Source organism: Benincasa hispida, chromosome 6 (assembly GCF_027475165.1).
Source record: "Benincasa hispida cultivar pf3 chromosome 6, pf3_genome.v1.1, whole genome shotgun sequence".
Lineage (NCBI taxonomy): Eukaryota > Viridiplantae > Streptophyta > Magnoliopsida > Cucurbitales > Cucurbitaceae > Benincasa > Benincasa hispida.
The window spans coordinates 43,181,842-43,253,930 of record NC_143483.1 but is presented as its reverse complement, the minus strand read 5'-3'; the positions used below and the strand labels follow the sequence as shown (position 1 = coordinate 43,253,930).

The following is a 72,089-nucleotide window of genomic DNA, read 5'->3' as shown; positions in this document are numbered from 1 at the left end:
GTCCGTGTTCAAATCCTCCACCTCCAATTTGTATTAAAAAAAAAAATTACTAGCCTTTCATGAGATAAAATAGATAATTCTTTGTCAAACCATACAAAACCATATGATTAATTAGTAAGCAAACTTGAGTATAACTCAACTTTTATATCCCTTGTTTAATTTGTTTTTTAATTAAAAAAAGAGAAGAAACTAAATTTTTAAAAAAATTAATGTTTAAATTTAGCTTAAAATTAGGCATATAAACATAAACCAAAAACTATAATGGTAGGAAAAAAATAGAAACTTTACAAATAAAAAAAATGTCAAATTATTTACAAAAATAACAAAAAAAAAATATTGAGTCTATCAGATTTTTATCAATTTTTATCACTCTCTATAAAAAATATTAAAATTTTATTATTTTGTGTGAATAATTTTTCTTATTTTTCTATTTTTGAAAATTTCGAAAAAAATATATATATAATAAAAAGAAAGTAAAATTGTTTGAATGAGTGTGAATTAACCTGAAGTCCAATCTCAAACTCAGTTAAAATGGTGGGTATTGCTTGATCCATAGAAGCTTTCGAGTAAAACGCAGCTGCAAGGTCATTTTGGCCAATATCAAACATGTAAACCCCCTCCTTAAAGAATTTTTCTACTGGCAGGAACTTGTCGATTTTCTTATCACCTGGGACATCAAATACAAACGATGATAGTTGTTTTGTTTTATTTAGAGAAACCATAATCAAGAATAAATAAGGTCTCATCTAGTAAACTATTTGGTTTTTGGTTTTTGAAAATTAAACGCTTATTTCCTCTCACGTATTTCGTAAGTAAAAGACTTGAATTTTTAGTCAAATTTCAAAAACAAAAACAAGATTTTAATTTTTAAAACTTGGTTTAATTCTTGAAATCCTTGGTAAGAACTAGAGGTGTGGATAACAAAAACCAAAAAATTTATAAGCATAATGAAGTGTTCATCAACTTCAATTTCAAAAATTAAAAAAAAAAACGAAATGATTATCAAATGAATCATGATTCAATTATACCTTCCGCTCGAAACTGAAGAACCCTAGCTTTGAAATGGAGGAACTGGTTGAGCTGAACCCCAAAGGAAAATGGGCTAATAGAAGCTGCCGTTGCCGGCAGAACAGTGGAACCTCCGGCTGCGTAATTGCACCCTTTTCTAAAGCTCGGCCTTCCCACTGAGTCCAAATACGCCCTCAAATATGGCATCCCCATTGCTTCCACTGCACCCATTTTAAATCATTTCATATAATATTTAAGGTTAAAACATCCGTTTGGTCCCAATATTTTTAATAAATCTTTAAATTTAGTTTCTCAAAGCTAAAGATTATCAAAAATTTGTTAAATAAGAATAATGATTTTTATATAAAAAATCGTATGTGAATATATTTTCAAATTTTATATAGTAAATATTTTGTTTTATAAAAAAAAAAAAAACCAATTATAAACTAATAGTAGGATCTAAACTTAAGATTTATTAATAATATGGATTAAAATTGGACATTTGAAAAATTGAACAAAATGTTAAAGTAAAGAACAGGATTTTTTTTTTTAGCCTAAATTACAAATAAATAATAATAATAATAAATCTTATTTTTTGTCTTTTGTTTAAGAAATATCAATTATCCTTTAAAAGGTTGATTTTTTCTTTTTTTGATATAATTACTAATTAGAATAAGGGAGAATTAAATCACATACCCTCTTGATCACAAATACATATTAAATCACATACCCTCTTGATCACAAATACATACTATTTAGTTGAGATATATTTGTTTCGTCGAATATAATTATTACTCTATTTGAACTAAATTTCATAAAAGTTTTTAAACCATTATGCATGTTAGGACAAAAAAATTTAAATGTTGGATGAAAATTGGATCAACTCATTGTTATTCTCCACTACATCTATTTTAAGTCTAAATTTTCATCCAATGATTTAACAAATTTTTACTCTAATAATAGCTTTGGAATATTTAGGAATGATTTCAGCTAATAACTTAATATTGTTTTTTCAAAAAAAAAAATCGAATATTAAACTTCTGTCAACATGTCGATATTACTATTGATATTTTCATAGGTTTGACATCAATAATTCAATTATATCATAAAAAATTTTACTAAACACAAAAAGATTAACAACAAATTATCACACTAATGTAAATACAATATAAATAAAAACATCTTAACTAGTTTAAAAATCTTAAAAAGTTTATTTGTCCATTTAAATATGTTTTTTGAATTTTTTTTTTTTTTTTTTTTAACTAAACAATTTAAAATGAAGAAAAGAAACTGGTATATTTGTATAATAAAATTGAGGATAATTGTTTTAAATGAAAATGAATACAAATACACTAAAATATTTCGGTCTCTTTTTACTGTAATTGTAAATAAGCGCTCATTGTTACTATATTTGGAAAAGAGGCCAATTGCCAAAATTGATGAAAAGGAGGGAAGTTTACTGAGAAAATCAATGATGAGGCGGCCATTGCAGAACCTTCCAGACGAAGGACTCTCGAAGTAAGTTTCTCCATAAGGCAACAGGAGACTGAACCCCTTGCCGGCGAGGAGCTCGCCGGTGTCGGAATTCGAATCGCCGAAGTTGAACACTGCTGGATAATCGAATCCACTCGAATTTCCAGAGGGGAAAATCGTCGAACACATTGTGAGCATCAGCGGAATAGAGAAGAATTTGGTTAAAGAAATCGCCATGGCCGATCCTATAATTCAGAAACAGAGTAGGATGATTCTAATTAATTTATTATTCTGGCGGGATTTTATCGGCGGAGAAAGAGGCTTAGGGTTAAATTAAAGGGAAGGCAAAATGAAAGGTTGAAGCAAAGCTTTCTCGTCCGCTAAATCTAAATTCACACACTAACTTTCATCTATCGCCAAAATTCTGTAGAGAAGTCGAATCGAAAATAATGGTGGTTTTAAAGCAGAGCAAAAACTAGTTGTTATAATTTTAACCTTATTTGCAATTTAGTCTCTTCACTTTTCGAAATTGTGTTATTGCCTATATATTCACGAAACTTTTTTAATAGGTTTAATTAGAGTTATATTCCACGCCTTTCCGATTCGCGGGGTTAATTAGAAGAATAAGGTAATTTTTTAAAAAAAATATTAAGCAAAAGGGGTATATTTCAAACTATTTAGGAAAATATGATTTTTTTTTTTTCATTTTTTTTGTCTTGTAGAAGAATGTGTTGATTCAAAACAAACGCATCCACCTTGAAAATTGTGTCACGTTTAAAAAACATTTGAAAAAGTAATGGAAGATTAACGGGGAGTTTAATTAAGTCATGGACTCCAAAAATATCTTGTAGATCCAATTTATATGTTTTCAACACTTTTTTTAAAAAAAAAAAATCCAGACCCTATCGAACTTAGAATTAGAGGTTTCGAATATTATTATAGAAAATTTTCACAAATAGAAAAAATGTCAAACTATGTACAAAAATAACAAAAAAGAATACTGATAAACTTCTATCAACGTCTATCTGCCAGCATCTATCTGTATCACAACTATCTAAAAGCAACAAAACTTAAATCTAGCATCGAACTTCATGGGTAAATCAATTTTGAAACCAAAACTTAACAGGTCTTCAAGAATCAAACAAAATTAACCCAAAACGCTCAAAATCTTATCTCTAACGACCAAAAATCTGGCGAACTCTAGCGTTAGCGGCGACAAGATAGCAGGACGAGGATTGGGCTCCACAGATCTAAGAGTTAGAGGAAGAGAGAGAGTGAATAGGGTAGATAAAGGGAAATCGGTTTACTTATGACGACGTACTATCAGATCTGCAATATAGACCCAAACAACGATGGTTCGACAGTTGGGCATGAGTGCAATGGCGGCTAAACATTAAAGTGTGTGAGTTAGAGAGAGATCGAGATCGACCAAAACAAAAGAAGAAGAATACGGAGAAGGGGGAAGACGGAGAAGGAGGAAGATGATTAAATTTTGCTATTTTGTGTAAATAGTTTTCCTTCTTTTTTTATTTTTGAAAATCCCTTTATTATTATATACAAAATTCGATTTTATATTTAATAGATTGATTAATTTTAAAAAAATTGTAACTATATGTCAATGTCTATGATATATTAAATACAAAATTGTTAATTTAGAAAACTATTAAACAGTTTAAAAGTTTAAGGACCTTAATTTATTAGATATCTTAAAGTTGAAATATCTTATAGACACAAACTCAAAAGTTCATAAACTAAGCTTATAAATTAACTTTTTTTTCACATATTAAAAAAAAATTGAAGTAGAACGATATAGGATGTGGGGAGTTCTGATGTCTGGAGAGTTATGATGTTTGGAGAGCTCTATTCGAGTATGATCGAGCATGTTCAAGCATTGAGATAATATACGATACATGGAAGAAAAATGACAGTGAGATACAAACACATTTCGAAATGGACCCACAAACAATTCAAATCGGTGAGATAGGATAATGAGCCTCCAAATACTAAGATGATATAGGATGTAGGGCCCTCAAACAACCCCTAAAAGGTTTTAGTAAATAATATTTCTACTCCTCACATATAATTAATGTTAGTTCCATTTTAATTTTTTTCTTAAATTTTATTTTATTATTATTGTCTCAATTCTTTTATTAAGGTACATTGTGTGTATATAATATATACATGAGAACATTTATTAAGGTATATTTTTTATAGTCTTGAAATATGCAAGTTCATACTCTAAACTTTAGCATGCATCTAACATAGGTCACACTATTAGTCAAGTTAAAATTTAAAAGATATAACATTAAAGGAAATGCCATTTTGAATGGGTCAAAATGAACAATAATGTACATTGAATTAATATTTGAATTTCAATTAGAAATGACAAGCAACATTTTGTATACGTTAGATACATTAATACAAATCTAAAAAATGTTTTACCAACTTAGGTAAATCAATGGATATAAATGATTTTTTTTTTTAAAAAAAATAATATAGGTACTAAATCAAGTTTGAGTATGACAAAAAGAAAATGTAGCTAAAATTTTACGTTCAAGGGGATATCCATTAAAGTTAAAGTTTTATATCAAAGTTTGCTAAGAAAAGAAAAGGACATTTTTACAAGCAAAATAGTTGTTCAAAATTTTCCTTCCATTCCAAGGGGCAATTTCTTTCTCGTCTATTTTCATAAATTGGAAAATTGTTTTGCTTCAATTTAAGGGTCTTAAAATGGAAGAAACAGAAATAATTTTCAAGATGAAAAATATTACTAGGTGAGCATCAAAATAATTTTCTATTTTGAGAAGATTTCATTCAGTTCAAATTATGTATGTTTTGGATAAAGTTTATATATTACAAGCTTTCCAAAAAAAAAAAAAAAAAAAAAAAAAAAAAAAAAAAAAAAAAAGACGACAACGACGAGGACTATTAACACAAAATAGTAAAATTTAATTTTCTCTTGATAGAGGCGGATAGAAACTAATAGAAGACTATCATTGATACTATGTGATAGATGTTCATAGAAATCTATCGGTGTTTATTAATGTTTTTTTTTCTTTTGCTATTTCTGTAAATAGTTTGACATTTTTTTTTTTTTATCTGTGAAAATTTTCATATATATTAATTAAAATAGTATATACTAGAGTTAAAATAGAGGGTAATTGTTTTAAATAATAAAACTGCTAGAAATATTTTTTAAATATAACATAATACCATTGATGTGATAGACAGTGATAGACCAATACCTATCAGTATCTATTATTGTTTATTACTGATAGACAGTGATATTTTGCTATATTTATAAATAAGTTGGTTCATTTTCCTATATTTGAAAATAATTTTTAAATATATCCATTTGGTCCCTATATTTTTTAAAATATAATTATGGCCATTATTTTATAGATAAACTTACCACGTGTATTTATTGTGGAGGGCGGACCATAACAAACATTCAATTTAACAAGAAATCTGAAGATATGATATAGTTCTAATTTCCTTAAAAATGAAGTTTGAGTAATGATTTCATAAAGATTTTCAATTAGAGAGATATTTTTATGGTAATTTTTTTTAGTTTATAAGTGGAGAAAAATCTTAGTAGTATAACTTTTTAAATTGTGTTTCTATATTTAAAGAAAATTAGGTCCCATGATTGAATCATTTAGGTCCATTTTTACTCGATCTATGGGATTATGCTATAACACATAAAAACATTATAACACATAATAATATATTTTTTTTAATAGAACAATTTGAGAGTGAAAAAATTCAAACATTTGACCTCTTGATCGAAAATGTGCATGATTTATGACATTTAAGCTATGCTTAGATTTTGCTGTAACACATAAGCTTTAATATCATCTTTAGTTAGAAAGAAATTGTCTTCTTGGTAACTTTAAATTTTGCATCTAATTTGTCCTTGAATTCTTAATTTTGTATCTAATAGGTCATTGCATATTTAAACATTTGTAGATATGTTAATACGTTGACAAAACTTATGGTCTTATAAGAAACGAAGTTTAAATTTATGTGTAATAAGCCAATTTTTTTAAAATGAATATAATGTTGATCTACCGAAAGCAAAAATGAAAGATATCCTCATTCGCCACCAAAAAATGTGGTAGCTCTAAATCTAATTAGCCAAATATGTTAGCCATTTTTCATTGTTTTTTCTTTCCGCTATTCTTCACAATTTGCCAAAAAAAATTTAGAGATTTCACCTACTTCACAAGCAATATTTCATAAATGTCCTAATAGTTAAGTATATTCCATAACTAGATTTTTGCAAAAATTTGAGACAATTTTAACCTTTTGATATAATCTCTCATATTTAATTTTCGTATTATTTTATGACTAAAATAATTTTTAAAAAAGCAATCTAAGTATAGTATGAATTCTTTATAGATTTTAGTTTTCTAATAAAAATTAATTACACTATATGTCATCATTAAAATGGAATGTAGATATTTTATTATATTTATTAACTAATATGGCATATATTCCTAGAATTAAGGAATACGATATGATAGTTACATTTTTTCCTTGTGTACGGAATCTGATTTCTTCTTTTGCGTCAGGAGTTAAAAGTATATTTAATATACTACAATATATATGCTCACTGATATTATATCATCCTTTATTATATATTGTGATTTATTTGCCATATTTTTGTAATATTACACTATTTTAGTGAAAGTTGGTTATGAACGTGAAGCTTATTTAATATATTACAATGTATGTGATTACTGGTTTTGTAAATTTTATTATACACTATGATTTATTTGCCATATATAATACAATATATATATATATATATATATATATATATATATATGATATATTCAAACGATAGAATTAATTCAGTTGAGAAATATTTATTTAATATATTATAATGTATATATACATGATGATGTTGGATGTTTATTATATATCGTATTTTATTTGGCATAGATTTCTTTTTAATTATATGGATTCCAGAAATGAAAATCTTTAAGGGGTGTCTGATAAATGGGTATGAGTTATTAAGTTGGGTGGTATTTATTACCCATGTTTGTTAAGCCCATAAAGAAAACGTATGGGTTATTAAAACCTCTTTTTTACCCACTCAAAACTCTCATTTTTTATCCCCTCAAAACTAGACCTTTTATATTAATATGGTTGTTTTTTACTAGGGAAATAAGGTTGTTTTGAAACTTATTAGAGAAATATTGTTGTTTTGGGAGATCGAGGCTAGAAGTCGAGGGTTGAGGATTCGATTAATATAGAGGTCGAACGTTGAGAACTCGACAAACCAATAAAAACTTGGAAACAATATGTATATTAGGGTTGTCGAAGGTTGAAGTTTCGACATACATAGGTCGAACATTAATCGAACGTTGAGAACTCGACAAACAAAGAAAAACTTGGAAACAATATGTATAAAGGGTTGTCGAAGGTTGAAGTTTCGACATACATAAGTCGAAACTTCAACCCTCGACAAGTGAAATCTCGCTAATTTTTTGTGATGGGGATCTTGCTCTAGAAGAAAATCTCGCTAATTTTGTGATGAGGATCTCGCTCTAGAAGGGGATCTCACTAGAAATGTGGGCTGAATCTGCTGGTAAGGTGAGCATCGCTAGGAAAGAAATGCTCTCGCTCATGAGCGAGATCCTCATTGTTTTTTTAGTATTTCTATTTACTTGACTTTACTATTTGTATTTACTTGACTTTACTACCAACGTGGCTGCTACTTACTTTCAACTAACATTCAAATTAATTTCACTCTTTAATAATAAATGTACTCAACTCTCTCCAACAACCACTCAACCACTTCTTTCTCCCTCTTCTATTTATAGATGACTTCCCATTCATACTTTTTATATTTCCACTGTCTTTCTTTACTATGGGTGTTAAACTCTTTAGTTCAAAAACTCCTTAGTTCAATTTATTTTATTTTATTTCTAATCTAACTATCATTATTTTGTGTTTCTTGTAGGGTCCAAACTAATTGCACAAATCATTCTTAATTAGTTTGAGGAGGTTTGTTATTTTGAGGTTCAGAGTATTCCTTTTTTTAGGACTTATTTTTTTATTTTTATTTTTTATGGAAATATGTTATTTGTTAATTGTTGGTCACATTTTTTTGGGAATACTAGTTCACAAATTTTTTTATTAATGGTTGGCGACATTATATTTTTTAATCTGATACTTCTCAATTTTTTTATGAATTATAGGTGAAATAGTACTGTTATGTAATTTTTTTTTATCTAATAATACGTTCATTTCAATGGGTGAAAAACAATAAGGATCTCTCATGAGGAGGATCTCGCTCATGAGGATCTTCATGAGCGAGATCCTCATTGTTTTTTTAGTATTTTATTTATTGACTTTACTATTGAAGACCTATTTTATCTTTACTACCTATAAAGATGGATACTGTTATTGAAGACCTCTTTTCGATCATGAGAATTATTTCGCACTCTCAAATACAGTTGTTCATAACACTAACCACGTTATTGAACAACTACCGAAGGATAGAGAGACAACTGACATATGCTAGGCACTGCATTAGGCAATTGACCTTCTTTTACCTAATTTACGAGAGTGACTTGACATGTCGTGAAAGCACCCGAATGGATAGACGTACCTTTACGATTCTATGTAATATGCTACGGTCGACTGGTTGTTTGGAACCAATAAGATGTATGGACGTCAAAGAGATGGTTGTGATATTCCTACACATTCTTGCACACGATGTCAAGAATCGAGTGGTACGCATAAACTTTTCGAGGTCTGGTGAGACAATTTCAAGATATTTCAACGCAGTTCTTAGGGCAGTCTTACAACTTCACACTGTTTTGTTAAGAAAACCAGAACCGATCACAAATACATGCACCGATGGAAGATGGAAGTGGTTTCAGGTACAAAAAGTACTCAGTTTTTTATATGAATACGTCATAAATATGCATGCAACGATAGATTTTTTTTTAATTCATTCTGATCACTTGAGAGAAACAGAATTGTCTAGGTGCGCTAGACGACACATACATTAAAGTGAATGTTAGTGTCGTCGATCGACCTCGATATAGGACAGAAAGGGAAGAGATTGCCACAAACGTTCTTGTGGTGTGTGATCAAAATGGGGAGTTCGTCTTCGTTTTGCCAGGGTGGGAAGGGTCTGCAGCCGATTCAAGGGTTCTTAGGGATGCGGTTTCGCGACCGTACGGATTGAGGGTTGTATTATAATATAGGTTATTTAAACATGCGTACATACCACAACACATGTGCATGACATTTCGAAACGTGTATAGGATACTATTACCTATGTGATGCTGGATACCCCAACGCTGAAGGATTCTTGGCGCCGTACAGAGGGAACGATACCATATCTCTGATTGGCGTGGAGCAGGAAACGCACCGACAACTGCAAGAGAATTTTTCAACATGAAACATTCTTCAGCAAGGAACATTATCGAGCGAGCGTTTGGGTTGCTAAAGGGGCGGTGGGCTATTCTTAGGGGAAAATCATTCTACCCAATACAAGTCCAATGTCGAATAATAACTGCATGTTGCCTTATTCACAACTTGATCACAAGGATATGGGAATCGGTGCAATGCTTGACGTGCCCGATGAGGAGAATTCTGCATCAGTTGGTCTTGATGGGGATCATATTGAATTTGTTGAATCATCAGAGGAATGGACCAAGTTCAGGGATGACTTAGCGGTTGAAATGTTTACTCAATGGAAAAGAGCCTGATTATTCAATGTTCATTGCTTACTTTTCTTTTACTACTGAATGAAATTTAATTATGGAACATTCCAAGTATGTCGTGAAAATGTTTTGTGCCAAGACTCTATGTGAACAAGTTAAATTGGAACATATAATTTCAGCAGTTTATCCTTTGTTTGTGCATGTGTTTAATTTATAGCATCTTTTCATTCAACAAACGTATGCATGCAGCATAATGGCAGGTAATGGTAAGAGGTCTAAACACGTATGGTCGAAGGTGGAGGACGCTAAGTTGGTGGAAGCTCTATTGTATTTGGTGGAGACCGGTTGGAGGTCCGATAATGGGACGTTTCGACCAGGATACCTACAACACTTGGAGCGAATTCTACATGAGAAAGTGCCGGGTGCGCACTGAATCAGAACACCATTGAGTGCAAGGTGAGGTGTAAACACCCTCGGAGGTTTTTTTTCAAGAATGAACTTTCGAGGACGAAAGTTCTTTGAGGAGGGAAGAATGTAACACCCCCTGAGTTTTTTTTTTTTTCAAGAATGAACTTTCGAGGACGAAAGTTCTTTGAGGAGGGAAGAATGTAACACCCCACACATTTTTTTAGTAATAATGTAATTTCAATAACATGTGTAATGATTAAGATAAGACTTAGGAGTTAAGTAAAATATAACTTAGTAAAGAGATTATGTTCCAATTGGACAGTGGAAAAAAAAAAGAGGTGTCTTGAATTTAGTGGTTTTATCAGAGATAAGTGTGAATGAGAGAAAAGTATCCAAGAAAGTTTACTCTTTTGGAAAGAGAAGAAATTTAATGTGTTCGAAACTCCTAGTTAAGTATGGTTTGAAGGCTTGATAAGAGGGGTTACAAGGTATTTGTTTTGGTGTAAAAGAAAATATCTAATGATCATGTGGGACTTTGGGACAATATGTATTAGATGGAAAGATAGCTTACATAGATGATTGGTATGGAACTTTGTTTTAACACAAGAATCTGTTACCAAAATAGAAGGTTGAGAAGGGATAAGTTAAAATGGAGTTACTAGTAACAGTAGATGTTCGAGAACTATTGATATGGTATGTTGAGGCTTCATTAGTTAAGACGTAAAACATTGAGGGCATTAGTAAGATTTAAGGGATTTTGACTTTGTGTGCAAGTGTTGGAAACATGAACTAGCAAGACCATCAATTTGATTGAGAAAAGAAAATAATCCAACTCGAGGTAGACAATAATGGTATATGCACAAAAGTAAGTAAGTTGGATCTTCCAATATAACCATTGGTATAAGGGATAGACTTGGCAATAAAGTTGAGTTGATAGTAAGAAGTTACTAAAAGTGGGTTTGGAGCATTACAAGATAGTATGTATTCTCTTGCATGGGCAATGAGTTAACTAGCTTTAGGGAGTACGAGTAATCCAAGCTAGGACTTATGAATCAAGAAGGTTTTATCGTTAAAAAAAATGACTTCAAGGATCAATTACGGTTATTACGAGGTTATGAAAATGTGTTATCAATTGACTTATGCTTTAGCATCCAGGGACTTCAAAATACCCTCGAAGTTTTTTTTTCAAGAATAAACTTTCGAGGACGAAAGTTCTTTGAGGAGGGAAGAATGTAACACCCCTGGATTTTTTTTTTTTTTTTTTTTTTTTCAAGAATGAACTTTCGAGGATGAAAGTTCTTTGAGGAGGGAAGAATGTAACACCCCAGAGTTTTTTTTTCTTTTCAAGAATGAACTTTCGAGGACGAAAGTTCTTTGAGGAGGGAAGAATGTAACACCCCGCACATTTTTTTAGTAATAATGTAATTTTAATAACTTTATTATTTGGAATTTCAGTAATTGTTATTAGTTGGAAGGCATTTTTGGAATTTTGGACTTCAAGTGTAAGCGCGAGAATTTAATTGTTGGCATGAAATTATTCAATTTGAAATTTAAATTGAAAATTTATGGTAGGAATTATTTTCTTTTGAAACGAAAAGAAATTTAATAGTATAAAACGGAAAGAAATTAACTGTAATTATATTTACTTCCTTTATTATTATTATTATTATTATTATTGTTGTTGTTTTTTTTTTTATAAAAAGTCAAACCCCACCCCCCCTTTTCTTCCTCACGTTCGTGAGCCCGTCCGACGCCGCCCTAAGCTGTCGCATCAGTTTCTTCTTTATGACCTCCGTCTACCACTGCTCAAGCGTCGTACCCTTTTTCTGTCACTGGATCTATCGATTTGGGTAAGATTTCTGCCGTTTGGGTTGTATTCGGTTGATTCTTTAATATTCATTTACTTTTGGCATCAATTGGTTGATACCCATTGTGTTTCAACTTTGGATTCAAGTTTGTGAAGGTATTGAGGTGTTGTTCAGCGAAGTTGGAGTTTGTTTTAGCAAGTTTTGATAAATTTTATGCTTTGATGACCCTCTTGTGGATTAATTTTGGATGTAGAGAAATTTTGGCAAAGTCATTTGGAAGTGATTTTTTGACGAAGCTACATATGGATAATTTATTTGAGACATTGGTAGTGAAGTATGTATTTGATTCAAGCTTTAATCATGAAAGCCTAATTTCAAATTATGATTAGGGGGTTGATTCAAGAATTTTATTCAAGATGAAGAAGAGTTTGGTTTGCTAATTATTTGGACTTAAAATTGGAGGTTTGGAAGGTGAATTCGAATTGGACCACACCTTAGATAAGATTATCTGGAAATATTTTGTAATATTTGGGTGTTTGGAATTTGGCCTTAACTATTAATTTTAAAGCTTGGTTTATATTTAGGCTTGATTAAGGATTCAAGAATTTCACAAAGATTCAATTGATTTTTGGTTCGACCTAATATCAAGATAAATAATCTTACTACTGGAACTGCCCACGGGCCAGACATTAGATGTATGCTAGCATGTTAAATGAAGGTTATGGCAGAATGACAGCATGAAAGATTGATAGTATAACATGATTAAAGTATGTTTTGTTACGAGATCCAAATTATTTATTTATGCGCATAGGCACTTGAATGCTAGCATGAGATGGTATGTGATTCCATATGGTTGTATTTAATTTGTTGATGTTGAGGATTGTAAGACTGGTTACAAGGATAATTTTGACAGTTCTGAGATTTAATAGACCCACTACAAGAATTTTGGGCTTTAATATCAGTTGAAAAAAGTGAAATCGGATGTATAATGTCGGTTTTGTTTTTTTTTAAAAGCGGATCTTTAATGTCGGTTTAAAATTGACATTGTAGGGGTAGCTTTAATGTCGGTTTTAAATCGACATTAAAGACCCACTTCACTTTTTCCTTTCATTCTCACACTTCCCTCTTCAAACCCTATTCTTTTTCACTCCTCTCTTCTAAACCCATATCTGCTACTCATTTCATTTCTCACTCCTCTCTTCCAAAGTGGATTTGCTGGTCGTTCCGTCGGATCTGCTGTTCGTTTCGTTCGTGTGTCTCCAGATCTGCCCGCATCGTTCACATGTCTCCAGATCTGCTGCCATCATTCGCCAGATCTGTCGCCGTCGTCGTTCGGCGTTCGTTCCATCGTCGTTTATCGTTCGTTCCGCCACCGTTCATCGTTTTTTCTGTCGTCGTTCGTCGTTCGTTCCGCTGCCAGATCAAGTGTGCTTCTTTAAGTTCAAGATATGTTCTTTCTTATGAATAAAATCTTTAGACTAGATCTCTCTCTTGTTTCGTTTATAGCATCTTAGAAATGGTTAAAACAATATGACAGCAAAAACTAGCTGTATTTTGAAGAGAAAGTTATAATTTTCTGTTATCTTTACCAATCTGGGTAATTTAATGGATATTCGAACAAGAGTATGTAATTTTTTAACATAAATTTTGTTGTTGTTACTATTAACACCAATAATGGATAGTTAGTGAGTTTAATGTATTGGTTGGGAATTAGAAACCATGGCTGCGGAAGCACCAAGCTGGGCTGACCAATGGGGAGCTGGAGGCATCGGTGCCATGGAAGAAGACGATGACAATAAAGCCAAAGGTGGTTGGAGCTCAGACAAGAAGGGTGGTTCTAAGCCTGGATTTGCAAAAGCTAAGGCGGTGACCGTAGCTGGTGCCAAAAAGATAGGAAGTGGAATATCTAATGGCATCGAGTGGATCATGAACCCACGCAAGAAAAGCTCTAAGTAAACTAGGAAGATTTGTCTCGACATCCTTGGCACCAGAATAACAGAGAGAGAGATAGAGTTCTACCCTTTTAGGTGAGCCATGAAGTTGTCTATTGCTGGTATATTCTCAACGTATGGCAACATGTCTGTTTGTTTATTTCCTCACACAGTATCTATACAAATATTGCTATTAGGACATCTTTTCATACAATAAAATTTGTGTGTTCATATTTAATGGATTGCTTCGTGAACATAGTTCTTATCCTTATCTTTTGGAATTGTTATTAGGAAAGTGTTCACAACATCTTCAGATCTATGCATAAAGCATGATGGTATGGAATGTTGTGTAGACCATTTGACATTCTCCTGTTGCTAGCAGAACTACATAAATAACCCATAAAACATCAATTAAATTTGTTATCTGTGACTCTGATTATGGTGGATGAAAATTTTGCAAGTATTTGTTGGTTTTTCTTCCCTCTCTTGGATTAATGACTTAAACGCTTAGTTTAATCTTGTTCCAGCCTAGACTCAGAGTTCTTGGCTTCTACTTCCAATAATGGATAGGTAAGAGTTTGGAAGACTGATGATGGAGTTCTTATAACTACTTTGACCCAGAGTGCGGTATGGTAGATATTTTTACCTGTTATTTTGTGTTTATTGAATTTTCCTCATAATTAGTAACATGTTTATTTGGATTGTTCAGGATGAAAAAATTGAGCTCTGTCAATTTTCAAAGGATGGAACTAAACCATTTTTATTTTGTACCCGTCCAAACAGGTACGACTCTTTCAGAACTCATATTATCAAGCTCCAATAAAAATGGTTTAGATATCAGTAATTGGAAAAGAATTGGGTATAAGAGCTTGCATAATGTCCACAACCTTTGGTTGCTTTTCGAGTGTTCAATAGAAATGTTGGAAGCTGAAGCTTATTCTACAAACTATACGCTTGGAATCGTGTTGAATGCTTGTTGTTCCTTACATTTGGGAGTTTGCCTGAACGAGCAGTTTCAACTAATGGTTGAGGGCTTGCAATTAGACTTGTGGAGATAGGCTTATTGTTATTGGTGGACCAAGGGCCATAGGGGAAGCTTATATAGAACTCAATTCATGGGTTCCAAGTGAAGGACCTCCAAGTTGGGATTTGCTTGCAAGGAAGCCATCCATAAAACAAGGAAAGGCGCAGATGCTTCAGAGGTTGATGCTGATACACCCAATATGAAGTCAGGCATCGACCATTTTAACTATGAGGAAATTGATCCTATTAAATCTAACGCCTTGAGTAAGTGTTGTCTTTTTCTTTTTTCTTTTTTTCTTTTTTCCTTTTGACTTTGTAAATCGGTGGTTTTTTCCCTTCAATTTCTTGGATTATATTCTTATCATCATGTGTTTGATAATTTATTTCGTGCCTTCCAATTGAATTTTCTCTCTGTTGGAGGGAAGGGGACAAGGACATGTGGATTAATTAGTATTTTTGTGGTGAACTGTTAATATTACCGTCACTTGTCAAAATTGCTTTCTTGACTTACTTTCCAATGGTTTACACAAGATGTTTTAATTCATAAGTCTTGTCAGATTTCAGGGCTGAAAATACAGTTAGCTACATGTCGTGGTTGTTTGTTCCACAATAGTCCATCTGTGCTCAATTTGAATCATGCCTTTTTGAGTTAATCCTACTAGTGGCCGCTTTATTTTTATTGTGTGGTGGTTTAATATTTGGTGATTGATTCTTGTTAACAAGAATTATTAGTACAGGAAGTTCACTTTGGGAAATTGATAGTCTTCGACACCATTATTGTCCTCTTGTTTCAAGGTATGCAGTTTAATATTGATCCAGAAACTTCTGTTGCTTTGGATTTCATACTGAAAACTAGTCCTTATGTTCTTGTAGGTTAGTTTTGTCCCTTGAGAATGATCTGACTGTGAGATCAAATACAACAGAAATCAATGTTAAAGATTTTATGTGGTGGTTTAATATTTGGTGATTAATCCTTGTTAACAAGAATTATTGGATTTTGTCCCTTACCACGTGCCATTCCTAATTGGACTTCCAAGCGGAACAAAGAGGTGACATTTACTTGTATTAGTTTTTCTTTAGTTATTCAGGTTACTCATTAATACAACTTTTGAAATAAATTTTGTTTTGCTTTTTGTGAATTGAGGTGTAGCAGCCAGCTGTACACATTTTTTTTTTAGTTTCTAATATATGACTTTGAATTTGTATTTTATAGAAATTTAATGAATTTAACTTCAGTGATGGGTTGTCTTGATTAATAGCCTGCGAGTTGGGTTAACTGGTTTTTGAAAGGATGCAAAATAGGACTCACAATGAAACGAGTTGAATCTCTTATTATTTTGGGATTTTTATGAGTTGCTGTTGTTTCTTGCAACAGCAAGGGATTCAGGCAAAAATTGTTCCTGGTAAGTGCATTTTTGAATGCTTGTAGTTTTAAGCACAATTTCTAAGTGTTTTCAAGTGACTCTAATGATATGAAAATCCTGTTTGAGAAATTATAGTGTGCTTATTTCTCTTTGGACTATATTGGATTAGAATGTAACACCTGTTTATGACTCATGGGTACTATTTATTTATAGTTTAGATTTGATTCAAGGTGCTCGAGTTTGTAGGTCGCACTATGGTAGTTTGTGGGTTATTTATGCACTATGGTAGTCTTTGTGACAACTTTTGAGGTTTGAAGTATATTTTGAGCTAAATTTGCTAATTGATGTATGTGTTCTTGAAAATTTTCTATCATCTTCATATCTCATATCTAAGTAACCAAGCTTCTCTTCTTCAAGATCTTGAAAAAGAAGATTCTCTCATTTATTCAACTATTGAGTTTTCTTGTTTTGCAGATGCAACAAAGGAGTAAATATTTGGTATCGCAACCTCTTTATGCTTTTTCTTGAGGAACTTTAGATCCAACACATTCACTACAAGAATTTTGCCTTGAATGTACCATTTATGCACATTCCCAATAAACACAGTTAGTTGAATATGAATTCTTATCACATTTTCACTTTCAATCCTTTGTCTTAAACCTTTTTTGTTTGTGATCCTTTGAACAACAGTGGTCAGACAAAGATGCCTATAACTAGACACTTTTGAAGCTAGGGGGTTGGTTCAAGAAGAATTATGAAGGGATCTATACTTACCAAGTGGAGAGAGACAGTAATCTCATAATGTTTGTATTACTTGTAATTTGTGTTCTCAAGGCCTGAATTATTGTACCTTTTAAATTATAATTTTATAGCAGAATTTGTGGATTAAATGTAATAGATTTACAATCCATACATGAATAATATGTCATAGCCACAACGTTCAATGATGATGTGTCATGTTATACTTTTTGACCAAAAAAATGGATTCGGCAACGGAATTTAAAAAAAACGGACAGATTCGAGCTTCAATGTCGGTTAATAATTAAAAAAAAGAAGGCTTTAATGTCGATTGCAACTGACATTAAAGATCTTTAATGTCGGTTGGAAATTTCACTGAAGGTCTTTAATGTCGGTTGCAGCCGACATTAAAGACCTTTAATGTCAGTTGCAACCGACATTGAAGGCTGTGTTATTAAAGCCCTTTAATGTCGGTTTAAACCGACATTAAAGACAACCGACATTAAAAGGCTTTAATAACACTATCTTTAATATCGGTTGTCAACCGACATTAAAGCCCGAATTTCTTCTAGTGACCGTTTAGATAAGATATATGAACATGTGATAAGATGACTGAAGCATGTTAATGTATGAGCATGATTTAGAATTTTATGAAATATATTAAAAGGACGATTGGGCATGACCCTAAATTATGAGTTAAGCGACACTACTACAGAAATGTCTTAAAGTTAGGTGAAAGTTGGAGCATTTTGTTGATATGCTTATTATGTGATTTATTATGAAAGTGTGTAAGTTATATGATGTATTATGAAATTTCAAATGTTTGATTGTTACATGAGTTAGTGCATGAAAGTGATGTACTAGAGTGGATCCATTAATACTAGATTAATTACGTATGTTGAGGTAAACTAGCCTAACCTTGATTAGGAGATTTTTTAGAAGATTCATGATTAGGTGAATGTTATATGTAATATGAAGTTAGATTTAATCTCTTTTCCTTTCCAGACTATGTGACTGCATGAAAATGATGCACTTCCAAAAGTGCTAGTACATGAAAGAGATGTACTAGGGCTGGTGTGTATGAAAGTGATACATACCTAGAGGGTACTGAGGTGTACGACAGAGGTATACACTCAATGGGTTATATGTATACGAAAGAGGTGTATGTCTAACCATGTGTACGAAAGAAGTACGCATCCCTACATTTATAGAGAGGATCTGGGGTGTACGAAAGAGATACATACTCAGTGGGTCATGTGTATACGAAAGAGGTGTATACATAATTAGATGTACGAAAGAGGTACATACTCAGTAGGTTAGGTGTATACGAAAGAGGTGTATACTTAACCAGGTGTACGAAAGAGGTATACATTCAGTGGGTTATGTGTATACGAAAGAGGTGTATACATAACTAGATGTACGAAAGAGGTACATACTCAGTAGGTTAGGTGTATACTTAACCATGTGTACGAAAGAGGTACACATTAAGTGGGTTATGTGTATATGAAAGAGGTGTATGCATAACCATGCATATGTAAGAAATTGTGTTTCCTTCGGGATTCACCAGAAGTTGTGGGTCCTACGGGACTTACTAGAGATAGTGGGCATACTTAACTACAATAGAATAGAACTCAGTTTTTCATGTATGTATGTGTCCCATGAGGACTAGAGCAATTTATATGTTTCACCAGAGGTGGGTATCTAGAGGACATAAATGCCCAGCCTGACCCCAGTAGTGGGGTTACTTACTGAGTATTTTATACTCATTCTTTCTCATGTTGTTGTTTCAGGTAAGGGTAGAGATGCACCGACGATGGACAAGCGGAATTCGTGATTGAGCCACTAGGACTAGTTTTTACGCTTCCGCTCATAAGATTTAAAGTTCTTTTCATGTTCCTCTTAACTTTTAGTTTTGATGCTTAAAACTTACTTTTAAGAATTGTTTTTCAGACTTATTTATTGTTCTTTATGATTTATGGGTACCCTACTATTATTTTAGTATTTGAATTTAATGAAAGACTTTTGAACTTATCTTATTTAATTAGCATTTATTTTTCCATAACCGAGTGTCGTTTTGAGTTCCATGCATGCATGTATTTAGTAACAACCTAACTTAAGTCCTAGGGGGTCGGGTCGTTACATGAGAAGTCTGAAGAAACAATACAACGCAGTATCAAAGATGTTAAGTCAGTCGGGGTTCGGTTGGAACGAGGAGTTCAAATGTGTCCAGGTGGAGAGGGAGATTTTCGATCTTTGGGTTCGGGTAAGATTCTAGAAAAAAAAATGTACGGGTACATGTTATAATATAAATATTAATAATGTGTATGTGTATCAATGTAGAGTCATCCCAATGCGAAGGGGATGTGGAACCTCTCCACCGTATTTAGGAAAGACAGAGCAGTAGGGCAATCAAGTGAGGACCCATCATGATGGCGACAAATGCATTCAGAGAGTTTGAAGATGAGATTCGACTTGGATCACAGGACTGTCACACACCTGAGGTTCGTCAGACAGAATCACCATTAAATCAAGATGAAATAGATGAAGAGCCAACAGAGCAATCTATAGGTAGAGCGAGTGTACCTGCCGAGTCATCTCGAGGTAGTAAGAGGAAGAGGCTATCATTCCAAGCTGAAATGATCGACATCATGAGATCGACTATTGAAATGCAGAGCACACACATGGGTAAACTTGCATTGTGGCAAAAGAAGAAGTATGAGCTGGAGTTCGGGCGTCGGAAAGAAGTAGTAAATGCCATATACAACATTGATGACTTGGATGAGGATGATCAGGTCACCCTTATTGACCTCCTTGTCACAGACATTCAGAAGACAGATTGCTTCCTTGCAGTACCAGAACATGCACAGAAGAGGTACTGCCTCCGTCTACTAGGAAGAAACATGTAGACTGACCACACCCCTATATTTTGTTTATAGTTCTTTTGGATAACAGCAAATGGACAATGGACTGTCATGTCAAAAAGAATGATAACTTTTGCATACGTCATGACATGTAATTTTTGTGTTTGTATTATGACACGGATATTATAAGTATTGAAAAGAACATATATTTTGTGAATTTTTTTTGGAAACGGCCACATGTTCGGTCGGTTCATATTATTTTTGTGATCTTATGAAAAATGTTACTGTACTACATCACATTCTCACCATCATAATCAAATGAAAAGTAATTATCCTATGTACAATTTCAATTCCAAATATACTATCCATATTATATAAAAATAAACTGTATGATATGTGAAATAATAAAGTTAAGTTAGCAAAATTCAATATATATACATACAATATACCAATTAGTAATTGGGATAATTACCTTCAATATATATACAAACATTCAATATATATACATACGATATACAATATACCAATTAATTGAGCATCAATATGAAATATATTTTGTTGGTATGTTTTACCGATTGAAGAGAATTAGAATTATTACAGTTTTTGAAAAGAATATATGAAAAATAATCTATTATGTTTTACAAATTGAGAAAAAAATTGAGATTGTCTAGTTTATGTCATAAATGATTTGAGAAAATACGTGTATATTTGAAAATTAATCAATAATAGCAAAGCATAAAACTAAAAACTAAAAGAATAAAATAAAAAATAAATAGAAAAAAATAGAACTAATCTCATTCACAAAAAACAGCATCAGATCTCCAACTCAACTCTACACAACAAATACAGACAATAATTACCAACTCAACTCAACTCTGCAAACAAACACAAACAATTTAACTCCCAGATAATTTAACTCTCCAGATAATTATTACCAACTCAACTCAACTCAACTCTCTACTTTTATTATATACCAAACACACCTTAAATGTTGAGACTTCCTTTCATGGTTGTGTTTGGAAAGATATGGTTTTGAAAAAAAAAAGTGTGGTTTTATTATTACTTTTTTCCATATGTAGCTTTTTGTATTTTCATGTTTCTAAAAGAGAATTGTCAGAATTTTGCAGGGGTGTAATAGACTTTTGAGCTTGAATTTTTTATGTAATATTCAAACACATTAGGTTATTAATAAAAAAAAAATGATGCATCTCAGAAATCCTTGTAATTGGGTCTATTTAATTAGGCTATAAGAGACTATAAGTGTAGAAAAAAAAGTCATACATATTCAGGGATGACAACAGAGAAAGGTGGAGCTAGAGATGCACTTCTATCTTCATGTCCATAGGGATTCCTCGTCCCTGTCCCATTACTCGTTTTGGGAGTTGGAGTTGGGATCAAGGAATCCCTATTTGAGTATTCGAGTCTTCCTAGGAAATTTTTTTTACTTTTTATTTTAATATTTTTATTATTTAGAATTAATTAAAATTTAATATTTATATTGAAACTGTAAATATTATAGGTAAAAAGTTAGTATTATTTTATATATATATATATATATATATATATTTATTTAAATAAATAATTAAAAAATATTTTAGATCATTTTATTATAAATTTAATAGAAAAATAAATTTATTATATTAAAAAATTATTTATTATATTAGAAAATTAAAGTTAAAAAATTAACTACAGTTTACATTATAACTAAAGCTATTGTTTGAGTAGTATATATATATATAATTAATTAATTAATTAAAATGTTTTAGTATTTTTTTGTTACTTTTATATATATATATAAATAAATAATTAAAAAAATCTAGAGCAAGGGTGAGGAACCTCTCTCCGTCTGACCCGAATATTTGATTTAAATCTTCGATTTAACCTCATATCCGATTAAATCAGGAATCTCCTAGTCCGATTGGATCGAGGTAGGAAAATTTTAGGGTCTGTTTGATTGGCAATCCAAATTTTGTTTTATGTTATCATATTTATTGAATTCAGTGAATATGTGTTTGATAGACAACTCGAATTCTGTTTTTTAAAACCGTTTTTCAGATTTTGCGATCCAAATAGTGTAAATTCTGAAAACAACATTTTTATGTCTTCATTGTGTCCAAATTTGAAATGCATAATTATTTTAAATAATGTTAAAAAATTAGAAATATAGTATATGTCATGTTATAAACTCAATTCAATTTTTTAAAAATTAAAATATTTATTATGTAATGCATTATAAATTAGGTTAAATTCCAAATTTAGTCCTTTGATTAGAATAAAGTTAAAAAGTTAGTCCATATAATTTTAAATTTTAGATTTTAGTTCCAATGATTTGATAGAATTTCACTGGTAGTCTTTATGGTTTGATAAACCCTTTTAAATAATCTCTACTACATAGACTATTCATGAAGCTTTTATCAAATCATAGGGGATAAATTCAAATTAATATAAGACCTAAATTTTAACTTTTTCTAAATCATAGGAACACAAATTTCAATTTATCATATAAATTATATATTATTAAAAAATAATAATTTTACATAAAATATGTTCATAAATAAATTAATATTAATTTATTATTAACTAATATTCGATGGATAACTATAGCTAATTTGTTATTATTTAAAATTAGAATTAAATTTAACATGATCTCTATTTTCATTTAATCCAATGTTTTTCGAATTCCCATTTTCAGATTCTCGGCTTCGGGTTTTGTTTGGATATTGGGCCCATCATTTCTCTACTGACACCCGACGAGCTTGTGCTCAAAACAGTCTGTACAATACGACTATCAACCATGGTGGAGGAACTTGGCATCGACGTTTCTGTTCCTCCTAGCCTCCATTTTCTCTCTGCTTTCCCTCGCGGAGTCAGCTGATTCCTTAATTTCCATGGCCAGGTATTACTTCACTTAACTTCGGCTGAAGAATGCTCTCTCATACTACCGCGCTTTCTATTACTGGAAATGGATGACCCATTTCTTCTCGTTTCGTTTATCTGGGTTTTTCCAATCGAGATGGATAATGTTTGTTTTTGTCTCTTTTAGGGAATTGGGTTGCGGGTTGGTGACCGAGACAGTGCAGAAATTCATTTGGGATCATTTCATTACCAAAGCTGTAGAGATTCTAAACCATTTCACTTCCATTTCATTGTTTTCACTGTTTTCATTGGATTCAATTTGAAGTCTCCACTAACTTTTCCCTTCGGATTTAAATTTTTGTTGGTTCCTAAGAATATGGAGAGTAACAGAATGTAGATGTTCTTTTGCATTTGTTGAATTGGATTCTATTGCTTTCTGCTATTGCAATGAAATTTGGTATTTGAGTTTACCGATTTCTCTGTTTCCTAGTTTTTTTCAGCAAGAAATGAACCATTTTCATGTACCGTATCTGAAGAAATTTCTGAAGAAACTAATATCTGAAGTTGAGTCAAGTCAAGTTGAAGTGTTGGACGAGTTTTATGAATTATTTTCTCATTACTTGGTTTCATTGAAGGTAAGGAAACACTTTACATTTATTCATTTGCACATGACATGAGAATCCCTTGGCTATTTTTCTTCTTTCTTCTTCTTGTTTTTTTTTTTTTTTTTGCTCTTGAATGGTAAGAATTCTTGTTTGATAGGATGAGAATCTGGGGAAAGAAACTGCAAGAATCTCCAAATTATTTATTTTCTTTTTCCAGATGGTAAGTAATGTCTTCATTTTTGAATTGTCCCGCGACCGAAGTAGTTGATAATTTGGTTTTGTATCCATGCTTACAAATATTGCATTAAATTGGTTCTTTAAGTTTATTTTTGTTGCCAAAAGTTGAGGAAATTTGTCGTCCCATTACAACGCTCTCTCTCAATATGCTTGAAGGTGATACAGGGAATGCTTCACACTCACAAGTTTGTTTAATTTATCTTATTTTCATCATGTGTTAGCATAACAATTTGTGGAGGATTTTGATCTTTAGAATTTCTCGTTATTATGCATCTGGTTTACATTTTTCCCTTCAAGCGTTGTGTGTGCTACATACATTGATATACTTGGAACATTGTTTTACCATCTGGATTATAGCTTATAGTTGGAACAGCTAAATATAACAAATTTCATGCATATCTTCCCTGTTAGGGCTGATATCCAGATTCCAATCTTTAGTGTTCCAGCCTTCCAGGGTATTCCCCTTTTTTTGATAGCTGACGAGGCATTCATTCTTTCATTCTCTTAATGAAAGAACAGTAATTTGTTTATTGATCATTGTATGACATGTATGTCTAGTTAATCCTACAATCAAATTACGAATTCAACTTTGATTGAAGTATTTTGATATACACCATTGACTAACTTTATCAAAATACGGTACCTTGGGATTTGAATACGAAGTCTAAATATAGGCCTATTGCTTCATTTCCCAAAAGAAGAAAAGATTGGTCTAAATGTAAGTCAAAGGCTTTTCACATATATTGATTAAAAAGTACCTGCAAAATCTTTTATGCTTTCAATTAATTCAATGTTTACAACTAACTCTATGGCAATTATTTAACTGTTATATTAAGTCGAGATCATCTTGCAAAGTTGTTTCAAGTCCGTAGTTCTTTGTGTGGTATAGGTGTTCAATCTGGCCTTCAAGTCTATATCTTTCAGTATTGATACTCTCGTTTCCAGATATTTTCTCGACAAGAGTATGCTTTGAGGTAAAGTAATTCATTTATTCTGCCTTAAACCTAGTCCAAAACTTCCTTACTTTCTGCCATCTGAACCATGGATATTAGATGCCTTGAATCTTGATGGCCGGTCATTATACTCTAATACTTTTTCTTGTTCCCTTTTGACGATTTAAGTCCTTTTCATCTTTTTCTATTTAATTTTTTTATTTATAAAAAAAGAAATAAGAGACACAAGTATCATTTATATCCTTTTGTGTTTAAAATGGCTATTCTGTGGAACCACAGATTTCTTCAACCTTACCAGTTAATTCAAATCTGCAGTAGATATTCAGCTTACAATTTTATTTAGTCTGAAGTGTTGGAAGTGTGTAATGGACACTCACAAATAAATAACCAACAAACGATTATTTGAGAGGAAACAAAAACACTTTTAATTGAAAGACTCTTCAAACTTGTTCACACTTTTGATTGATCTCTTTTTGTGTGTTCTTCTCTACACACTTGGATACATCAACAATGTCAATATCAATCCTATTTATAGGATTGTCATGGGTAAATTTAAATACATAACTCACATCCTAATTAAATATACATAGAACAATTAAAATCTTACACTTAATTTATGAGAAAATCTACTAAATTAACTCTTACATTAACATACTTAATCAACTCTCTTCTTTTGATTTTTTCAACTCTCATAAATTAATTCATCTATAACCTCTCATAAATTAATATGCTTAATTATCTACATGGATCGCAGTTGCATCATCTTGCAATATTCCAACTGTCTTAAGCAAATTCCTTAACCAAATTGCAGGATAAGAGGCTGTAGCAACATATTCTGCCTCACAAGTAGATAATGTCACAATAGGTTGCTTCTTAAAACTCTAAGTAAATGCAGTATTACCAACAAAGAACACATATCCACTTGTACTTTTTCGGTCATTAACATCTCCAGTCCAGTCACTATCACAATAACCTTCAAGCTTGAATTCTTTAGATGGAGAATAAAATAATCCATAATCAAACGTACCTTTGAGGTAACAAAGAATTCTCTTTGCCACTTTCAAATGAGTAATTGTAGGAGATTCCATAAATCGATTTACCAATTCAACGTTGAAAAGAATATCTGGTCGTGTGGAAGTCAAATAACTCAAACTTTCAATTAAGCTTTTGAAATATGAAGGATCAACATCTTCTTCTTCATATTTGGACAGTTTTATCCCAACTTCAATTGGAGTTGTGACAGGATTAGAATTGATCATCTTGAACTTCTCTAGAATTTTTCTAGCATATCGTTCTTGAGAGATAAAAGTACCTTCCTCTGACTACTTCACCTTAATGCCAAGATAATATGACATCAATCCAATATTTGTCATTTCAAATTCTTGGGTCATTGCCTTCTTGAGATCTTCAAACATACTTGCACAATTTCCAATAAAAATTAAGTCGTCCACATACAGATAAACCAACAAAATGTCTCCACGATCATTAGTCTTAATATATAGAGAATGTTCATAGGACATCTCAAATATCCATTGTCAAGAAAATATTTGTTGATTCTACTATTCCACATTCTAGGAGCTTGTTTACATCCATTTGAAAGATCTTCCAATTACTTTGAGCAACAATTGCAATTAATAACCTTATGGTTTCCAGGCAAGCAACGGGAGCAAATACTTCATCGTAGTCCATACCTTTTCTTTAAAAGTAGCCTTTTGCAACTAAACTTGTCTTATGCCTCTCTACTTCTCCCTTTTCATTTCTTTTGCCTTGAATACCTATTTGACACCGATTGCTTTCTTTCCACTTAGAAGAATAGAAAGTTCCCATGTATCATTCTTCTTTATGGCCTTTATCTCTTCATCCATAGTCTTCCACCTTTCATCTTGCAAAGCTTCTTTAAAATTCAAAGGCTCACCGTCACCAAATAGACAAAAAGGAGTAAGATTATTAATCTTTGACTTAACTTTTTAGTCTCATCATATATATCTCGTAAACTTCTTATGCCACGAGGTCCTTCACTTGAACTTGTAGATGATGAAGGTGTGCTTTGTTGTGGAATGATTGGCGACACTGGTGGTGTTGATGGAGAAGCAATGTCACTAGACTCATCATCATCATTAGGGAAAAGAAAAAACTTATAGTCTTTTGGTTCATCATTCCAATTCCATGTTGCTTCCTCATCAAACACAACTTCTCTATTTACCACTGTCTTCTCTATAGTAGGATTATAAAGCTTGTAACCTTTTGAGCTTGCATCATAGCCAACAAAAATATGCTTCTCACTTTTATCATTGAGCTTCCTACGCTTTTGATTAGGTATATGTGCATAAGCAATACTTCCAAATACTCTCAAATGAGCAATGAATGGTGTTCTTCCTATCCATGCTTGTTGAGGCGTTTTGTTCCACAAGCTTCTAGTAGGAGAACGATTGGACAAGTATACAACGCATTCAACAGCTTGTGTCCAAAATTCTTTTGGCATCTTCTTACTTTTCAGCATGCTTCGAGCTATATTGAGTATCATTCTATTCTTCGTCTCAACAACACCAATGAGGAGTCCATGAAACTATCATAGGCCGACGAATTCCATTTTATGTGCAAAAATCTTTGAATTCATTTGAAGTGAATTCTCCTCCCCTGTCTGATCTCAAGACTTTTAGGTAATAATCACTTTCTTTTTCGACAAGAGCTTTAAATCTCTTGAACATGCCAAATACTTCTGATTTCTCCTTAACAAAATAAACCCAAGCTTTTTCGACTGAAATCATCAATAAATAATAAGAAATAATTATTCTTACCAAAAGAGTTTGGTTTAATTGGTCCACAAAGATCAGTGTGAACTAACTCTAGCGGTCTCCTTGCTCTTGAAGAAGATTCTTGTGGAAAACTCTTCCTTGATTGTTTGCCATAATGACAACCTTCACAAGATTGATCTGGATGTTTGACATATGCCAGTCTTTTCACCATGTTCTTCCATGCTAATAGTCTCAAGCCATCAAAGTTCAAATGCCCAAGCCTCACGTGCCAAATCCAAAATGGATCTTTCAAACATGACTTCAAACATTTAGCAATATCAGTTTGAATGTTTAATAAAAACATTCTATTCTTTGTCATTTGCACTTTAGCAATCATATTATCACGCTTATCCCTTATCGAAAGATTATAATTTTTCATAAAAAATATTATAGCCTTTCTCTAAGAGTTGTCACAAACTCAAAATATTGTTCTTCACATAATAAACATTAGAGATAAACTCATGTTTCCCATTCTTCAAGTTGATCAAAATCTTCCATTTTCCTTTGACAGGAATTTTTGTGGCATCACCAAATATGATATTACTACCAACAGATTCATCAAGTTCAACAAACATTGACTTACATCCACACACGTGATTGCTTGCACCGCTATCAAGATACCATGCATTATTTTCACATGTTTATTTACCTTTGCATACTAGAAACAAAGATGACTCACCGCTTTCTTCATCTTTCTCAGTATAATTTGCATTTTCTTCTACTTTATTCTTGCGTTCCAAGGAATAATGGCCAAATTTATGACAGTTATAACATTCAACCTGTCTTTTATCATATCTTTTTTCATTATTTGATCTTTCTTCATTTGACCTCGAATAATTTTGTCTTCCACGACCTCTTAATGAATTAGAGTTTGAATTACTCTCATCAAATTTTCTTTGACCATAACTTTCTCGACCTTGACCTCGACCTCTGAAATCACCACGTCCACAGTTGTTACCACGTCTTCGACCTCGATTGCCTTTTTCTTGGTTATCTTTTTTATCTCTCAACTGCAACTTTGACTGGAAAAGTTGCTCAGTTGTTTGTTTGTTGAGAAGCTTCTCTTTATGGGCTGGTAAGGAACCCATAAGTTGATTAATGAACATTGTACTCAAATCCTTTGATTCTTCAATAGCTACAACGATGAGATTGAATTTTTCATCAAATGAGCGAAGTATCTTTTCTACCACTTGCTCATCATCTATTGTCACACCACTAGCAATCTTGAAGTATAATTTGAAATCGATTCAGATTCCTTCATATGTAGTGATTCATAATCACCTCTCAGTTTTTTTAGGCAAACCTTCTGATAGACCCCCCATATTTAAAAGGTATGAAAGAAAGGGCAAAAGGAAGAATAGAGAGAGGGGCTCAAATGTAAATGGGGAAAAGAATCAAATTAGTTAGAGGGGACCACCAAATCTATAACAAATCGGTTAGTAGTGGGGAAGTTTGTTAGTAGGGAGGGGGAAAAACAAATTAGTATAAAAGATAGGAATATAGAGGAGGAGAGACATCTTTTGATCTTGTAAAAGCCTAAGGCTGTATTGAGGGGGAGGACTCGACCTTCCTTGGCTATTTTGGGGCCAAAACAGTGGATAAATAATTGAGGTTCTATCATTTGGTATCAGAGCCATCCGATTCGTGGGAAAAGGGTATGGTGAAGAAGATGGAGGCAAGATTAACAGCTGTGGAAGAACAACTTACCTTGCTTCAAGTTGGAATGGAGAACAGAATGGATCAAAGGTTCGGAGAAATGCAGCAGATCATGGAGAGCTTGTTGACAGCGAAAATCGAAGCACTAGGAGAGTCAATGGAGCAGAAGATGATACGAGCACTGGAGGTTTGGTCGAAGAAATCAGAAACAACCAAGGAGATGGGGTCGGATTCATCAGAAAGAACAGTGACTGATAAAGGAAAGCAGCCGGCAAGTGAGGAAAAAGGAGAAAGAAGGGAGGTGCCCTTGTTGATATGCGATTGAGAAAGCTGGAAATACCAATATTCAAAGGAGAACCAGGCAAGGATCCAATGGGATGGTTCCATAGAGTCGAGAGGTATTTTATTCTGAATAGGTTATCAGAGAAGGACAAAATCGAGGCTACAATCTTGTGTTTAGAAGGAGAAGCTTTGAAGTGGCACCAATGGGAGGAAGAAAGGACTGCGACGGATACATGGGCCAAATTTAAGGAACAACTATTGCTACGGTTCTTACCAGTCAAGGAAGAGGACCGGAGGGCTCTGTTTCTCACCTTGAAGCAGGACGGTAGTGTGCGAGCTTACCGGCAGCGATTTGAGCAACTTTCAGGACCATTGAAAGACCTATCTGATGAAACATTAGAAAGCAAGTTCGTTAGTGGGCTGAAGGAAGACATCCAAGTCGAAATGAGAATGTTTAAGTTGATTGGAGTGAAAGAGAAGATGAGAATGACCCAAATAATAGAAGACACAGAGGAGGCCCGAAGAAAGAAGTGGGGCAACCTGAATCTAGCAAAATCAACAAGCGTATCCTCGAGCTCGGGAGCTAATGCGGTCACGGGTCAAACCAGCCCCAACCCGAATCAGAACATGCACGCAGCTGCTCGGACGATCTCTCTCAACCCGAACCGGCTTTCTAGTATGTCTTCAAACTCTGTAACCTTAAAGGATGTCAACGGAAAACCGTTCACGACCGGAGCTTTCAAGCGCTTATCCGACAGAGAGATGCAAAGCCGAAGAGACAAAAGACTTTGTTACCGTTGTGAGGAAAAATATACGCCAGGGCATCGATGCAAAAAGAAAGAGTTGAGCATTTTGCTTTACCATGACGAGGAAAAGGGGGATGATGATACGGAAGCAGTGAATGAAGTAGAGGAGGCCGAGATGCCCATGACAACTACCTTAGAATCGATGGTGATGGAAGAGAATGAACAAGAAGCAAAGCTATCCTTAAACTCTTTCGCCGGGATCGACTCACCTCGAACGATCAAAGTTAGGGGAGCCATAGGAGATAAGGATGTGATTGTCCTCATTGACAGTGGTGCTTCACACAATTTCATTGACAACAAGTTAGTATCAGCCCTGAAACTACCACAGACGCCAATAACGAGTTATGGAATAATGTTAGGAACAGGGGTATCAGTGAAGACAACTGGCATTTGCAAGGGAGTAATTCTTAACCTTCCAAACTTAACTATCATCAATGACTTTTTTCCTTTGCATCTGGGTAGTGCTGATGTAGTGTTAGGAGTGCAATGGCTTATGACCTTAGGACGTGTTGAATGTGACTAGGGAACGTCCGAGATGGAATTCCAAGTAGGTGATTGGAGAGTACACTTGCAAGGTGACCGTAGCTTGATGAAGTCACAGATTTCACTGAAGACAATGATGAAGTTGGTAAAAGGAGAGGGCCAAGGTATCCTTCTCGAGCTAAACTCCCTCGTGATCTCTGAAAAAAGTAGAGAAATAAGGTCAATAACTGAGTTGCAACCGGAAATACAAGACATTTTAGAGAGGCACCAAGCCGTTTTCGGTCCAGTAGAAGGGTTGCCACCTATGAGACACCATGAACACCACATTCAACTCAAACCAGGGGCGGGGCCAGTGAAAGTGAGGCCGTATGGGTACCCACAATTCCAGAAAGACGAAATTGAGAAGCTGGTAGAAGAGATGCTTACTGCTGGGATCATTCAGCCTAGTGTGAGTCCTTCAAGCCCAGTGTTATTAGTGAAAAAGAAGGATGGTAGCTGGCGGTTTTGTGTCGATTATAGGGCTTTGAATCAAGTGACAGTGCCAGATAACTTCCCTATTCCAATGGTTGAAGAACTCCTTGATGAGTTGGCTGGTGCACGGGTATTCTCGAAGATTGATTTGAAGTCAGGGTATCATCAGATCCGAGTGGCTCCCTCAGACATACACAAGACCACATTTCGAACTCATGAAGGCCACTACGAGTTCTTAGTCATGCCATTCGGTCTGAGAAACGCTTCATCCACCTTTCAATCGGTAATGAACGACCTCTTGCACCCCTACTTAAGAAAATTTGTGTTAGTATTCTTCAATGGTATCTTAATCTACAGCTCTTCTTTATGTGATCACGTGCATCATTTATCCGTGGTATTGCAAGCTTTGGAAGACAACCAATTCGTGGCCAATCTTAAGAAGTGTACGTTTGGGGCAAGACAAATAGACTATCTGGGGCATATCATTTCAGAAGAAGGTGTAGCAGCAGACCCTTCAAAGGTGGAAGCTATGCTCCAATGGCCAACACCTACAACCGTCAAGCAAATAAGGGGATTCCTTGGGCTAACAGGCTATTATCGCAAGTTTGTACCTCAATATGGTTCGTTAGCCTTCCCTCTAACACAGCAGCTCAAGAAGGATATATTGGAGTGGAATGAAAATACTCAGGCAGCCTTCGAAGCCTTGAAGCAACACATGACCCAACTACCCACCATCAAGCTTCCTGATTTCAATCAAACTTTCGTAATTGAAACAGATGCTTCTGGGGTAGGAGTGGGGGCAGTCCTGATGCAAGAAGGAAGACCAGTGGCTTATAACAGCAAGGCACTCCCACCCACACATTGACCCAAGGCTGCCTATGAAAGGGAACTAATGGCCAGTCATGGCTGTGCAAAAGTGGCACCCCTATCTCTTGGGAAGGAAGTTTATTGTAAGAACAGATCAGAAAAGCCTCAAATTCTTGTTGGAACAGCGAATCATAGCAGGAGATTACCAGAAATGGGTTGCAAAACTGATAGGATATGAGTTCGAGATTGAGTATAAGAAAGGGAGGGAAAATTTGGCAGCAGATGCTTTGTCTAGAGTACCTACTTTGTTGGAATTGTCTATGATCAATGTACTACATGCCCTGAATCAGGAGATATTCACGAGTTAAGTTTAGCAAGATCAAGAACTAAGGGCAATAAGGGACAACATTTGGACAGAGCTACCACACCCTAGGGATATACACTGCAAGGGGAACTTCTATTGTATAAGCAACGCATTGTACTTCCACCTCAATCACTTACCATTCCGTTACTCCTATAAGAGTTTCACAACAATCCAATTGGGGGACACAATGGGGTAGTGAAGATGTACCAACAGCTAAAAAAAGGATTTTTCTGGACAGGGATGAAGGTAAGGGTAAGGGCTTTTATAGGGGACTGTTCTATCTGCCAACATGCCAAGTATTTGGCCTTAGCCCTTGCTGGGCTGCTCCAACCTCTGCCAATACCCGAGCTCACGTGGCAAGATATCAGCATGGACTTTGTGGAGGGACTGCCGAAATCAGAAGGTTACAACTCAGTCTTGGTAGTGGTCGACAGGCTGTCCAAATATGCACATTTCATTGCCCTTCGCCACCCTTATACAGCAGCAACAGTGGCTACTTTATTTATCAAGGAGGTCATACGTTTTCATGGAGTATCTAGGAGCATCATTTCTGATAGAGATAAGGTGTTTACTGGCCTATTTTGGGAAGAATTGTTTAAATTGATGGGAACACAACTCAAGAGAAGCTCATCCTATCACCCACAAACAGATGGGCAAACAGAAGTTATCAACAGAGGCCTAGTGGCTTACCTAAGGTGCTTTACTATGGAGACCCCTTCACAATGGCACAAATGGCTGGCATGGGCTGAATATAATTACAACACATCCTACCACACAGCCATCAAATGTACCTCTTATGAGGTATTGTATGGTAGACCAACACCTACTATCGTCTGTTACACACAAGGGAATGCCACAGTAGGAGAAGTTGATGTCCTACTTAAAAACAGGGACGAGATGCTCAAACAACTGAAGAAAACACTAGAAGCAACACAACAAAGAATGAAGGCCCTAGCAGACTCAAAAAGAAGAGAGGTAAACTTTGAAGTATCTGATTGGGTTTACATCAAGCTCAAGCCCTATCGCCAAGGATCATTGCTGGTGCACAAGCACCCAAAACTAGCACCACGTTACATTGGACCCTTTCAGGTAATTCAAAAGATCGGACCTGTGGCATATAAGCTTGATCTACCCCACAATGTCTCCATACATCCATTGATACATACTTCACAACTAAGAAGGGAAGAAGGGACCATATTGCCACAATTTTCCTCACCAATAGTAGGGTCCTTGGGGAAACAACCAAAACCATTGGCAGTTTTGGGAGTTAGGAAGATTGGTTCAACAATATCTTCACCAAATGACTTCGAAGTGCTTATACAATGGGAAGACCTACCAGTAGAAGATGCAACTTAGGAGGGGGGAGCTCAATTGGCTGAACAGTTCCCTGATTTTCACCTTGAGGACAAGGTGGTGCTTTGGGGGGAGGGTAATGATAGACCCCCCATATTTAAAAGGTATAAAAGAAAGGGCAAAAGGAAGAATAGAGAGAGGGGCTCAAATGTAAATGGGGAAAAGAATCAAATTAGTTAGAGGGGACCACAAATCTATAACAAATCGGTTAGTAGTGGGAAAGTTTGTTAGTAGGGAGGGGGAAAAACAAATTAGTATAAAAGATAGGAGTAAAGAGGAGGAGAGACATCTTTTGATCTTGTAAAAGCTTAAGGCTGTATTGAGGGGGAGGACTCGACCTTCCTTGGCTATTTTGGGGCCAAAATAGTGGATAAGTAATTGAGGTTCTATCACCTTCTTGACTCGATCTACTCATTTGTATGTATTCTCCAAAATTTGTCATGCCTGATGGGCAGTAGTTGCTCTAGAAATCTTCTCAAAATTTGGATCATTGATGGCTTGATGAATGACATGAGAGTCTTTTGGTCTTTCTTTCTTGTATTTTGCAAAGCTTCTCGTTGAGCTTGATTTAAAGTCGCATCACTTTCTGGTTCTTCATAACCATTATCGACAATGTCTCATACATCTTGTGAACCAAGTAGAGCTTTCATACGAATACACCAACTGCTATAATTTTCTTTCATAAGTCGAGGCACTTGGAAGGGAACCAAATTGTTATTTGCCCTTTGCAAAACAATTATTGTTTTTCAAATTCAAGCTTTCATAAGTCGAGGCACTTTGTTGGAAACGTGTGATGGACACTCACAAATAAATAACCAACAAACGATTATTTGAGAGGAAACAAAAACACTTTTAATTGAAAGACTCTTCAAACTTGGTTCACACTTTTGATTGAACTCTCTTTGTGTGTTATTCTCTACACACTTGGATATATCAACAATGTCAATGTCAATTCTATTTATAGAATTGTCATGGATAAATTTAAATACATAACTCACACTCTAATTAAATATACATGGATTAATTAAAATTCCACACTTAATTTATGTGAAACTCTACTAAATTAACACTTTCATTGACATATTTAATTAATTCTCATCTTTTAATTTTTTCAACTATCATAAATTAATTCATCTATAATCTCTTATGAATTAATATGCTTAATTAACCCACATCCTTAAATTCATCTGTAACTTATCTAGTTAAATAAAACATGTTTAACTTTCAACCTGAAATTAATGAAATTTGGGATTAGGAAACTGGAATTTCTGTAATCTTTGTTTAGATTATACAACATAATATACTATAGAAACTTGGGTTTGTGTAACTTGTGGTTCTTGAGTTTATGATTTGTTAAATTTAGTATGAATATAAAATATGATTTTCATAATTTGGAATATGTAGCCAATATGGTTAATATATTCAGATTCTAATCTAAGTAAACCCATACACCGAACACGAGTTCAACTTTTTTAACTTAGGTTACACAAACCTAACCTTTGATCCGAACACCCCAGAAGTTTTACTTGAAAACAGGATGGTTTCGGTGTGGGATTGGTTGGAATTGCCTTGCTCTCGTCAAAGCATCAAAGGTATGTTATCGGAAAATTTGGATTGATTAGTACAATATCTCATATAGTTCCGAGTATGTGTGTATTACATGTTAATGTGAGCATAATTTAAAGCTATATATGACAGACAATGACCAAAATGACTATTCATTTAACGTTCATGGGTTAAATTACGCATTTGAAAGTTTAAATATCAAAATGAAACAAATTTAAGAATTCAAAGTCTACATGTTGAAAATTCCATATTAAAATGGAACAAACTTGAAAGTTCAGAAACAAAATGATATTCATATTGTTTCACAATCCATTGAAGAAGTGGAGAGCAAAGTTATACTCTGTTTAAAACACTTATAATTTTGATATATTTATACCCATATGTGCTGTGTTTGCAATCAAGAATCAGGAGCCATAAAATGAATTGAGACCATGAATTATTTGATTTCATGTCTAAACATAATTCCATTGTTCATAGCCACCTCACAGTCACTGAATCAACCCATGGTCAGATCTTAGTTTCAAATCACAAATGAATGCTTACATTTAGAAACATATAAATCAGATATCAATTGTGTATTGAATGTAAGACAACTAGAACTTGAGCTTGAGAAGGAAAGGCATTTTGTTTGAGAAAGGTGGATCAGAATATTTCCCAGTGAGTATTTGTGATGACACATACTGATTTGCAGCTTCAGTGTAATGCATTCCATCCCAGTTGATGTACTTCGAGCTATCATTGCGTCCTTTCGCCGTGATCAATGTTCCGTTCAAAGTCTTCGTTTGTCCACAGAGGATTTGACTGTTGTAGTTATGAGGTGGTCCTCCATAGCCACAGCAAGCCATTATAGGTTGTTCAAACCCTGCCATACATAAAATGCAGCAAGTCATTAGATTTGACAGAATTGACAAAAAATGAGGCTAAATCTACACAAAAGAACAGCAAGATGGCTGACCCAGCCGTGTATAGTTGGTGATAAGATTCGATTTTATCGAGTAGGTATCGATGAATGTAACATTGCCATCAGTATATTGGCTCTGCAGTTTTTTACAGAGAGCATGAAGATGTAGATTGAAGAGCTTGGCTGCTTGGTTGTGTGAACTGACGCATCCAAATTCATCAAGCTCTGATGGGTCAGTTCCAAATTCAGCAACTTGTGTATCCAAAAATTCCTAGCCCCTTGGTCATACAATTTCTGAAAAATAGGCAAAGGGAATTGTTATGGAATCGATAAACAAAGAAAACAGAAAATATAAACAATAAAGAATCGAAACACAAGTTTATGTGGTTCATTAACATGGTGTTAGCTATGTCCACACACAGAAGGAGAACAATTTATTATTAAAGAGAAAATATTAGATTACAGATTCAAAAGTCATATGCTTGGTTATTCGAAGTGTTAGACAATAGATTTAGAGTATTCCAACAGGAATAATAATCATGTAATGACCATAAATGTAACATTTTACTGCTATAAAGTCTTATCATATGACATAGAAATGAACTTGAACTCTCTCCTTGTTCTATTTTCCCACATTTTACTTGGGACAATACTTAAGCTTCAGTCTAATAGGTCGGATTTTTTATTATATATGTTATATATATGTTAGTGTCTGACCCTGCTTATGTTCTCGACTAATATAATGGAACAACCACAAACTTTTAGCTAACCTGAGGCAGGTTAAGAATTGGTGGCTTAATATTTCTACCAAGGACGATTATTTATAACTAAAACCAACATCAAGAACCAAGTAGAAGATAACCTCCAAAACACTCAAAACCAAGCTATAAAAGTGTCCAAATTCATACGGATACCTAAATCCAACACAAAATCAAGTAGGTAAGAACACATGTAAACTAAATTACCATTGGCAAAGATAACTTAGAGAAAACCCATCGAGTCTAACCTGAACTCCACTCTCAAACTCATCTAAAATGGTAGGTATTGAGGCGATAATTTGGTCAAGTGTTTTGGAGTAAAATGCAACAGCAAGGTCATTCTCACCAATATCAAACATGTAAAGCCCCTTTTGGAAGTAATCTTCAGCTGGTAGGTACTCATAAAGTTTCAAACCATCTAAAGAAAGCAACAGAAAAGATCAGAAAGAATTGTATGTTCTCTCCCGGATTTCAATCTTCATGTTCAACAAGATTACCAAAATACCTTTTCCTTCTCGAAGCTCAAGAACTCTAGCTTTGAAATGAAGAAACTGAGTCACCTGAACCCCAATTGAAAAAGGGCTAACAGAGGTAGCAGTTGCTGGAAGAACAGTCGAGCCTGCTGCTGATAGTTGCATCCTTTTCGAAAATTTGGCACGCCAAGGGAATCAAGATACAGATTCAAATAAGGCATATCCATGGCATCCACTGCAGGAAACAAGATCGCAAAGAACATTGGATGGTTCATACGATTACAAAAAGAGCACAAGAATCTGTATTGAAAAAGAGAGAAAACAGGGGAAAACTTGAAAGGGACAGAAAAGTATGATAAAAAAAATTTGTGTGAAAGAAGAACAATTTTTAAAAACTAAATTGTTACAAAAACAGAGTCTAAATATTTGTAAATAATTACTAAACGACATCTAAGTTCTTGAGATCTAAGTTTGATATCTATTTGATTCTTAAGTTTAAAAAATGACACCTTAATCCCAACATGTCAACAACCCTAAAGTGCAACTCAATGAGCTTACAATGCAGCCAAAGCTTCCAATAACATAGATACAGAAAACAAAAGCAACTTTTGGAGATTGTCCGTCACTTTTCAACCTTTATATGACCAATTAGACGTTAAACTCAGACCTTAGGAATTAAAAATGTATTTATTCCACTTTTAATTTTCCAACAATTTTGATTTTTTATAGGGGAACAATTTAGATTATAAATTTGGGAAATTTGCACGGATGGTCCCTATTTAGCGATCCTCTCGAAATTTGGTCTCACTTTAAAAAATGCTCGAAATTTGACATTCTGCTTACGTTAGCCGCGTGTGAAACTACCATTTTAACTACAAAACACACTGAGGCCAGATGCAATTTAGATTTCTCACCCTTTCCTCTCGTTCCTTCATCTCGTTCCCCAATTCACATTGTTCTCCTTCATTTTTTCCTTCATTTGAATTCTTCCTCTTGCTTCTTCCTCTAGCTTCTTCCTCATCAATTTTGTAGTTTTCTCCTTTGATTTTTTCCTTCATTTGAATTCTCACCCTCGTTTCTTGGTCTCACTCTCGCTTCTTCCTCTCATTTTGATTCACACTCCAACTTGTTGGATTTTATGTCCTAAAACTCGTAGTTTGTAATATCATATTCTTGTTCAATAAAGCTGTTATTGAAAATCTTTAGTCAATTTAAATTCTATATTCATGAATCCAATAAACTAAGGATCTGGGGCTATTAAGTTTAAGTTTGAACTTTATGTAGTGACATAAATGTGGATCAAATTCAAATATATATAACCAAAATGGTCTATAGTATATGAATAAGGTTGGGCACCTTATTCTGGGGACACTATGGATGCGATCCATTTTGCAGTTAGTACAAACGATGTGATCCTAAACCGTTCATGTGGAGACATGAAAATGGGGGCATCCTATGTAAAGAGTTTATATAAGACTGAACCATGAGTGGGTCAGGTGTTGGCTTATAATGGAGACATTAAGCCCACCCAGATAGTGGATTCTAGGTGTTGGGATTTTGTGAAGTTTTTTCATGCAATTTTGCATGGTCATTTTCTATAAATATGGGCTTGTGATTTTGGATTAAATGTTTTTTGGAAATTTTGCAAAATTAGTTTTTAAAATTGGGCTGAAAAAAAACCCAACCCAACCCAATTTCACTATACTATTTCCATTTTTTTCCCCTCTCTTGGGTTCTTCATCCATCGGGTCCCATAACACGGTTCTGAGTCCAGAGGATAGTAGGTCAGTTTTATTGGTTGTTCGGTTCGTGTTCGAGCGGAGATAGACGAGTTTCGGGAGCTTCAAAGGTATTATTTCAAAATAACCCTAATTAATTCTTTTGGGTTGCATGTTTAATTTGGGCAATTAGAGTAAAATCGATTCTTATTTCCGCTGCGCATGTCAATTTTTCCATCACAAAGCCCTTCTAATTAAGCCCTAGCAGCCGAGAATAGTTTTAAATGTGTCTCAATTTGTTTTCCCCTACACCGAATCAAGCACTAACTATCAATAATCAAAGCAATTAAGATGAGAATATGTCAACTAAGGTACCTGAAATTAAACTCTAGGGTATCCTAAACTTACATTCTTTTTACCTAGGGGTATTAGCTTTCACATATTATTGCAGGGAATTATACTCTTCCTTTTATTGTGACTAACCTAACTAATCACAACAAATGTAGCACCCTTTCTACTCCTAGTCATGCATAAAAATTACAAGTTTAAATTTTTTATTTTTATATTCTTTTGAGTGCAAAATTTTATCACCTAAATTTTCATAGGCATATAAATCTGTTTTCTTTCTTAGCATTACATTACAACCTATCATGCAAGATACTCTCTAATTAATGGGGGCCTTTTGGAGTGATAGCAAAAATGCAAGCTAGATAACATAATTCTAAGCATGTAAAACCTAATGTAGACAAACAAAGGACTAAAACATGCATGAAAAGTAATTTCTTTTTAACGAAATGGCTAAAAATATAGAATGCTCAATTCATACATGATCATCTTAAGCAAATCAAATAAGAAGGAAATGCATCATCAACTTGTCATCATAACGAACCAACAAGAATGAATAAGCAAGTGATTAAACACATAAATAAAATAGTTTAAACTCAGATGCTTAAGGATTCCATACAGAACACAAAAATAGCCCAACCCCAACTTAAAATCTAACATTGTCCCTATGTGATAAAGAAATAAAAAAAGGGACAAATCATAAAGGCAAATAGAAAACATTCCTTGAAATTTTGGCACAATGGATGATGGTGATATCTGACTCATATAAGGATAATCCTTTCTATCTCCTTAATGGGCTACAAGAAAGATAGAAAGAATTAAGCTGTCCATAAAAAAAGTAAAAATAACTTAAAAGAAACTTGACTGCTTCCAGGTAGCACAACATATTTAACGTCGCTATACTGGACGGGATTTGATGGGTGAAATGTGTTGCCTAATTTTGGACCAAATAAGTTTAACCATTTCTACTTAATATATGATAACTTGTAGAAATACAAGTTCTTTATACTGTTTTATTTAGATATTGCGGCTGAAAGAAAGAAAAGTTGCGTCGATAGTATATAAATTGGCTAAGAAATGCGAAAATTATAAATTGTCGTCAATACACCCACTAATACCATTGCGATGGTAGAATGGAATGTTTCAGTTCTGTTTTACAGGAAATAGTCACCGCATGTGTTCTTGGCTCAAAGATAAAATGCACAACACATCTATGTCGCATTGCGCCCATCATTCAGGAACGAAGAGATGATCAAGGCAATGACGGCGCATGCGACAATCGATCAAGAGATTAGTGATCAACGCAAATTCAACTGCATGCGGTAATAAAAAACAACACCGCATGCGGGCGAACGATCGAAGATGTAAAAAGCAATGCATTTGCGGAGGAGTCTGACGAATGTACAGTTTTCAGTTGTGCATTTCTCACGGATTGATTGCGTAAAAGAAGGAATATTCACTCCGCCATTTCAGGAACTGCCATAACCATAAAGTGGGGACCACAATCCAGAGAGTCAAGCTGAGTCTATAAATAGCTTCTGAAATTTCACTGAAAGATATACTTGAATACATAGAAACGTGTATATACTAAGCTGAGAGAGAGACTGGTCTGAGCGATTTCCAGAGTAGATCCGGGATAATCATGAGATAAGGCCGAGAGGTGAGTCTCCGGGCAAAGAATCCTTCCAATCCCCGCTGTTGAAGCTCTGTGCAAAGGTCACATTTACCAGAAGAGCAAGCGTGAGAAGGAAGCTCTCCTCCCCATTACTTTCACATGCTGACAAGAAAAACCTCCGTTCAGATCTGTGTCAAGACGTTGACACTCCTTCTATATTTGTTTCTAATCTCTTATTCATCACTTGTACTCATCTTCTTAATCTTTCATTCGCACCATGTATCAGACGCTTAATCTTAGTACTAAATGTTATGATCATTTCCATTGTCATCTCTCTGTCTACTTCCGTTCATCCATAAGCCATTTTCTCCATGATGTTTTTCTAATTCCCTGGATAAATAGCAATAATTAAGCAAGTAAATTAATTTGTGTTAAGGAAATAATTATGTTTAGTCAAAGCATGCTCGATGGCATCTTCACATGTGAGAGTAGAAGTGAAGATGTTATTCCGCCTATCGAGAGAAAGTTGGAAGAATGCATTAACTAAAGCAAGAAGTACTTCCAGAGATAGAAACAACCTTGCGTTCATCACGTTCATCCTTGTTTCACCATAGAGATATGGGAATGCGGCTGATCAACGAGAGGTGTACGCCAAGGGAAAGTGGAACCTTAGTTGCATCTTTAACGCAATTAACAAACTTGCGATGTTTTTACTATTTATTCTTTCTTTTTCTGATTCATCCATAAAGACTTGTCATCGCATACCACGATCCTTGTATAACTTCATAGTCAGTCTTGAACTCAGTATCATGTATCATATATCTTGTATCTTGTATCACATTAGTTTAGGATTTTATTTTCAACGCAATTTATTTTATCAATGCATTTTATTTCATCGCATTTTAAATTCTTATATAAACCAATTCTTTATTAATTGTAAAAACCGGTCGCATGTATCACAAAAGTAACGTATTAACGAAAACAATCCCTGTGTTCGACCTCGGATTATTCTGAGAAACTTGCGTTGGAATTATACTTGGTTTCAACGCAAGGAAACTTGTGACACGCATTACTCTATCGCATACTACAAGCATATCAGTAATAACGCATATATTTAGACGTAGTGTGCATAAGCGATAACACAACATCACATTCCATTTTTACGTCAACAAGTTTATGGCATTGTGCATGCATAACAAGGAGCTAGCTTTTCAGCGTTACAAGTTTATGGCACCGTTGTCGGGGACATGGACTTGTTCATTCATCCACATTCCATTTTTATCGCATGCCTAAAGACTAAAAATATCGTTACAATATACAGTAATGGTAGCCTGGGTCAAACTCAGGGAATCGTTGAGTTTCTCAATTAAACTACTTACAATCCCAAGGTAAAAAGGGAGGATTTTTCGATTGATTTGGTGCAAGAACACTAAATTGCATATAAGTAAAGAGAAAAAGTTGAAAGTTGTGATAATCTATGAAAAAACCTAGCTTGGGTTATTATTACTAGGAGGGAGCCTAATTTCAATTGAGAAGGATTCTCACTTCTAGAGGGAGCCTAGGTAATCAAATAAGTTAGACTATACGTGTGCCATTATAATTGTCATTATTTTATAGACAAGTACAAACATTATAAATGCATGATTTTTCATATTAGTGAATTATCTTTCTCGTCCACACTATATACAGATGTAGGTGTTTTTTCACCGAACTGGGCTACCAATCTCTATGTGATCATTCCTTGATTTACTATTTGTTACTCTTTTGTTGTCTCTAGTAATTGCTAGGATGACTTGTTTAACATATGCATAGGTGGGTTTGAATATTTCATCTCTTTCATATATGATTATTCAAGATATGAGTATTTATACCTAATGCAACGTAAGTTTGAAGCCCTTGATAAGTTCAAGGAGGATAAGGCTGAAGTTGAAAACTTGTTAGGTAAGAAGATAAAAACACTACGATCTGATCGTGGTGAAGAGTATATGCACCTCGAATTCCAAAACTATACGATAGAACATGAAATTACGTCTCAACTCTCGGCCCCAGGTACACCTCAGCAGAATGGTGTATCAGAAAGAAGAAAAAGAACCTTGTTGGACATGGTTCGGTCTATGATGAGTTATGCACATCTTTCAAACTCGTTTTGGGGTTTTGTAGTGAAGCTGCATGTTACATTTTGAACAATGTTCCCTCGAAAAGTGTTTCTGAAACATAATTTGAGTTGTGGAGAGGCCGTAAAGGTAGTTTATGCCACTTTAGGATTTGGGGATGTCTGGACCATGTGCTTATGGCTAACCTAAAGAAGTTGGAACCGCGTTCGAAAGTTTGCCTCTTTATAGGCTACCCCAAGGAAACGAGGGGTGAATACTTCTATGATTCGAGTGAGAACAAAGTGTTTGTGTCAACAAATGCTATCTTCTTGGAAGAAGACCACATCAGGGATCATAAACCACGAAGCAAACTTGTTTTACATGAGATTTCTAGTGAGACTACTGAAAGTTCAACAAGAGTTATTGAACAGACTGATAGATCAACAAGGGTTGTTGATGTCAGATCATCTAGTCAACCATCTCAAGAGTTGAGACTGCCTCGACGAAGTGAAAGGGTTATGAACCCACCGGATCGCTATATGGGTTTGACTGAAGCCCAAAACATCATGTCTGATGATGGGGTCGAGGATCCATTGTCTTATAAGCAAGTAATTGAGGATGTTGGTAAAGATGAGTGGATTAAAGCCATGAACTAGGAAATGGAGTCTATGTACTTGAATAATGTCTGGGAACTTGTGGATCTGCCTGATGGGATAAAACTATAGGGTGTAAGTGGATCTACAAGAAAAAACAAGGTGTAGATGAAAAAGTGCAGACCTTTAAGACTAGACTCGTAGCAAAGGGTTATACCCAGGTCGAGGGAGTGGACTATGAGGAAACTTTATCACTTGTTGTCATGTTGAAGTCTATCAGGATACTCCTGTCCATAGCCACATTTTATGATTATGAGATATAGCCAACGGACGTCAAGACTGCCTTTCTAAATGGTAATCTTGAGGAAACCATCTACATGGCTCAACCAGAGGGGTTCATTGTTCCAGATCAAGAGCAAAGAGTTGTCAAGCTTAATAAGTCCATATATGAGCTGAAACAAGCATCTAGATTGTGGAACATTAAATTTGACAGTGCAACCAAATCGTTTGGCTTTGATCAGAATGTTGATGAACCTTGTGTTTACAAAAAAATCATCAATAGCTCAGTAGCTTTCCTGGTGCTGTATGTGGATGATATCCTACTCATTGGGAATGATATAGGCCTTTTGACTGACATTAAAAAAGGCTGGCCACCCAATTCCAAATGAAAGATTTGGGAGAGGCGAGTATGTTCTAGGGTTCCAGATCATTCGGGATCATAAGAACAAGAGGTTGGCCTTGTCTTAGGCATCGTACATTGATCAAATGTTGATTAGCTACAGGATGCAGAATTCCAAGAGGGGTTTATTACCCTTCAGGCATGGAATTGTTTTGTCTAAGGATCAATATCCTAAGATACCTCAAGAGGTTGAGGAGATGAGACGGATTCCCTGTGCTTCGACTGTTGGAAGCCTTATGTATGCAATGTTATGTACTAAACTTGACATTTGCTATGCAGTAGGGATTGTTAGTCGTTATCAGTCCAATTTAGGATTGGATCACTGAATAGCAGTCAAAATAATACTTAAGTATCTTCGGAGAATGAGAGACTACATGCTTGTGTATGGAGATAAGGATTTGATCCTTACAAGATACACAGACTTTGACTTTCAGACTGATAGAGATTCTCGAAAATCGACATTAGGGTTAGTGTTCACTCTAAATGGAGAGGCTGTAGTTTGGTGAAGCATCAACAAAGATGCATCGCGGACTCCACTATGGAAGCCAAATACGTAGCCCCTTGTGAAGTTGCTAAAGTGGCTGTTTGGTTTAAAAAGTTCCTTATAGATTTGGAAGTTGTTCCAAATATGTCTTTGTCAATCACTCTTTATTGTGATAACAGTAGGCTATGGCAAATTCAAAGGAACCTCGGAGTCATCATAGAGGCAAGCATATCGAACGAATATATCATTTTATCAGGGAGATTGTGCATCACAGTGATGTGATAGTCACGAAGATCGTTTCGGAGCACAACGTTGCTGATTTGTTTACAAAGGCCCTCAAGGTTAAAGTGTTTGAGGATCATTTGACGAGTCTGGGTCTACGGGATATGCGACATCTTGTCTAGGGCAAGTGGGAGATGATACTGGGGTATAGAGTATGCCCTAGTTTATTGTATATTGTACTGGTTTTCATGTATTGTATATTAGTCTCCCAAGGCATTAGTGATAACTTGTAGAAATACAAGTTATGTATAATGTTTTATTTAGATATTGCGGCCAAAAGAAAGGAAAGTTGCGTCAATTGTATAGAAATTAGCTAAGGACTGCAAGAATTATAAATTGTCGCCAACACACCCACCGACACCATTGCGATGGTAGAAAAGAATATTTCAAGTCTGTTTTGCAGGAAATCAAGTCATCGCATGCGTTCATAGTTCAAGATAAAAAGAACAACGCATCTACGTCGCATTGCGCCAATCATTCAGAAATGAATAGACAATCAACGCAATTACGACGCATGCGACAATCGATCAAGAGCTAAGCGATCAACGCAATCTCAACCGCATGTGGTAATAAAAAAGAACACCGCATGCGGGCAAAACGATCGAAGATGTAAAGAGCAACGCAATTACGGAGGATTCTGACGCGTGTACAGCTGACCATTGTGCATTTCTAAAGGGATTGATTACGTAACAGAAGGAATATTCACTCCACTATTTTCGGAACTGCCTTAACAATACAGTGGGGTCCAAAAGTCAGAGAGTCAAAGCTGAGCCTATAAATAGCTCCGACCATTCCACTGAGAAGATATACTTGATACAGGCATATTTTGATATTTGTATATTGAGAGAGAGACTGGTCTGAAGAGCCTGATCGGAGATGATCTAGGAAGATTTAAGAGACAAGGCTGAGAGGTGAGTCTCAGGGCAAATCCTTTTAATCCCCACCATTGAAGCTCTATACCAAGGTTACTTCTACTGGACGAGTAAGCCTGAGAGGGAAGCTCTTCTCTTCATCCATTCCATACGCCGACAAGCAAAATCCACTGTCTAGATCTGTGTCAAGACGTTGGCACTCTTCGGTATTTATTTCTATCTCTTTATCATCAATTGTATTCATCTTCTTAGTCTATCATTCACACAATATACTAGTTGCTAAATCTTAGTATTGAATGTCATGATCATTTCCATCTTCATCTTTCTGTCCATTTCCGTTCATCCGTGAAATCGATTTCTCCATGATGTTTTTTTAATCCCCTAGTAATTAGTAAGAATTAAGCAAGGAAAGTAATCTGTGCTAAGGAAATAAATATGTTTAGCTAAAGCATGCTAGACGACATCTTCACCTGTGAGCAGAAATGAAGATGCCATTCCTCCTGTCGAGAGAAGGTTGGAAGAATGCGTTAACTAAAGCGAGAAGTACTTCCACAGATGGAAGCAACCTTGCGTTCATTACGTTCATCTCGGTTTCACCACAGAGATGTAGGAACATGGCCGATCACCGAGAGGTGTACGCCAAGGGAAAGTGGAATCGTAGTTATGTCTTTAATACAATTAATAACTTGCGATGTTTATATTAGTTATCTTTTCTGTTTCTGTTTCATACATAAAGACTTGCCACCGCATACCACGACCCTTTGTATAAACTTCACAGCCAGTTTCAAACTCAGTATCATGTATCAGTATCTTGTATCTTGTATCATAATAGCTTAGGTTTACTTTTATGCACTTTTATCTTATTATCGCAACTTTATTTTATTGCACAATTTTACTTTATCGCAATTTAAATTCACGTACAAACCAATCTTTTATTAATTCTAAAAACTGGTCGTATATCACGAACGTAACACATTAACGACAACGATCCCTGTGTTCGACCTCAGATTACTTCGAGGAACTTGCGTTGGAATTATACTTGGTTTCAATGTAAGGAAACTTGTGACAATGCATAGTATACTACAAGCATTCCATTAATAACGCATATATCTAGAAGTACTACCGCATAAAATGTGCATGAACAACAATACAACATAAGATTACATTTTGAGTTACAAGTTTATGGCAACATGAGCTTGTAGCATATCATTATACATGCACATTACATTCATCAAGTTCAAGTCATCAATTAGGACAAGTGGGAGAATATTGGGATTGCTGTTCTAATTCTCCCAGAATCTCGTAGTTTGTAAACATTGTACACACATTGTTATTAATAAAATAAGAGTTATTTTATTTGCATTTACTCATATCCAATAAACAAAGATCCATGGTTAGTTTATGTAAACTTAAGCATGTATATGAGATATACAAGTGGGTCATGCCTTAAGTAATAACCTAAATGGTATCTAGTACAAGGATAAAGGAGGGATACCTTATCAAGGTGACACTACGGATACGACCCACTTTGTAGAGGTTTACAAGTGTTGTGAACTATTACAGATGGTCTGATCCTGACCATTCATATGGAGACATGCGAACGGGGGTGTCCTATACAAAGAGTTTGTATAAGTCCGGACCACGAGATGATTAGTCTCTTTATATAACGCCATTGATAATTGAGACTTACATCTCACTAAAATGACAATAGGTGACATGACCTTAATACTGAGTGTTTTGGGAACTCCTGCCTATGAGGGCGGTTCTTTAATTATTATGGATAAGAATGGCCAGATTGCCAACTCAACAAGCCTATCTTTTTGGGGATTTGTCTAATTAGGGAGCTAGGAACTCAGTTACACAAGATTGCTCTTTTAAGGGTTGATTTCGGGTCTTGAACATAGTGGCCACATCCTTTCTTTGGAAAAGAGGACCAGTCATAGAAGGACTATGACTTATTGTTCATTAGAGGAATCAGTGGTACTTAAGGTGTTAGATGTAACTATAGGGGCAAAACGATAAATTGGCCTAACTATACTTATGAGCAATTTGTGAAGGGTTATCGCATTGTTGATTGGTTAATATGGACACAAAAATATATCTGTAGTGAGAAGAGTGCAACTGTTGGTCTTTAGTAGAGTGTCCGACAGTTAACGGATGGTGGATCCTGTGACTAAAGAGTTTAATCAGTTATTCACGTACCATTGGAGCTTCAAGCTATAGGTCTATAAGGTCCCCTTGATAGCTCAATGGATTCAAGTTGGGAATCAGATTTTGGGGTTGATTTGAAATGTTTGATATAATTGGTGTGATGTATGAGATACATCAAGTGGAGGAATTAATGTAAATATGATTTACATTAAGTATCATAAAATTGAAAAAGAACTATGGTTTGTATGTTTCATGAGATGAAATATTAAAACTATAGGTTATAAATATAATATGACAAGTTGGTTATCATATTTATTTATAATATATTAATTATTTGATAATTAATTTCTTTTTCTCTAATAACTGATTGAGTGGGAGGTTATTTGTAGTTTTATGGTAATCGTGAAATAAAAGGAAAATGATTTTCGTAATTTTAGAAGTTACTTCATTCAGAAAGTTCTCACGGAGACAAGCTATCAAGTGAAAGAGTTTCATTAAGCGATAGCGCTCAGAGACTAAATGATCGTGTAGAGTTGACTATACGATAGTCACTCAGCGGATCATAGCTACACGATCGAGTGGCTAAGTCTATACGATAGGTTGTTGTTTACTAAACAATCGAGCACATCGTCTATACGATAGATCAGATTCTTATCTCCCATGGTCGAGGTTGTGCCTCTTTGTAGGCTACCTTAAAGGTACACAAGGGGGTTACTTTTATGATCCATCGGAAAATAGAGTGTTTGTATCTATGAACGTTACTTTTCTGAAGGAGGATCATATTAGGGAGCACAGTCCACGTAGTAAGATCGTGTTACATGAGCTTTCCAACGAAACTACCGAAACTTCAACCAGAGTTATTGAAGGGGCTGCTTCATCAGCAAGAGTTGTTGATGATAGTTCATTTGGTAGGTTGGTTCCACCTCAAGTGTTGAGGAAACCTCAATGCAGTTGGAGGGTTGAGAGCCCATCTGTTCACTATCTAGGTTTCACGGAAATACTGGCTATGGTAGCCAATAGCAACGTTGAGGATCCGTTGTCTTATCAGAAGGCAATGGAGGATGTTGACCGGGATGAATGGGTCAAAGCCATGGATCTCGAGATGGAGTCAATGAACTTCAACTCAATGTGGGATCTTGTAGATCAGCCTGATGCGGTAAGATCTATAGGTTGCAAATGGATCTACAAGAGGAAATACTGTGTCGATGGGAAGGTGCAAACCTTTAAGGCTCGACTTGTGGCAAGGGTTATTCCCAGGTGGAGAGAGTCGACTATGAGGAGACTGTCTCGCCTGTTGCCATGTTGATGTCAATTCGCATCCTTCTGTCAATTGCCACTTATTATGATTATGAGATTTGACAAATGGACGTCAAAACTGCCTTTCTGAATGGAAATTTTGAGGAGACCATTTATATGGTGTAGCTCGAGGGATTGATTGCCCAAGGTCAAGAGCAAAAAGTTTACAAACTGAATCAGTCCATTTATGGGCTAAAACAGGCGTCTTGATCTTGGAATATTCGGTTTGATACTGCGATCAAATCGTACGGCTTTGACCAAAATGTTAATGAGTCTTATGTCTACAAAAAAATCATCAACAGTTCAGTAGTCTTCCTAATATTTTATGTAGAGAATATCCTACTCATTAGAAATGATATAGGTCTACTGACTGTAGTTAAGAACTGGTTAGTGACCTAATTCCAAATAAAAGATTTGATAGAGGCTCAGTTTGTTCTGGCTATAAAGATTTGAGGGATTGATTGCCTAAGGTCAATAGCAAAAATTCCTTCGCCACACTAATGCTCGTGTATGGAACGAGGGACTACAATCTCGTGTATGGAGTGAGGGATTTAAGATGATATCCTAATCCTCTTACTGGATAATGTTTTTATAGTTTCTCATATCAAGAGGAACTTAATCTCAGTTTCTTGTCTCATTGAGCAAAGCTATACCATCTCCTTTTCTGAGAGTAAAGTGTTTATTGTCAAGAATGGTATAGAGATTGGTTTTGGTTCAATGGAAAATAACTTATATGTACTAAGGTCGTTAGTCATAAAAGCCTTGCTTAATACTAAAATGTTCAGTACAGCAACAACTGCTAAAAGACTAAATGTTTCTCCTAAGGAAAACACCCATCTTTGACATCTAAGGTTATGTCACATCAACCTCAATAGGATTGAGCAATTGGTGAAATGTGGACTTCTAAAGAGTTTAGAAGATAACTCCTTGCCGATATGTGAATCATGCCTTGAAGACAAAATGACCAAATGACCTTTTACTAGAAAAATAGAGCTGAGGAAACCTTGGAGCTTATACATTCAGACCTTTGTGGTCCAATGAGTGTTAGAGCTCGAGATGGGTATGAATATTTCATCTCTTTCATAGATGATTATTCAAGGTACGGGTATCTCTACCTAATGCAACGTAAGTCTGAAGTCCTTGAAAAATTCAAGGAATATAAGACTGAAGTTGAAAATTTGTTAGGTAAGAAGATAAAAACACTACGATCTAATCGTGGTGGGGAGTATATGGACCTCCAATTTTAGAACTATATGATAGAACATGAAATTACGTCTCAAATCTCGACCCTAGGTACACCTTAGTAGAATAGCGTATCAGAAAGGAGAAACAGAACCTTGTTGGACATGGTTTGGTCTATGATGAATTATGCTCATCTTCCAGACTCGTTTTGGGGTTTTGTAGTGGAGACTGCATGTTACATTTTGAACAATGTTCCCTCGAAAAGTGTTTCTGAAACATATTTTGAGTTATGGAGAGGCTGTAAAGGTAGTTTTTGCCACTTTAGGATTTGGGGATATCCGACCCACATGCTTGTGGCTAACCCGAAGAAGTTGGAACCGCATTCGAAAGTTAGCCTCTTTGTAGGCTACCCTAAGGAAACGAGAGGTGAATACTTCTATGATCCGAGTGAGAACAAAGTGTTTGTGTCAACAAATGCTATCTTCTTGGAAGAAGACCACATCAGGGATCATAAACCACGAAGCAAACTTGTTTTACATGAGATTTCTAGTGAGACTACTGAAAGTTCAACAAGAGTTAGTGAACAGACTGATAGATCAACAAGAGTTATTGATGTCAGATCATCTAGTCAACCATCTCAAGAGTTGAGACTGCCTCGACGAAGTGAAAGGGTTATGAACCCACCGGATCGCTATATGGGTTTGACTGAAGCCCAAAACATCATGTCTGATGATGGGGTCGAGGATCCATTGTCTTATAAGCAAGCAATGGAGGATGTGACAAAGATGAGTGGATTAAGGCCATGAACTAGGAAATGGAGTCTATGTACTTGAATAATGTCTGGGAACTATTGGATCAGCCTGATGGAGTAAAATCTATAGGGTGTAAGTGGATTTACAAATGAAAATGAGGTGTAGATGGAAAGGTTCAAACCTTTAAGGTTAGACTCGTGGCAGAGGGTGATACTAAGGTCAAGGAAGTGGACTAGAGGAAACTTTCTCACCTGTTCATGTTGAAGTCTATTAGGATACTCCTGTTTATAGCAACATTTTATGATTATGAGATATGGCAATTGGACGTCAAGAATGCCTTTCTTAATGGTAATCTTGAGGAGACCATCTATATGACTCAATCAGAGGGGTTCATAGTTCCAGATCAAGAGCAAAGAGTTTGCGACCTTAATAGGTCCATTTATGGGCTGAAACAAGTGTGTAGATCATGGAACATTAGATTTGACAGTGCGGCCAAATCGATTGGCTTTGATCAGAATGTTGATGAGCCTTGTGTTTACAAGAAAATCATCAATAGCTCAGTAGCTTTCCTGGTACTGTATGTGGATGATATCCTACTCATTGGGAATGATGTAGGCTTTCTGACTGACATTAAAAAGTGGCTAGCCGCCCAATTCCAAATGAAAGATTTGGGAGAGGTGCAGTATATTTTAGGGATCCAAATCATTTGGGATCGTAAGAACAAGAGGTTGCCCTTGTCTCAGGCATCGTACATTGATCAAAGCAATCTGTTTGTACAAACTCTTTGTATAGGACGCCCCTGCTCGCATGTCTTCTACACGAATGATCAAGATCAGATCATCTGTGACAAGTCCCAACACTTGTAACAGTTCTACAAAGCGGGTCACATCTATAGTATTACCAAGACAAGGTTTCCCTCCTATATCCATATACTACAGACCATTTTGGTTATCACTCAAGACATGATCCACTTGTATGTCACCACATACATACTTAAGTTACATACAGATAACCAGAGATTTTATGTTTATTGGTTTGTGGTAAAGCAAATAAAGCATAGAACCGAGAAAAATCAAGATGTGAAGTAAATATACAACGCAAGCATTCGTACAAACAGTTTACAAACTATAGGACACGAGACTTTAGGGCATCAACCCCAACACAAATAATTCTTGCAACGAGTCTATGATCTCATGTACAATGACCATGTTCTCAACCCTTTTGGCCAAAGCATCAGGTATGCTAGCCAAAATGTGAAGTCGGACCAATGAATTAGCCTTCATCCACACCTCATATGCATTACAAACACTTCGCAGTGCATTAAGGGTCGGGACTTGAGTACACTTCTCAACCATGACAAACTCGAGGTCGTTTACCACGAAATATGTTTAAATGGACTCTTTCCACTGTATGAAATCGGTCAAACTAGAGGCATTTAACGGAAAATCAAACATGTTGCTGAAAAAGAAACTCATTGACCTACATTAGGTTTTAAGAAAATACTCGTTGAAGAACAAAACAACATCCAATACGGTTTAGCAAAACTCAAATGAACCCCGTGTGACATCTAATTTCACAATGACACTCCAAAGGTTTAGGACAAAATCCGTCAAAGGGTAGTCAATTTATCCCTCCTCTGAATTGAGACATTCTCAACCAGTTATTAACACTAGAACAATTCTGGTTCCTATAACAAGTAGCCATCATTGATTTGGTCAAGAAATAATTGATTCACTGGGAAGACTCGGGATAATTTGAAGGTAACAAGGTTCGTAGAACTTATAAAAGATACTCAAGAAAGAAGTATACGTGTCAGGGTCAAAATCAAAGGTGAAATACTTAAAGTCAATGTCAACACAAATTCAACTATTATGGATGCTTGGAGCTTGCTGAGCTAAGTAGAAGGTGAAAATTGTAGAAAACACTATGGGATGAGGTGTAAATTCAAGAAGAAGAGAGAGGGAAAGAGAATTCATGGGGTGTTTATCAAAATTAAGGCGTCCTCCTCAATTATTTCCATTGGATGGCCAAGAGGTGATGAATTACTCAGCTAGGAATGTGGAGATGTTCAAGTAAGTGGTGGCAATCGAAGATTTAAGTTGGAACATGGAAAAATGGTGGATTTTGGCTATAAAAAGGGAAGAAGGTGTTGTGCAAAATTTAAGAGTTTTAGTGGATAAAAATTGGGTAAAGCAGAGCTAAATAAAATAAGGAGTTGAAAAGAAGGTCGTGGAGTGTTTTAATTAAAGAATAGGGGCTGAAAGAGTAAAGGAAAAGAAGAAAAACAGTGACGCCAGAGTTATTACAAAAACAGGGGAGGCTCTCGGTTTTTGTCCAATTCGTGGGGATTTAGACTGATTCGAGGCTCCAAATTTGAAGGAAGATGCTTATAAGGTCCCTCGAGAGTTCTATGGTCTTTATTTTGATTGTTATTTGTCGGAATTGAAGAAATTAAACTCTGAAACTTCTCACAAGAAAATAGGTATCTATGGGAAGTTTGTTCAATTCTAGGCATTTTAGGGCAAATTGGATATCCAAACTTTGAGGTAAGATAGTTTAGAAATGCGAGAATTTAGCCGCCAAATTCTTGTTTGAAGAGCTGGCCGAATTCTAGAATTTCAAGGGATGGAGGTTGAAGAAAGAGTTGACTTTTATAGGTTTGACTTCTTTCTGACATCTATTATCTGCATTAAACGTTGAAAAATTAAAACTTAGTATAATTAAGGTGTTTTTAAGCATGATTAAGGGTCCATGGTAGTAATATGATTCTTCAAACCTAGAATTAGAAGAAATTGAGATCCTAAGTTAATTTTGAAGTTAATTAAGAGGTTAATTTGTTAAGCAAACCCTAATTAGGTTTATTAGAAAATTAGGTAAAATTGGACAAAATTAAGGTTAATTTTAGTGCTCTTAGCTTAATTTAAGTTTCAAATGGTGTTATAAAAATATTTTGAGCTTGAATTTGGAATAATTTAGGGGATATGAGGTAGTTTAAAGTTATTTAAGGACTTGATTGTAAACTACAATCCATTATAATTGAAGACTAATTTACAACTAAATTTGATTATGGTTGTTTGGAGTATAGTGAGAAGATTATCAATTGAATTTCAGGATCATGAGGAATTCGAGGAACGAGAAATTTGAGGAAAAAGCTAGTTGACTGTGAGGGTATTTCCTTTAGATGTTTGTTGTGAAATTGCATACATTTATGTTGATATCTATATGTATGTTTGAATGGTGGCATGATCTATGGATCAGTATGATTTTATTGGAAATCATGTTGGAATCGTGGTTGGATGGGATGTATTTCCTACTACTATTAGATAACCGAGATACGAGATAGGTTTACACCGCACATGATGGTAAGGTAATCATAAGGCTTAGTTCATGAGCCTGTGGCGGAATCAGACGGGATAGTCAAGGGGTTATAAGACTTAGTTCCCGAGCTTGTGGTGGAACCGCACGAGATAGCCCGGGGGTCATAAGGCCTAGTTTCTGAGTCTTTGGTGGAATCTCACGGGATGGTCAGAGGTCATTGGGCCTAGCTTCTGAACTGTGAGAAAAACCTCGCGTGGGATGGTAAGAGGACTAACGGGTCTAGTTTCTAAGCCCATAAGAGATGGATCTATGTGCAGATAGAGGTAGAAGAAGATAAGTTTAATCATCTACCGTGTGTGTAGGGTTGGTAGGGAACAGATACGTTCAAGTATGAGGTTTGTAACCTCGTTGTATGATGTGCTGATATTAAGCCGTTTGAAAGAGACCCAGTGGTGGAAGGTACTCTAGTCGAAAATCTGGTATGATATCCCCTGGTTTAAGATGAGAAGAAACTCATGGTAATGTATCATTATTGATTTTCATGTGCTTTAAGATCTGATTAATGTATTGCTCTTAATTATGTAAATGTTCTCAAAATGGATTTCAAAGTAAAAGCATTTGTTTGTTTAATATAACACTTACTAGGCTTTTAGCTCATTCTTTTCTTTTATGTTCTCCTTCCTAGGTAGCGAAAGAGAGGAGTCCTAGGGTGTTGTTGAGGTCAAGATCTGCCACACTACAACCACACTTCAGGATTTAAGTCTACTCTTTATGAGTTTTGTAACCTAGAACTTAGAGTTATCTAAGTTATTATGGAGTTGTATAAACATTATGTTGGTTTATAATAAAGTGAGTTATGCCAAAGAGTTGGTGTTATATTTACTTGGCTATGAGATTTGTAAGCAAAATAGGTTAAAGTGGATTGTAGGTATCATAAAAGGGTGGTATCTGCCGTCTTCACGCCTATTTTCGTGCAAAAGAGGTAAGCTCGGGAGGGAGTGTGTCAGAGTTGGGACGTTATTCCATGTTCTATCATATAATTCTAGAATCTTAAGTCCATATACTCTCCACCATGATCAGATCGTAGTGTTTTTATCTTTTCACCTAACAAGTTTTCAACCCCAGTCTTATTTTCCTCAAACTTTTCAAGTGCTTTAGACTTGTGCTGCATTAGGTAAAGATACTCATATCTTGAATAATCATGTATGAAAGAGATGAAATATTCATACCCCTCCTCTTACTTTTACATTCAACAGACCATAAAGATCTGAATGTATAAGCTCCAAGGTTTCTTTAGCTCTATAATCTTTTCTAATAAAAGGTCGTTTTGTCATCTTGCCTTCAAGGCATGACTCACATGTAGGTAAAGAGTTTTCTTCTAAACCATTTAGAAGTCCACTTTTGACCAATCTCTCAATCCTATTGAGATTCATGTGACCTAATATTAGATGCCAAAGGTGCACATTTTCTTTAGAAGAAACTCTGCATCTCTTAGCAGTTCTTGTCGTTTTGAACATTTCAGTATTTAGGACAACCTTTGTAACCAACGACCTTAGTACGTATAAATTCCTTTCCTTTGAAGAAAATCATATCTCTATTCCGTTCTTAAAAATAAACACTTTATTTCCAGAAAAGGAGAGGGAATAATTTTGCTCAATCAGACAAGAAACAGAGATTAAATTAGTTTTCATATCAGGAACTACATATACGTCATCTAATAACATATATCGTTTATTGTTCAGAAGTAACTTAAGTCTGCCTACAACAACAGTTGAAATGACCTCACCAGTACTGACTCAAAGAGTCATCTCTCCAGCTTCCAATTGTCTCCAGGAATCAAATCCCTGATAGGAACTACTCACATGATTAGTAGCCCTTGAATCAACCATCCATAACAGAATCATTATTCTCTACTAAGTACGACTCCAGGACAAGTAAATCAGATCTACTGTCATTAGATCTCTTCCTTTTTTGAAGAGAAGTGGGATCAACTTGAATACCCTTATTATGAACTCCATGTTTTTCTTTGGAGGTCGAACCTTTTTGATAAATTTCACTAGAGTTAGCAACCTTTGTCTCCTCTATTAATCCCTTAATGTTCAATATGAACCAGAGATCAAATAAAGAGATGACATTACTAGTTGCAACGATATCAACCTCATCATGCTTGAATTGTAAGGACACTCGCTCAAATAATTCTTGCAATGATTGCATGATCTGAAGTGCAGTGACAATGCTCTCAAAACGATTGGCTAAAGCATCTGGTATGCTTGCCAAAATGTGAACTCAAGCCTTAAGATTGGCCTTTGTCCACCTTTCGTATGCATCACGAACACTTTATGTTGCATCATGGGTTGGGACTAGAGGACATTCCTCAGTGAAGACGAAGTTAAGGTCGTTTACCAAGATAATAGTTTTAATTGATTTTATCCAAGTTGTATAATTAAAACCGATCAAACTTTCAACTTTAAGAAGATTAATTAGAGCGCAAGTCAAAATTGTTGATACAAAACAAAATCACTTATTTTAGACACTTATGCATAAATCAATTTTGAACTAGTTAGTTTTAGCAAAAATTAAATAGTGAATCACGATCATTATTTTAGTTTGCAATGATGCTTTAGTGATTAGGATAAAAGCTACAGAAGAGTAGTCAATCACCCCTTCACTAAATTAAGACATTTCACAACCAATCATTACACCAGAATAACTCTTATTCCTATAACAATTAGTCACATTGATTTGGTCAAAAGAACATTAACTTGCTTAACAATTTCTTATAAGTGTGACCCTCTATTTTAGACCTAGAGTTTCGTCTCAAGAAGGTCTATGCAAGAAAGTCTCACAATGCAAACCAATAAAGGAGATCGTAGGCCCTTTTGACACACATTCCTCTTCCACTTACTATAAACACTCTCTCCATTCACCTTGATATTGACCCATGCAAACACCATCTGAAGGGGGACGCTCCTAGGGCATTCGAAGGCAGGCATGAGTCTCATGGTGTGAACTTTTAGGGAGAATGTGAGTGAAAAAATTGACATGTCGTATATATCTTTTTCCTTCTACTGAGTATTTTAAAATTAGGGTTTCTTACTTAGGTAAATTCGGCTAATTAATTTATCTAAGTGACTATTAACTTTACCCAAAGTAACTTTTACATTGGATGGTTTAGCAATAATGATCTTCGTTTATTAAACACTTTAATAAACCTTAATTATCCATTGCATCCTTATAAAATATTGGCCTAATTCACCTTCCAGGTCAGTTCCCAGGTAGGGGTATTCTATTTATGTTAACTTAAATACCCCAACCTAGAAAGAACATTCCCCAGACAAAGGTCCTGCTAAAATGAATTAAAAGATCAATATAGTTCTAATCTCATTAGAAGCGCTTTTAACAAAAGTCTACGTGAATAAATTTTAAACCATTTAAAATTAATTTGGACCTATGTTTGCATGCAACTATTGATTATAGATTTTAATTCTAATTTCATTATACTTATAATCGTTATAAAATAATGAAATATAAAATCTATAACTTGCATCTAGTGACATTGAATAAATATAAAACTTATATTAATCTATGTAATGTCATGCTCAATGCAAAATTCGTTTTCATTATAAAATATAACGCTTATATTTAACAATCATTAAGTATCCACAACCATCATGCCATCATACATTATAACGATGATGCATGAACATGCTTAATGCAACATATATCTAATCAATATAACACTTCTATTATGATGCATGGGCATGTTGATTTAAACATGCATCCAAAATATAACACTAATATTTAGAGTAATGACACTTCATTAGACATGCATTTATAATATAACTCTTATATTAAAAAATGCATGAGCATGCATAATTAATCATGTAATCTAATAATATAACACTTATATTTACATGATGCAGGAACATGTTTATCCTAATATGGGAATTTGAATCTATATGAAATATAAATTCAAGCTTTAATTTAAACATACATCATATGCATAATAAATTAAACAGCAAAAATGACCAAATTTTGGCACCCTAGAAAAAATAATTAATTAAGTCAATATAATAGTTATACTAATCTAATTAATTAAACAAGATTAAGTTATAATAAACAACTAGGTCAAAAACAACATCAACCGGCTTCTCGCGCACGTCGCACACCCTCATCAGCCCTCTGAGCGTTGCAACGTTGAGCAGGTAATGCTGCGACGCTAGGTAAGGTTTCCGTGCATGCCTTGCTCGTAGCGTTGTAATGCTGCAAAGGCAGAATGCATCTTTTGGGCGATTTTGCCCTGAACTTGCTCCATTTTGGCTCCATTTCTCCTCGATTTGCTCAACAACACTTGCTCTACAGCCTGAAAGCATGAAAATAAATGCCCAAAACAACAAACCCTTACATTTTAATCGCTTTAAAACATAAATTTTATGTGCCAAAATTCGTAAACAACTAACATTACAAACCACGTTCCAAATGCAGAATATAACACCCACCTTTAAGCTAGGTTTTGTTTTAGAAACAAAAATAAAGCACAAAAATGCAAGAAAATTGGCTCTGATACCAATTAACGAGATCAAATACTAAGCGGAAGCGTGAAAACGCCTTGCATTTTTGTTTTCAATTTAAATAAATAAAAAAATAAATATAACAAAAACAGAGGATAAACATATGTAAATCAACATGCTTTTGAAGAGAAGAAAAGGAAAACCGACAACATACCTTTGTAGATTCCTGAACTCTTCACGATTCACCTATTGTCTTCTTTGGAACGTCTCTTCAACCAAAAAGGGACACCTCCGTAAGTGCAACCTCATTATTCTCCTAGGAATCCAAGGGTAGAAGAGTGGTCTCCATCACCTTGGATGGGGAAGAGATAGAGAATAATTGAAAGGAGAATTTTTTTTAGAGGAAATCTAATTTGGAGGCTAGGATTTTTCACACTAATAATCGCTTAACCTAATATGGCTATAAAGGGATATTTATATGAAGACTTCTCCAAGTCTTTCTAAAATTTCCCTTAAGGAGTAATTCAATTAAATAACCATTGTTTAATTAATTAACCCATTAATTAAATTAACCATATTAAATCTAATTTAATATGTGTAGTTAATTAACTAATAAATAAACATTATATATTTATATGTCTCAACCTCTAAAAAATAATTAATTAATTCTCATGAATCCAATTGATAAGAATTTAATATTTAAATCTTATTCAAATATTTTTCTCTTAATTATAAATCACACCTATAATTAACTATATCATATTAATCTCATTAATATGCTATTCCATCAATTGATTTTAATAATTCAAACTATTCCTCTTATCTATCATTTATTGAGCTAACAAGGGAACCTTATGAACCTACATATTAGAAGCTCCAATGATATGAGATTAATTAATTAAAGTCTTTAATTAAATTAATCAATGTCTATTAACTACCGATCACTCCACTAAAGACCGATAGTTGCACTCTTCGCATTCTAGATATATTTCTATGTCCATGGATATAACCAATCAACAGTGAGTCAACCCTTCACAAATCGCTCATAACTACAATTCGATCAAATTATCGTTTTACCCTTGTAGTTACATCTAACTTCTTAAGTAACACTGATTCCTCTAATGAACAAATAGTTAAACTAACACCTCTATGGCCAGTGAGAGGTTGAGGCCTTAATGTTGAAGACCCGAAATTAGCTATTAATGGAGCAATTTATTTACTTCCCCTAAGGTCGGGAAAGACCAAATTCCATCTTGTGTAGCTGTGTTCCCAACTCCCTATTCGGACAGATCCCCAAAATGTTAGGCTTGTTAAGTCAGCTAACATGGTCACTCTCACCCATACAAATAAAAGAATTGCCCTAAAAAACGGGAGTTCACAACTTACTAAGGATTAAGGTCAAGTCACCTATGGTCATCCTAGTAAAATGTAAGTCTCTTTGTTCGGTGCTAAGTAGGTGTCGTTAGTTCTACCTAACTTGAAACAAAAAATATTTATAATGCTCAAACAACAACCTAAACTAGCTCGTAGTTAAGTGGAAGTAAGAGGTCGATCCACAGGGAAGACTTGTTTAATCTTTTCCTTAACTAAGTTTGACTATAAAAGCTATAAAACGGAGATTTTAATGAAACTAGAAACATGCTAAAAATCAAGAGACAACGGATAAATGTAAACAAATATGGAACAATCTTGCGTCTAATTCAAGTTAGATGTTCAGTGCAATTCTTGTCATCGAATTCTACAAATTAAATTCACAATCGAATTAAGCTTGCAACTACTTACTTAACTCGATTAAGCTAGCTTTTAGGAAGGCGAACAACTAGCAATAACCTAGTCAAGAGAGAGTCTTAATCATTGACTAAGGTTCGATAGGTCTAACCCTAATCAATCTACATGCTTCAACCTCTATTGGGTATGATAGCGGCCATATAGAATAGAAAGCACGCGCATTAAGTTCTAAAATTCAATCGCACCGATTAATTGTTAAGATAGCTTACTCAATTAACCGATTTTTCTTCAAATCTAGTAATTAATGCATCATAGGATAACCATCAAACACACAATTACTATTCCCTATGGTAGATCTTGGCTAGACATTCTATCAAACACATTGAAAGTAACGTATTCCATCATGATTGTGACAAAACCGAACATCTAGGCTAAACATGTTCAAGATATAGATCATTCAACATGATTCAAGAATTAAAAACAAATGAAAGAATGATCAAATTAGATTGCAGATGATAAAAAAAAGTAGAAAACTCAAAAGAATTGCTAGAACTCTTGAAATAGAAACAAGATTCAATGATTACTTCACATATCCATAGACAAATTTGTGAAGAATTACAATGTTGCTTACAATTAAAAAAGAAATCAAAATCTAACCTAAGTGGGAAAAAAATTACCAAAGAGACGAAATGATATAGAGAGAAATCACAGCCTCCATCGGAATCGTGCTTCCCCCTTTACAAAAGTGAAAGAAAAAGTATTTATACACGCAAGGTAGCATCATAACGCTGAGGCTAGCATTGCAACGTTAAATCGCAAAAAAGCCAAGAAGCATTGAGCTTGAGGCGTGACGCTGAGTTACGTAAGGCATGCACGCACTCTGACAATTGCGTAAAGATCCGGAGCGTTGCAACACTGTGGGGAGCATTGCAACGCTGCCTTATTTTGCAGCAAAAGTGTGCTTTCTGTCTTCAAGCATTGCTCGACGGTTCTCCTAGGGTCGTGATGTTGGGTCTTGATGGCATTTTAGTAATTTCTCTGATTCTCTTCAACTTTGTTGACTTTCTTGGTCATTTTTTTAAATCTTTTTTAGCCCTAATTTCTCAGATTGACTCCTAATTTTTTCCGGGACAGATTTACCTACATAATGAGCATTAAAAGCAAATAATCAACACAATTTTGATGGAATTAATGCAAAAAATATATATCTTTTAAAGACCTAAAACTCTTCTAGTAACGGTGTTATATAGAGAGTCTATTCATTTTGTGGTATGGTCTTATACAAACTCTTTGTATAGAATACCCCCGCTCGCATGTCTCCATATGAATTATCAAAATCAAATCATTTTTAGAACTTTACAACAATTATAACATCTACAAAACGGGTCGTATTCATAGTGTCACTAGGATAAGGTACCCAACCTTATCCATCTATTGCTGACCATTTAGGTTATCACTTAAACATGATTCACCTGTATGTCTCTACATATGTGTTTAAGTTTCATGAGATAACCTCGAATCTTAATTTATTGGATTGAATTAATGTAGTTTAAAAGTTAATAAAATACTGTGATTTGTATTTACAAACTACAAGGCATATGAGATTTAGGACATCAACTCCAACATGAGAAGCAAAGAAATTAGGATGGATGGATAGAGATGGCCGATCAACTCCAATCCAGGATGATCAAGCCATACGGTCGAGCAACCAACCCTAAAAATTGTGCTATTTGGAGGCAACTAGGATTTTAAATTTACTTTCTTTCTTGTTTAGCCTTTTTTTTTTTTTTTTGCTTTCGTAGTTTAGCGTAGTTTTTGGTAATAAATAATTGAGAGAATTTTGAATCTCTTTCTTTGCAAATGATCTTGACATGAAAAAAGTAAAAAAAAAAGTTACATTCTCATCTTGCATGCGTCCAAAAATCATGGGAGTTTTTTCTGTTCTCCTTCTTTATATGTTGTCCTTGTGCTTCTTCAAATTCTATTACTTTGAGGACAATGTTTTCTCTTAAAGTTGGAGGTGGGCCCGATACATGCTCGCTTTTGTTTTGCCTCAATTTTGTCTATATTTTTAGATGATGTTGAATGTTATTTATACATATTGATGATGTATGCATATTGGGAACATTTAAGCACTTGAGCTCGAGTTTGTGGGTTTGTGGTTTTGTAATTTTGTGGAACTTAAAAATTTTGTGATTATTGATACCTCCTTTATGCTTCTTGATTTTTCATGGTCTGAAAAAAAAAATTGACTCAGAACTTTACATTTTTTCTTGAATGTATGATTGAATGAATGTTTGAATGTATGAGCACAATAACAAAAGTCAATTCATTTGTTTTTGCTCAGTCATTTCTTTCTTTTAAATGAAAAGTAGATAATGCACTCCTTTAGACGTATGCTTTCAAGATCTTAGATATGATAAAATTTTCAATTGAGCCAATCTATTTTATAAAAATTTTCTTGTCAATCTTATGAAAAATTGTATGTTTTGTTTCGAGTTCATTTTAGAATCCTAGACTTCTAGAAATGTTTTGTCCTCTTTGATTTTTGTTGTCACCCCAAAAGCCAACTTTTAGCCTTGAGAATAACCTTTCTTGTTAGGGAAGCAAAACTAGACAATGAGGATAAAAAAGGGCATAGTGTGATAAAGAAAAATAGTTGTTATAAAACAAAAGTTCAAATAAATTTTTCGATAAAAGTAAGTTTTAGTACTAGCTTAAAAACAAAGTGTATGTGTGCATGGATAGAGATGAAAAGAGCTATCTCTATGGCAATAAGTTAGGACCCCATGAGAAAAGAGTGGATTGAGTCCCTACAGTTGGGTGTGTGAAAGCTAGCCCTCTAGGTAAAAGAAATGCCTTCTAAGTTTTTTGAGTGTAAGTTTTAGGCACCCTTGCCTTAGTATTGCCTCTCTTTTTTGCAAATTGGTATGTCTTAAGTTAATAATCGAGTCAGTGTAGGAGAAGAGGAAACAAGAGCTAGATAAAACCTTTTTGGTGTCTTATACTCTTAAATAACATGAGCTTTGCATTCTTTCTTTCATAGTTTTACTCAAAAATGCCTTTTCAAAATCAAGTTTCAATTGATTGTTTGCAATTTTTTTTATTATCTTAGTGATTGTTTGCATTACTTTCTAGGACTCTTAAGACTCGAGACTGGAACTAAATGATTGAGTGGATCAAATGAATAAAATGAACAAAACCTTTTTTGCTTGAATGTATATTTTTATTTTTCCTTGCTCAGGACGATCAAGAGTTAAGTTGGGGGTGTTTGATAGCTCCTAAAAAGAGCTATAATAATGTCCTTAACTCTATCCATTTTCTATACTTTATATGCTTTAAATATTCGTTTTATAGGTAATTTCATTTCGAGAAGAAAAAAGAGTCTTTTAGAAGAGAAACGGGTGAAAAAGGAGTCAAATTGGGCTTTGGAATCACTTAAATTGAAGAAGATGCGAAAATTACTAGTTTGTCACTCCAATTGAGCGTTGCTACCCTCCATTGGCATAATTCAATGCTCCCAAGCATCTTCAACACATCTCACGCAGCATAACAATGCTATCTCAACGCTGCTTCATTATGCTCAAAGGTAGAATGTGGAAAATGCAGGGTAGTGCAGCATCGTTACGCTACAAAAATTGACGAAAATTCATTGGGCGCGCGCCCGTGCCTCCCCGCCCATCAGCGTTGCTACCCTGTTGTTATTCTTGCTCTCAGCGTAATTACGCTTATGCTCTCATCAGCGTAATTACGCTGTACCCTTTGTATAAATACAATTTTTTGTATTTTCACGTAGGAGATTAGTTCTTCACTCGATTTTCTCCTAGTTTTATCAGCTTTATGCACTTTTTCTTTGTTTCTTTCCTTACCTTTGATGCATCCATGTTATTCTTTGATCAAATCTTGATGGAGATACTACATTAAGGTAAGTAGATCTAGTTTAGTTTAGGTTGAGTCTCAATTTTCTTGGAATGAGGTTGAATCTTTAATAATCTCTCATGTAATTTCTTGATTTATGTAATAAATCTTGTTGAAATTGATTCTTGAACGTGAGATAATTTCTATGTATTGAGTTTCAGAATTTTTTTTTATCAACTTTCTTTTATTCAATGATTGCTAGAAATAAAAGTATATCTACGTGCTTAATTTCCTAGGGCAACCAAAACTAAAAAAGTGCAAAGGTGTGAATTTAGATTATTGGGATCAATCTTATTCACAATTATGTATGATTAGTTAATTCAAGAATAATTGGGCTAGTAAATCTAGGTTTTCCAGTTTGCTAATCTAATCTTAGTCAAGAATTGCTCTTTCTTAATGCAAATGAACAACTAATAGATTGCTATAAATTCCTATTGATTGCGTCATTAAGGTTTGATTAATTGTTTAATTAAGAAATTAAGGTTATGCATACATATACTTTTAGGGTGTATAGACTAAGTGGATTACTAGCAAGAATCTTGACTTTGTTAAATGCCTATGAATATGAAGAAAAATTCAGAGGAAACCTAACTAAACTAGATCAATAAAAAAATCGAGTTTTCATTTTTCAAATTCTCATTTACTTTCTTAAGCAATCTTTTCAATTTCTTTACAAAAAAGACCCCTCCGGTTACCTTTCGAATTTGGAATTAGGTTAAACAAATATAGATTCCTTGAGGTATTGCCAGGACTTACCATTTATACTATCTTTAGGTATAAGTTGTACAAATGATGTAATAAACAAATATTATTTACTTAGGTTTGGGGTTTAGATAACGACACTAGATTCCACTTAACACTGAGTTAACTAATATACTTTATATATTTCAATGTTATGTCATTTACTCTCATAATTTTAACTTTGCATTACCAATATATGTCTAAATTGAGAAAGTATATTACTTGGAAAAGTATCATTGGCAGTTTAACTTATGAATTTGTTTTTCATTAAGAAATGTTCACAAGGTCTTGTTGCCAATTCATGAATTGTTCATGAACCTTGTGATTGAGAATCACAATTTGAGAGATAACTTATATTTATCTCCCTAATTGACATATTTGATGTTGAGTTTAGAAGATAGAGCACAAGACAACAACATATGAGATTCTGAAGCCGATATAAGCTCAATTTGGATGATTATCTAAATAATCTCAAGATTAAGTATTATAATCCAAGAAAATAAACCATGTGACTAGAGTTATATGAGGAAATAGTTTCCAAATTAGTCTGGGGAGTTACATTCAGAGGAATTTTGGAAATAACTCAACGAGAAGAAAAATAAGAATGAATGTAAATATGATTTGCTGGATTCTTAGTGGAGAATTAAGACTCGCACCTAGATAGTTGAATTCATTCACTTTCAAATTTTTCTTCATTACAATTAGATTGTAATTTTTGGAATATACTTAATGATGTAGAATAGTTTCTACATATTTGCATTGAGAAGTTCATCTCAGTTAGTATAGTGGGAGATATGAGATATCATAGTTGTTATTTATGCTGAAGATGGAGTTTTTATTACCATAAGAGAAAATCAATTTCTTGAAACTTTATTACTAATTAATTCATAAGGTTCATGTTAAGGTGATAAAGTATATTTTCAAAAGTTGTTTGAAAATATGTTCAACCTTAAATAAGTACAATTAGTATGTGTTAGAATGTTTAACATATACAAATACTACACCGAGAAATTCAAGATTGTTGAATTCAGAATGGAAAGAAAAATTATTTTCTCCTATAAGATACTCATTTTTGGAAATTAAAATTGATTACCATCAATTTTAATAAAATAACTAGTATAGGTAATTTTTTTAGAGTTAGAGTTAAATTACTTTACCTGTTTAAAAATCTTGCCTTTCATGCAAGATAGTCATTGAACCTTATTGGATAAGGCAAAAGTCTAAAGAACACGTTTTACTTAACATTTTGACCTAGGTTGTATGGTGAATGTAAAAGTCAAACAAATATCGTTAGTATGTCATCAATCTGATTGGTGGATATTTAGTGTATGAGTATCTTTATCTAATACAACTTAAGTCTAGATTTCTTTGAAGAATTCAACAAATGTTAAACTAATGTTTAAACCAATTAGGCAAGTCTATCAAGACATTGTGATCAGATCACACTTGATGTATCTCATACGTCACACCAATTATATCATATATAATTGAATTTTCTTTTGTTAATTTGAACACTTCAAATCAAACTCAAAATCTGATTATCAACTTAAATCCATTAAGCTACCAAGGGGACCTTATGGACCTGTAGCTTGAAGCTCGGTACGTGAATAGCTAACTAAACTCTTTAGTCACGAGATCCACCATCCGTTAATTGTCGGACACTCCACTAAAGACCGACAACTGCACTCTTCTCATTACAGATATATTTCTATGTCCATATCAACCAATCAACAGTGCGATAACCTTTCATAGTTCGCTCGTAAGTACAGTTGGGCCAATTTACCGTTTTGCCCATGTAGTTACATCTAACTCCTTAAGTACCACTGATTCCTCTAATGAACAATAAGTCATAGTCGTACTCTAACCGGGTCCTTTCTTCCAAAGAGAGGGTGTGGCCACTATGTTTAAGACCCAAAATCAAGCCTTAAGGGAGCAATCTATCTTTTTACCCTACTTCAGAGGAGTGAATTCCATCTTGTATAACTGAGTTCCCAACTCCTCAATCAGACAAATCCCCAAAAGGGTAGGCTTGTTGAGTTGGTAATCTGGCCACTCTTACCGATACTAATCAAAGGACCGCCCTCATAGGCAAGAGTTCCCAAAACACTCAGGATTAAAATGCATAATTTTTGGAGATAATTGATGGCACCATAAAAGTGTTATTTTTACTAGCTTAATTCAAGCTCATTTATGGATTTTATGTGTTTAGTATGCTATTTTGTAAGTGTTGAACAACTAAAAGGTAGAATTGATATTTGAAGCTAAAACAGGATGAAAACAAACCAAAACAGAGCTCTGTAGCATCAACTGTGAAGAAAAAAGGAAATTTACCAAAATACCCCTAGTGAGAACATAGCTACCCTCTACTGAGTGTAGTGCTACACTAGAGAACCATGGCTTCCCATGTTCAGAGCATAGCAACACCATGGGTTATGCTTCACATTACGCTTGAAGACATAATACATGATTTAGAGATAGCATCGAGATGCTATAGGGGAGCATTGCTACGCTCCAGAACTTGACAGACAAGCAGAGACGTGTGTGTGCGAGGGCGTAGAGGTAAGCGTCTTTCCACTGGAATTAGGTGAAATCATCACCGATCTTCCAACCTCCAGCCTTCATTCTCCCTATATTTTCTTCGCAGCATTATGTTCATTGTATTTTTCATTTCTTCTGGACATAGTAACTCATATGCCACACACTACGAGAAGTTTTTTTCTCTATAGATAGTTTTTTCTGCCAACACAACAAAAAATTTCGGAAAAGCTAATTTCTGCCGAAAAGTTTTCAATGCGTGGCCATAACATCATTTCTACCGATGAAAATATATGTGTAGTCAAAAACTTGTGTGGTCATAGTGAAAATAATTAAGTTGGGTTTCTGTGACGCTTATTTTATTTTCTGCCCACACAAGGAGCATGGGCATAAATATTTAGTTTCTCCCCACGAAATGTGTGTGGCCAAAAACTTTTTAAATCCTATATTTTCTTTTCGCCACACTTTCTTAAAACCCTACCCCACTTTTATTTTTTTCCATAATTTCTTTACTGCCTTTGTTTCATCTCTCTCTCCTCACTCTCCTCCTATTTTCTTTTTTTCTCTCACACAAAACCCTAGCACTCAAGACCCACGACCCCCCACTACTGCACAAGATGAGGCCCACACATGATCAATCACTGCATGCCGTTGCCCGCTTGCTCGTATCGTGCTTAAAGTTTTCACCAAAGGTTAAGTAGTAAAAAGTTATTTCTTTTGACAAGCTCGGTTAACCAACCCGAACCCGAACTGCCCGCCTACTAGTCTGATCGGATGGACGACAACGATAGAGCGCATATGGTGAAAAGGTTATACTTCCACCACCACCATATTTTGGAAGCTCCCTTGCAATTATATATGTTCCCACTTACCAAAGCTAAATCTTCAAATGTGGAACAACTTCTACCTCTGTCCTCTCAAAACTATTTTTTTCTTTTGCTATGGGCAAAAAACCTAAAGTCATTTCCAACACTCTAGTGGACTACTCGTACAGATTATTTACTTGTAAGGTTTGTGATGTTTGTAGTGTGATCGAGATATTCATACTTTGGGCTTAAAGGATAAATTTAGTTCCAATTTGGGCTTTGTGTTTAGGTTACAAAGTAAAATTGTCTTATTGCAAGTCATGGAGTTGACTTAATTAAAAGATGTATCTTAAAAAGTATATTGATATCCAAATTTTGATGGTTCAAGTAGACTTTATTTTTCTTTTAATTCTTTGTAAAAGTTTAGATTGTCTCTTGACGAACCTTCTATACAATCTTGAAGTTGTCTTTTATCAGAAGTTTTAAGGGAGCACTTTTGTCTTTCACGTCTCCTGAACTTTAAAAAATATTGTTTTGCTTGCTTTCCTTATTTTCTTATGCTTTGAAATATGTAAGACCGTTCATGTATCTTTTATTTTCTTGTTCCCATGCTGGAGTTTCCACGATTTATCGCTATTGTACATTGATACTTTTTAAGTACTTTTTAGTTGGTTTTGAAAATCAAAATAACACTTAAGAACTATTTAGGTTGTTTTGGGAGTTATCAAGTCACTTGGACACCCTTCTTAGGTAATTTATAGTTAGCTTTGAAATTGAAAGTTACAGTTAAGCATTTTTAAGTTGATTTGAGATTTAAAGTATCACTTAGACAATTTTTAGGTAATTTTTAGTGGATTTTGATATTGAAAGTCATAATTAGTCATTAAGTTGATTTGAGAGTTAAAGTGTCATATAGACACTTTTTAAGTACTTCTTAAGTTGGGTTTGAGAGTGAAATGTTGCACTTACAGATTTTTAAGTTGTTTTAAGAATTAAAGTGTCACTTTCACACTTTTTAGAAATTTTTTAAGCTGGTTTTGAATTTGAAAGTCACACTTAGGCATTTTTAAGTTGTATAGAGAATTAAAGTGTCACTTAGACACTTTTTAGATAGTTTTTAATATTTGTTTGAGTTTAAAGATCACATTTAGGCACTTTTATGTTGTTTTGAGAGTTAAAGTGTCACTTAGACACTTTTTAGCTAATTTGTAGTTGGTTTTGAAATTGAAAGTCACACTTAGACATTTTTTAGTTGATTTGAAAGTTAAAGTATCACTTAGGCACTTTTTAGGTCATTTTTTAGTTAAGTTTCTATGAGAATTGAATTGGCATTTAGACACTTTTTAAGTACTTGGTAGTTGGTATATCTAACCTATTGCCCTAATTTCTACCGGATTGAATTTTTGTCCATTCTATTTGAAGATGAATAGGGATTGGATTAAACTAAAAAATAGATTTTCACGAGATTATATTGAAGGAGTTGCTCAATTTATGGAAGTGGCTAAGTGTCATGTAAATGATGTGGGAAAAAACTAGATGCCCATGTATGAATTGTCTAAATTCATTGACACAAACATTGGACAGAGTAGAGCAACATCTATTTACACGTGGGATATCTCCTTTATATAATAAATGGGGTTTTCATTGAGAAGCAATGAACTTAGCTCGATTTGAAAGAGACGTTACTTCTTCGAAAGGTGATGGATTAAGTAGAGAGTCTAATGCTGGCGATGAGGACGATGAAATTTTTGGTCTTCTAACTGATTTGCAAGGACAAATGATAACAAAGGAAGAAAATTTGATGACGAAGGATTTTGATGATGAAATTCTAGAAAATGTCAAAGAAATGGATACTAGTAACATTTTTTAGGAGTTGATAGATGAAGCACGTAATGAGTTGTATCCTGAATGTATTAAATTTTCTTCATTAAATTTTTTTGGTGAAGTAAATGTGTATCAAGGTTCTCAATAATTAGAGCATCAGATCGTTTAATATGCTACTAGAATTGTTAAAAGATGCATTCCCAATTGGTACATTTATACATGGATCATTTTACGAAGCTAAGAGAAAACTACGTGACTTGGGGATAGGAGATGATTCTGTTCATGCTTGCAAATAAGACTGTGTATTATTTCGAAAAGAACTAGTTAATTATCAAAGTTGTCCAGTAAGTTGTGAATCTCAATATAAAAAAAATAATGGAAAAGCTAAGAAGATTTCAAATAAGGTTTTGCATCACTTTCCACTAATACTGAGGTTGAAACAATTGTTTTTATCGAAACAAATCACTTCTGAGATGAGATGACATAAGGATAAATGAGTTGATATAGAGGATGTGTTACGACATCCAATTGATACTGCAGGATGGTGTTGAGATGATGTCCTATACGAAGGCATGAAAAATATGTTGGAATGTACAATCGTGCAGCAGAAGTGACCAGAATCCATAAATACTCTAATTCATTAATTTTGGCAGAAATGAAAACATGCTTCAGTAGAAATAAATGGGTTTCATGACATACCTTTGTAGAACTTCCTCTAAGCTTGAATCCAGCTGTAAATCTCCTCTGACTCTTGTTATAGACCACCCCAAGATCTTCCGTACTATCCTCTTGGTGCTCTAGATTGAGTAGTGGGACTCAAAATAAGCCTAAATTAAAGGATTTTGAAGATAAGCTCACAACAGCAACCCAACGGAAGAACAACTTTCTTCTCTCGAATTTTTAGAAAAAATTGATCGGTTGCATTGCTTAGAAACAATTTTCTATTATGTGTTTTTTTCTTTCATTTTCAATTTTGAT

At 34.5% G+C, this 72,089-nt stretch overlaps 2 protein-coding genes and 1 pseudogene across 11 annotated transcripts; 1 reads left to right on the top strand and 2 right to left on the bottom strand.

Moving 5' to 3' along the window:
- Positions 1 to 404: 404 nt before the first annotated feature.
- On the bottom strand, positions 405 to 2,944 carry LOC150035673 (GDSL esterase/lipase At3g05180-like). Its single transcript, XM_090314521.1, has 3 exons — positions 2,469 to 2,944; positions 1,029 to 1,229; positions 405 to 667 (listed from the first exon to the last, which is right to left on the bottom strand). Exons 1-3 carry the CDS (start codon positions 2,716 to 2,718, stop codon positions 420 to 422), a joined length of 699 nt encoding a protein of 232 aa, XP_090170647.1. The 5' UTR covers positions 2,719 to 2,944; the 3' UTR covers positions 405 to 419.
- Positions 2,945 to 23,047: 20,103 nt separating this feature from the next.
- On the top strand, positions 23,048 to 37,049 carry LOC120068807 (uncharacterized). Of its 9 annotated transcripts, none has more exons than XR_016530296.1 (7): positions 23,065 to 23,198; positions 23,346 to 23,415; positions 23,659 to 23,793; positions 23,921 to 23,983; positions 24,890 to 24,974; positions 35,507 to 35,562; positions 36,228 to 37,049. XR_016530296.1 is itself a non-coding variant. In XM_090314951.1 (6 exons), exons 1-5 carry the CDS (start codon positions 23,191 to 23,193, stop codon positions 24,971 to 24,973), a joined length of 360 nt encoding a protein of 119 aa, XP_090171077.1. In that variant the 5' UTR covers positions 23,048 to 23,190; the 3' UTR covers position 24,974; positions 28,260 to 28,540. The 9 variants fall into 9 exon arrangements, 3 of the variants coding, with proteins under 3 accessions (XP_090171077.1, XP_090171078.1, XP_090171079.1); XR_016530297.1 differs by lacking the exons at positions 35,507 to 35,562; positions 36,228 to 37,049 and adding exons at positions 25,765 to 25,818; positions 28,260 to 28,472; XM_090314951.1 differs by lacking the exons at positions 35,507 to 35,562; positions 36,228 to 37,049 and adding an exon at positions 28,260 to 28,540 and having other exon boundaries at positions 23,048 to 23,198.
- Positions 35,951 to 38,067, bottom strand: LOC120068929 (GDSL esterase/lipase At1g54790-like; annotated as a pseudogene). The gene is made up of 4 exons (XR_016530295.1): positions 37,701 to 38,067; positions 37,444 to 37,613; positions 36,492 to 36,731; positions 35,951 to 36,398 (listed from the first exon to the last, which is right to left on the bottom strand). The product of XR_016530295.1 is annotated as a GDSL esterase/lipase At1g54790-like (transcript).
- Between the last annotated feature and the right edge of the window lie 34,022 nt (positions 38,068 to 72,089).

What these genes read in the sequence shown, in the direction of transcription:
- LOC150035673 (XM_090314521.1), bottom strand. Translation starts at nt 2,718, where the DNA reads ATGGCGATTTCTTTAACCAAATTCTTCTCTATTCCGCTGATGCTCACA. An exon ending in CCTCATCATTGATTTTCTCA is followed by an intron (nt 1,230 to 2,468) that starts GTAAACTTCCCT and finishes AAATGGGTGCAG; the next exon opens with TGGAAGCAATGGGGATGCCA. An exon ending in TCTTCAGTTTCGAGCGGAAG is followed by an intron (nt 668 to 1,028) that starts GTATAATTGAAT and finishes TTGATGTCCCAG; the next exon opens with GTGATAAGAAAATCGACAAG.
- LOC120068807 (XM_090314952.1), top strand. An exon ending in ATCATTTCATTACCAAAGCT is followed by an intron (nt 23,416 to 23,658) that starts GTAGAGATTCTA and finishes AGTTTTTTTCAG; the next exon opens with CAAGAAATGAACCATTTTCA. An exon ending in TTATTTTCTTTTTCCAGATG is followed by an intron (nt 23,984 to 24,889) that starts GTAAGTAATGTC and finishes TGTGTGGTATAG; the next exon opens with GTGTTCAATCTGGCCTTCAA.